Source organism: Gymnodraco acuticeps, unplaced genomic scaffold, assembly GCF_902827175.1.
Source record: "Gymnodraco acuticeps unplaced genomic scaffold, fGymAcu1.1, whole genome shotgun sequence".
In the NCBI taxonomy this organism is placed as follows: domain Eukaryota; kingdom Metazoa; phylum Chordata; class Actinopteri; order Perciformes; family Bathydraconidae; genus Gymnodraco; species Gymnodraco acuticeps.
This window is the reverse complement of record NW_022991493.1, coordinates 119,978-192,066: the sequence shown is the minus strand read 5'-3', so window position 1 is coordinate 192,066 and position 72,089 is coordinate 119,978. Positions and strand designations below refer to the sequence as shown.

The 72,089-nt window shown below is 42.6% G+C and overlaps 4 protein-coding genes and 1 long non-coding RNA gene across 5 annotated transcripts in view; 2 read left to right on the top strand and 3 right to left on the bottom strand.

The window, feature by feature from the left end:
• The window catches only part of LOC117533144 (stonustoxin subunit beta-like), an 8,507-nt gene extending 913 nt beyond the window's left edge, over positions 1-7,594 (bottom strand). Inside the window, exons 1-4 of the mRNA XM_034196780.1 lie at positions 7,455-7,594; positions 7,172-7,271; positions 847-2,310; positions 1-751 (exon numbers count right to left, since the gene is read on the bottom strand). The exon at positions 1-751 is cut by the window's left edge and continues 913 nt beyond it. Coding sequence (XP_034052671.1) covers positions 216-751; positions 847-2,310; positions 7,172-7,262 — 2,091 coding nt within the window. The 5' untranslated portion in view covers positions 7,263-7,271; positions 7,455-7,594 and the 3' untranslated portion in view covers positions 1-215. The remainder of the gene's footprint in view (positions 752-846; positions 2,311-7,171; positions 7,272-7,454) is intronic.
• A 27,010-nt stretch (positions 7,595-34,604) lies between these two features.
• On the bottom strand, positions 34,605-35,403 carry LOC117533133. Its single transcript, XR_004567014.1, has 2 exons — positions 34,826-35,403; positions 34,605-34,720 (listed from the first exon to the last, which is right to left on the bottom strand). It is a non-coding gene; the product is annotated as an uncharacterized LOC117533133 (long non-coding RNA).
• Positions 35,404-40,711: 5,308 nt separating this feature from the next.
• On the bottom strand, positions 40,712-59,117 carry LOC117533132 (mannose-specific lectin-like). The gene is made up of 4 exons (XM_034196769.1): positions 59,074-59,117; positions 41,550-41,634; positions 41,193-41,286; positions 40,712-41,066 (listed from the first exon to the last, which is right to left on the bottom strand). The coding sequence occupies exons 3-4, from the start codon at positions 41,280-41,282 to the stop codon at positions 40,821-40,823; spliced, it is 336 nt and encodes a 111-aa protein (XP_034052660.1). The 5' UTR covers positions 41,283-41,286; positions 41,550-41,634; positions 59,074-59,117; the 3' UTR covers positions 40,712-40,820.
• Positions 59,118-63,005: 3,888 nt separating this feature from the next.
• On the top strand, positions 63,006-63,927 carry LOC117533131 (mannose-specific lectin-like). Its single transcript, XM_034196767.1, has 3 exons — positions 63,006-63,086; positions 63,354-63,447; positions 63,568-63,927. The coding sequence occupies exons 2-3, from the start codon at positions 63,358-63,360 to the stop codon at positions 63,811-63,813; spliced, it is 336 nt and encodes a 111-aa protein (XP_034052658.1). The 5' UTR covers positions 63,006-63,086; positions 63,354-63,357; the 3' UTR covers positions 63,814-63,927.
• Positions 63,928-71,771: 7,844 nt separating this feature from the next.
• LOC117533137 overlaps positions 71,772-72,089 on the top strand; it is an 8,921-nt gene continuing 8,603 nt past the window's right edge. The window contains exon 1 of the mRNA XM_034196774.1: positions 71,772-72,089. This exon is cut by the window's right edge and continues 180 nt beyond it. The gene's annotated coding sequence lies outside the window, so the exon portion shown is untranslated.

Here is a 72,089-nt window from a genome sequence, read left to right as displayed (position 1 = left end):
AGCAAGTTTAAGTTAAATTGGGATGTTATAGGTTTCCATTTTAAACTTTAGGCAGACCAAGAATGGCCGACTGTGTGTAGATGTGTGTGAACGTTAGGCTACTGAGCAGGTGTGTGACAGCCTCTGCCTCTATGAATGTGTGTGAATGGCTGCCAATGTAAAAGCGCTTTGATGGGTCGTAAAGACTGGAAAGGCGCTGTATGAATCCAGTTAATTTACAATTCAACTGGACACAGGTAGGCATAGTTGGAATCAAAATGAGCCCTGAGGCCTGGGAGAAGAGGCGCAGTGAATGTGGTGCGAAAGGTGTACAGGTGAGTCAGTGTGTGGCCGGAGACTCCGTAGAAGGACAACGTGCCAGCAGGCCAGTCCAGATACAACCCGAATCTACTGAACTCACCAATGGGATAAGGTACATGCCACTCCAGCTTGCGGGCATGGAATGCCTTAAGTTTGGCTTCATTGCCGAAACACCAGCATGCTGGATCAAACCAAAACTTGCTGTTTATTCTGTCAACTCCCTTGTATGAAACAGCAGCAAACACACACTCATTGCCAGTGGTACTCCACTCTACCTCCCAGTAATGGCACCCAGATAACTCCTCTTTGCACAACACCTGTGGGTCTGATCTATACCTCTCTGGGTGAGAAGGATAATCATGCCATGCTCCATTTGTTGCCTTTTTGTTTCCGTCAGACAGAGTGAGACGGTTGTGGGCAGTGTTTGGGTCCAGATGGAGATCACAGGCATCTGATGGAGAAAACATAACAAAGTATCTTATCAGTAACTTTGATGGTCAAACTGCTGGAGAACTCACATTTTTTACTCAAAAAAGCCTGACTTACACCAGATCAGATCTCTCTTGTCTGTGATGGTCTCCACAGAAGAAGGCTTTTGGCGTTGAAAGTCTTCATTGACCAGCTGGCCTTTCTTGTAGTGGTAGATGCTTGCTCCTTTGTAGTTGTCATTGGTTTTGGCCGTTATGAGGAAACGGAATTTGCTGTTGTTCTTCAGCCCTTTGGAAGCACCCTGTAAAGATGTGGCTTTTTCTCTCATTGATTTCAGAACTTCATCGGAGTAGTACCACTCCTCTTCATGGGTACTTCCTAACTTGGTTGATTTCAAGAAGTCAGCCATCTCATCAAGGTAGATATCACCCTTTAGCATGGAGGTGAAAACAAAGCACAGAACATCCTCTACACCTGAAGCAAAGACCTCTCTGTCCAGCTCGTTCTGGTTCAGGACGATCTTTACTCCCTCCATGGTGTCGACACAGGACTTGATGACGTTGATTTCTCTCTCTTTGTTACTCAGCCACTTGTTTAGTTTTTCATGGTTGAATGGTGACTTGTGCCCGTCTTCAAAGACTTTTTCCAGTGAGCTCTCCTCTTCCTTTCCTTCTCGGATGGAGGGAAGTTTCTCTGCCATGGCTTGCTGGATGTTGGTTTTATAATAACCACACAGTTTGAGGAAAGTGCTCAACTCTTCGTGAAGCACGGGGAAACTCTCTACCACTTTGTCTTCCAGAGAATCGTTGCATCTCATTTGTGTTTCCCTTAACTCCTCCAGAGCTTCCTGTGCCTTCCTCACTAACTCAATGCTGATATCTGTCCTCACCCCAGTAGCTGCAGGTTCAAACAGTTTCAGCGTCATCAGCCAGACCTTCACTGGGACTGAATTCTCTCCCTTTGTTCCCAGTAGCTGTGGAAGTTCTACATAGGTCTGCACTGCATCTTTAAATGTTGCTGGGATGCTTTCAAGAATGAAGTCTCCGTAGAATTTGCAGGAGAATTTCTCAGTCAGGGCTTTCTCTTCATCAGTCAGCTTGAGTTTAACACTTCCCTCAATATCTAAAGCAGGAATCTTCTTTATCACAGCGTGCATGCTGCCCTGGATGTCCTGAACCTCGCTGGCTTCTAACTTCTCACTGTCAAACACAAAGAAGGCATTTGCCCCATACACGATGCCTGTGACTACATGAGTCGCCCAGCCATTCTTGATGAGATCTGTTTGTTGTTGGCTCATCGCTTTGAGTTGAGTCATTGACAACTGTTTGAAGTTGGTGGTAGCTTTGTACTGAAACGTCACTCTGCTCTGATTCTTGAATTTCTTCTCATCATTCAGATATTTGGCAGATCCTCCAACTTCTATCAGTCCACTCATGAAACTGAGCTTCAGAGAAGCTTCAATATCCATCAGAGTGGACTTGGATTCGGTGGTATCAGATCCAGAGACTTCAAAATGACTGCTGTGTTTAGAGCTCTCAGTGACGCTGGCTTGTAGAACTTTATCGTCCCATAATTTTAAACCTAAAGAAATTGGAAAGCATAAGTTACCTGATAAAGCAGGGCGAAACTTTCTTTAAATAAACAGAAACAAATAATTCAGCATCTTGTCCATGAAATATGTGTGGGCCGGTCAGACTGCAGTCTAAAGCTCATGTGGACAGTTTCAAATAACTCTCACTGCCAGAAGACAAAAGGTCCACAGTGCTGACATTTAGATAAACAAACTTACCAGAGGCCCAATCATTCAACCTGTCAGTCGGCTGATTAGCAAGCCATCGTTAGCTATTTAGCTAGCACACGTTAGCTTTTTAACTATCAAACATTATCTATCTTTCTATCTGTAAATCAGATTAGTTAACGTCAGCTATATATCTACCTAGCTGGCTAGCTTACCTTGGCTACCTATCTTAAAAGCTACCGCCAAATTGGTGGCTCACGTAATGTAAATATGAGTTATTATTTAACCCCCTATGGTTAGACTTGCAGTTCGGACCTGTGTCTAGGTTCAGGCAGTGAGAGCCATTACAAAAACATTGCTGATGTGTTCTTTTTTCCTCACAGCTCCAAACATCAACGTACATTCTGAAATATTTTGAATACGTTTTTGGGATGAAATCATCACATATCGGTAACTGAAATAGTTTCTCGCCTGAAAAACTGTAATAGTTTGTAGCAACAATCACAAACTAATCTTAAACATGGATAAGGGTACTGTCAAAAGTGTCATATTTCACAAAGGGAAAGTAAACCATAATAATAGACAAATAGGAAAAACCTAACCCTACATCCATGAGTTCAAACACATTATCCAGACTTAACATAGTTCATAGTTAATTAAAACTGTCAAATGCAGGAGGACCAGCAAGTAAAAAACTCCCCTCAGAATGTAAATGTGTGAATGAAAGGGTTCACAATATTACTGCCAATAATATATAATTCAACACGTCAAGCAGGCGTAGGCTACCTTCAGACAGTGTGGGTTTATTATTAGGGTCTGAGAACAGAGGTCGGAGAAGACCCTATTCTAATCAAACCTGCAAAACACACAAAAACATTGGGAAAGAGACGGGCGAAAGGACAGAAACACTCCTCACAACATGGGGGACACACGTGCGCACACAGACGGGCGAATTGCGCAATTCATTATTGATATCGACGATAGGATTATTCTTATTATTATGATTTTCATTTCCCACTTTGAACGGAAATTTGACCCCCAGAACATATATAAAAACTCTACAAATGTTGCACGCGCGTCAGGATTGGTGAAAATGTGAAAATAGGTATAATAAATTCCGGTTTTAACGTAATCTCCCACCACTTTCACGTAAACAAACAAATGTTACTGCTGTTACTCCCATGGACATTGTCCGATCGGCCTGAAACTACCCACGTTTGCTAATGACCGAGTCCGTAAAACATCTGCGTGGCGCGTCGACGTGCGGACAACAGCGAATCTGCGCGGATTGTCGAAGACCCGCTCATCGCTGCTTGCAGCTTCAATTATTATAATTGTTTTAATTAGAAACCCTAAAATCAGCTGCTGCATGAATGAAAGTATGAAAAAAAAACTTATAATGCATATAGTCTGGGCCACTGTAACTTCACAACCCCCAAAGTGTTGCACGGTAATAAAGTCATTTGAAGTAAACCCTTTAATTTCTTCATATCTGTGTAATATTATTACACGATCCGTGCACCAAGCTTAGATTGTTCAGTAGACGATGCTTTTACATGAGTGGATAAAAACGTGAGAGGCTCTGGAGCAGGTAATGTGTTCAGCATAAGTTACAAAGAAGAGTTAACCCTGAAGTTACTGTGCTAACAATGATATGTGCATGGGAGGCGGGGGTCACACCCATCTTAAAACTCAACCCTTTATATTAATAACATTTCAGAAGAAAATGCTAGTTAAACAGAAAGGGTGTTTGTATCCCTAGTCCATAGGCAATAGTTAAAAGCACAATAATTATGAATTAAAGTCCAGAGAATACAATCAAACATCAAAAGCAGTGAATAAATATAAAATATCGAGATACAAATGGAAACTGCACTACATAGAGACAATAGGATCACCTCTAAAAACCACACAATGTCATTACAATAAAATGTTAAGTCTAGACTCTAGAGCAGGGGTTCTCAAAGTGCGGCCCGCGGGCCAATGGCGGCCCTCGGACATGTTTCTGGCGGCCCGCGATAGTTAATGTGACACGCTGAAATGCATGCGTTATATTTTAATCCTCCATGGTTGTATCTAGTAAGAATTAGAATGAGTAGCTTTCCAGCGGTATCTCCTGTGAGACTGTAACCAGGGCACAGCAGCCAATATGGCCGCTCAAAAGCAGCTTGACTTTACACTGTGTGGGATTGGTGGATTTGTGTGTCCGTCAAGGAAATCTCGGCCGGCAGCCATCGTCTGAAATGACCAATGGACATCGAGAAATCACTAAGGGCCTACCCACCAAGTAAAAAAAAACATAAACCACGTGTCTCCCATCAGTTTACGTCTTTGAGGAGAAAGAGAGAGACAGATAAAATGGCTAAAAAAAACTTTACAGTTGCCGACTTCGCTAGAGATTTTTTTCGCTAGCAGCAGTGAAGATAGAGCCTCAGAACCTGAAGTCTTCGACTCTTCTGAAGAAGAAGAATACAAAGACAACAACAAGGATCCATTTGGTCATGGGTAAGTGTAAATATTACAGTAATAGTGTACTGGCAATGTGGGGGGAATACCGCGAAAATGAACAATAGGTTTATTGATATATATTTTTTATCGATAGTCATGAACTTTTTATTGGGACAAAATAGACTCTCCATTAGCAAACGTTTACTCTGTGTTAACGTTATGTTGGTGTGTAAAAGTGAGATTACATGTGTAGATGATTAAATTAATCATGTATTCATCCCACAACGGAGACATTTACAGTGACATGTTTTTGCCATCGATTATTTTATCATACTGTTCTGTACAGATGAGACTTTGTCATAGATGTATTTATATGTGTGCCTGTTATTATTTTACCGTCCTGTACAGATGAGACTTTGTCATAGATTTATTTATATGTGTGCCTGTTATTATTTTACCGTCCTGTACAGATGAGACTTTGTAATCAGATGTAGCCTATGTATATGTGTGTCTGTGATTTTATACTGAATGTAAAGTAACTGGAAATACCTGTGCGTGTGTGTGTGTTTGTGTGTGTGTGTGTGTGTGTGTGAGAGAGAGAGAGAGAGAGAGAGAGAGAGAGAGAGAGAGAGAGAGAGAGAGAGAGAGAGAGAGAGAGAGAGAGCGAGAGAGAGGAGAGAGAGAGAGAGAGAGAGAGAGAGAGAGAGAGAGAGAGCGAGAGAGACTCCTTCTGCAACCTCCCAACTTTATTTTTATGTGTGCATTGTTATTTGTGCTTGAGCAACATTTTACTTGAACTTTATTTCAATGAAATTAGTTGTAATTATTGTCCTACACAGGCGGCGTTTATCCAGCAGCCACAACATCCATCTGTGCCTGCCCCCAGGTCAAGATCTACTGTGGCTCAAGGGCCTTCACCAGAACCATCACCACCAAGGACCAGCAGACCAGCATCACTACAGCTGCCTCCACCTCCATCTGCGGCTGCCACCAGGTCAAGATACACCTCAGCACAAAGGCTCCACCACAGCCATCACCTTCAACCCAGCCAGCAAGGAGGTCTCGTGGAGGTCTCGTATAGCACTTGTACACCCCACCTACACAGCAGCCCATGCACCATCACCCCCATCTTCACAGCAGCCAGACCCAATGTCTTGGAAGACAGACAAAGACCGTGACACTGTCTTGACATTTATAATGAATAGTTGGTTGAAAGTTCTGATGTTCAATATTGTAAATAGTGAGATTTTCCAGTTTCTTATATTTATATAAATAGTTGGTTGAAAAAAACATATTTATAATAAATTGTTGGTTGAAAAAAAAAGGTTGAATGCTCAATTTGTATTTGTACACATCACATGAACCTTGGTATGTAATATGAAGTCCTTATTCAGTCCTGATGTATCTCAGTCCCTGCTGTGGTGAAAGTAGAGTGATAAACACCTGTTTTACTCAAAATTTGAATTTAATGTTTTTCATTTTAGACATGAATAACACATTTATATACAGTGTAATTCAAATATTTCACTGCTTTTGTGATCCTAGGACTTTGGTAACCAAATCTAAAACACCAAAACAATTCGATCACATAAGTACATTTGTGTTTTCACAAGAGTTTTGAAGATTTTCCAAAAATCGGATTTCACATTTTAAACTTTTGAGCTACTTATCTCATCAAACAGTGCTCTAAGGTGAGTAATTTGCATATATAGCAAGACCAGAGATTGTCCTGAACATTTTGATATTTAACACATGGGGTGCCATGTTAGAAGAAATACATTTAAAAGGTGATTTAAGAAAACATCTAAAAATCGAGAAAATACCCTTAGACTCCAGAGGGTTAAGAATGGTAAAACTGCGCCCCCTGGGTTGTCATTCCTAAATTATGAATGACAGTTTGTGGAAAGTTTGCTAGAATACTGGTTGCATGGCAACTAGGCATCTCACGAGTTGCGGTAATTGGTTAGTACAATAAAGAAAGGATTTGTTTTGGAATTATTTTGTGTTCCGATTTTTCTTGGGCGGCCCTCAATCCAATATTGGGTACCTAAATTGGCCCTCACTCATAAAAACTTTGAGAACCCCTGCTCTAGAGGATATTATGTATGTTGAGACTTTTATGAAGTTTTGTGACAGAAAATAAATAACACTAACGTGACTGTCACAGTTGGTAAACTCTACTTACATTTTCACAACAGGCAGAAATATTTTAGAAATTATTTTTTAAATATCAAAGTAGTCAAAGTCAAGTCTTACCTGGGACCAGTTCATCTTTCCGGGCATCATAGAGCATCCCTAGGGTGAAGGGTCTTCCGAGGGCAGCAACGTTCATGAGATCTAAGTCCATTTGTTCAACCTGTTGAGAAGAAACAGCACAGACTTCAGAAACCGATTTAAACTTTTGTTAAGAAGTATTGAACGTTGACATTGTATTGTGGCTACAAATGCAGTATATCCCTGCAGACACTAATCTAGCAGCTGTTTTACAAAGAAAAGTAAAGTTTTTATAATAAATGTGTGTTCGTCTGTTAGTCCTCACCTGGTGAAGTTGTGTAGATCAGCAGAGTTGGGTGAGGGTCTTCTGACTTCCAGCAGGAGCTTCAAGTCTGATGAAATGTGATGTTGTGAGGTGACTTATATACTGTCAGATACTCTCCTCCCCTGACGTCCTGTTGTCACTCCTGAACACACCTGCCAAAACATTTCCCAATGTGACCTGCCTAACAGGCTGTAACGGCTTCCTCAGAATTATGCTATGACCATGTTATAAACAGATAGACAGAAAGTCCACTGTGCTCGGGATGCAGTATTTCCACAGACAAGAAAGAACATGTCTTAAACGGGTGACATCAGTAATACCAAGTCACCTGTTACAAAGAAATAAAGGATAGCATTTCATCTAGTTGTTTTTACAGACATCCTGTACCTGTGCAGACAGTGATATAAGATGTGATATACTGTAATCTACTGCGCATGAATAGTTGAATAGTTTCCAGATTATGTAATTCAGTTTTATGAGTAACTTCTAAAAAAAGGGAATGAAGGCACACAACGGCCGACTTGTTTATGTTTACTTTATATTCCACACATGGGGTGGAATGAAAGGGGCCTACTTTTTAATTCCAAAGTAAGGCTTTCAAAAGTAGGTTTCTGAGTTGTACTTCCTTGATTACTCTGACCTCATTATGTGACAATTATATTTCAGAATGTCGCTCATTCACCACCCCAAAGGTAATGCACTTTATGTTAGAGCTCCTCCACATGATCGTATGATGTCACTTCCTGTTAAGAGAGGAATTGCTGATACTTAACATGGCATCGCCAGCTTCATTTGAACGAGATCTAATCAATACATTTCTGAGACCTTGAAATCATCTTCAAGATCAGTTATCACCAGAAGAACCTGGAGCATATCATGTGGAAATGTAAAGTGCTCTGTAATGGATCATCAGCACAAAGCACCAAGTACAACATCTGACCAAATTCAAGATGGCCGCCTTGTTGTGGACCATATGTTTGACCAACTAGGGTCAGGGTTACAACGAGTCTTTTGAATATTATTCTAACATAAACAGTTTGAAAGTAAAGCTGAAAATGATTCAGGTCATCTCGACCAAGATGCAATGCTTTAGGTAACTTTCACCAGTTTAACCAGTAATGCTCAGAACACAATAAGTAAGCCACCATTCACCAGATTACAATGAATATATACAATTTACCAGAATGCAATTGATATAAAGTCAATAGCAAGAAAACTATGGATGTTACCGCGTTAGTCAGAATATAGTGGATGAGACACTTCTTCCAGAATACAATAAATAACAACAACTGGCCCTCAGTGTAAAGTCAGGTCTGAACTTTATTTTATATGTTGCTCAAGAACAGAGTGAACATATATAGATGTAATCAAAATAATAAATTTAACAAAACAGATATTCGTTGACTTTTACTTATACTATTGTTTTATATCTCATCATTCTAATGTTGATAAAGCATGTCTTAGCCTTATGCTAAACAGAAAAACCCGGCCCACACCGATTCCATAAGAACCTCCTATCTCACACCTGAACACATCTGTCATAACAGTTCTTATCGTGATGGGCCATGGCAAGATAACACCTTCCTGATGAGATAAACAGGAAGTCTCTTGTAGGAATGCAGAGACACTTCCCTGACACTGATTGGTCATCTTTTCTGCAGACTTCTTACATAACATGCTTCCAGAAATGAAAACAACCTCATGTAAAGATGAAATGTGTAAGCCAACTGCTCCACAGAAATACAGAGAAAGCTCTGTTAATAGTTCCATACATACAATCATTTATATATACAAACCCTAATTCCAATTTCATTCAGTAGAGACATGTTTCTGATCCAACAATATATATATTTCCAAGAAATACACAGATGAATGTAATGGTGTTTGGTGATTAGACCCGTTGTGCGGGAGTATCATCCGGGAGGGGAATACCGAGCCGATTAATCCCCCAAAAGAACAACAGTATCAGGCAGTTTGATGCACAGAGTTTCTTACTTTACTTGATGACAACGGGGACGTATGAGATAATGAATCATATTACCGAATAGCATTGAACTATATTGTGTGGAGGTGCACTTGAAGTGTGATGCGTTGGCCCTTTAGTCAAAGTCAACTTCATTGTCAAGAATTCCACGTGTTATACATACAGAAAATTAGAAATACCGTTTCTCGCAGTCCCACAGTGTGACATATATACATATAACAAGATACAAAAAGGTCCTAGATAAAAGGGGTATCAAAACTAAGTAATAAGTACTAGGTAATAAATATAATTAAAACAAAAAACACAATCAACAGAAACAGTAGCAGTAGCAGCGGAGATGAGAAGAAAAGTGACTGCTGCTGGATGAGGGAAGGTTGTGTTTGTGTGTGTGGGGTGGGGGGGGGTTAAAGTCCAGGTCCATTTGGGGCAGGGGAGAGAAGGGAGAGATGTCAGAGGGAGAGAGGGAGAGGAGAGAGAGGGGAGGAAGGGAGGGAGGGAGGGAGGGAGGGAGGGGAGAGAGTTCAGCATCCTGACCGCCTGGTGGAGGAAGCTGTTCCTCAGCCTGGTGGAGCGCGAGCTGAGGCTGCGGAACCTTCTCCCTGAAGGCAGGAGGCTGAAGAGGCTGTCGGAGGGGTGGGTGGAGTCACCCACAATGCTGAGTGCTTTGCGGTTGGAGGTAAGTACAGGCGCTGCTGGGCTTTCTTCGCTAGAGCAGTGGTGTTGTTTCTCCAGGTGAGGTCATCTGTGATGGTTACACCCAGGAGTTTGGTGCCGCTCACCTGCTCCACAGCAGCACCGTTGATGGTCAGGGGGAGAGGGGGTTGGTAGTTGGTTGTCCTGAAGTCAATAACAATCTCCTTTGTTTTCTCCAGGTTGAGGAGGAGATTGTTGTTTTGGCACCACAGGACCAGCTGGTTCAAGTTTTATTTATTTTCATTTAAATAGCACATTTATAAACGATTTTTGGTCGAGCCAAAGTGCTGTATATATAATAAAATTAGCCTACAGTAGAGACACTTTACAGCAAATACAACAACACAGATGGTTCACTTCCTTCCTGTAGTTAGTCTCATCGTTGTGGCTGATGAGACCCACCACAGTAACGTCGTCAGCAAACTTCACAATGTGGTTGGAGCTGAAGTTGGGTTTGCAGTCGTGGGTCAGCACACATCCTTGGGGGGCCCCCGTACTCAGTATGAGGGTGTTTGAGGTGTTGTTGTTGACCCGTACAGCTTGTGGTCTCTCTGTGAGGAAGTCCAGCAGCCAGTTGCAGAGAGAGGGGCTGAGGCCCTGGGGACTCATGTATAACGCTGTGCGTAGGATTCACGTGGGAAGGTTGCTTACGTAGTAGAAATCCAAAAAATAGGTACAGATATTTTCCGACATTTTCCGATTCACAAAACATTGCGTACCGGCGAAGAAAGTGCGTACGGCACTTCCTACGCCGGTTTCCCTTTGTAAATCACAATCGACTCGAAATGCGGTGCAGCTTTTGCGGGCTTCACGTAACGCCCATATTTGCCTATACATAGTCAAAGAAACGCCCATTCATTCATTCATTCTGACTGCATGGAGAAGATCGCAGGAAATGACGACAGAACATGGTTGGTTATGTTGGGGAGGTGGAGATAAATCATATTGTTTGGTGGATGCAGTTTGAACCAGAGTAGCAGCATGGAGGTCGGATCGTCATCAAACTAAATAAATAAGTGGTATGACAAAAACAATACACATAGCCTTCCTCAGGCAGTGTGTTTGTACCGGGGACAGGAGACCCCCCCTTGATGAGAGACTGTAAGAAATGATCGGGGAATCCCCCCGGAGTGGAGTCATGACGACTGGATCTGAATTATGTTTTTGTATTTGGTGGTTTGTGTCCCAGCTGTCGATCAGCTGTGCGCAGCGTCTCCACTGCAGCCTGTGCGTCTCAACCCCCCCCTCAACCCCCCCCGCAGCAACTCTATATCCACCAGTTAAAGGAAATACAACTAATGTGTTGCGTTATATTAGCTGTTCAATTGACCAGATATGGTGTTCTTAGCTTCCATACCTCCTGTGTTTTACGAGCAACTTATCAAGTCTTGGCAAACGGCATAAAACACGATTAAACGTGATAGTATATAAAACCATGCTCGTATCTACAGTCTATAGAAATGCAACACGGCGTCAGTTTAGACGTAATTCTGTCCTTCTGCTCACCGCATCATTTATGAGAAAACATTTCATAACATTAACACAACATATTCGAGGTGGTTTTAAATAACATATCCGTATTTATTTATTTCTCCAAGTTATGTTCCTGTGTGCACTGAGGAGTCTCAAACAGGCGTTTGTTTAATCATTTTAAGATTGGCTTTAATCAATGTTTGAAAATGAATTCTACATTCTACAGAAAAGGTGGAAGTGCTGTCACTTACTTTTGCAGACACCAAAATACATGACGTTGACCTAATAATCACATTAATTATATATGTTGAATAAATAGAGATAGTCTTTGCTATGGTACTAAATACAAAATAAATAAAAAATGGTTTTATATGTAAATTGCAATTTATTTAAAATGCCAAGTTCAAGGAACTGCCTTGTCACTTTGATCATACATGGAAGTGGAGCTATAGTTTTAATTTAAAATGGTTTTTTTTCAATAAATAAATCTAATTCATATTTACATAACATTACAAGCATTACATATAACACTGACATGGTAAAAAAAAACGCTAATTATTATTATAGTCCTGGACTTCGAAAAAAATGTCGGCTATAGGGATCATACAAACCCATTATTCTTAGAGATAAAATTATTAAAACTGTCAGATCTTGTTGAATTCCAAATTGCACAAATCATGTTTAAGGAAAAACACTTTCAATTACCTGGGAATATTCAGATATTGTTCAATGAAAGACAAGGGAATTATAATTTACGTGGTTCATTTATATTCACTTATGTTAGGGTGCGCACAACAAATACACGTTTTTGAGTTTCTGTTTGTGGGATGAAGATCTGGAACAATGTGAGTGAGGAGCTAAAGGGATGTCCAAACATCAAACTATTCAAAAAGAGGTATAAAGACACAATTCTCACAAGGTACAGGGAGGACACTACTAAACCATAACTGTTTATATTCTTGTTTTGTATTCAATTTATGTTTATGAATTTGTGTATGTACATATGTGTCTATATATATTTATAAATATATAGAGACAATTCTCTTAACTTGCCTGTATATATTATATGAATGATTATATAAATTATTCAAGGTTAAAGTATACATTTATATTGTATGTTAACATATATTAAGATGTAACAATTTTTATTTTTTTTAAAAGGGAGAAGGGGTCGGATCAAATAAGTGTAAACTTCTTCCGACCCCTTTTCGGACGTGTAATTAGCTAAAGTTTTGTTTTTTATTGTTATCAGACAATGATACTACAGATTATTCAATTATTAACCCTCTGGTATCATTCGATTGGACTACGCAAATTAGTCATTCGAGACAAAAATGTCCACTGCAAAATGCTTTGATAAAAACATTATATTAAAAGGTTTTTTTCACAACTTTTTTGGGTTCAATCTTTAAAGCAACTTCCACCCTAATAGAAAATATTAAAAATGTAATCATTTCCAGGATTTTAACCCTTTCAAAAAATACATATCTGGGGACTGGCTCTTTTTTTTTTTATAACAGTCTTGGATATGTCAAAGATTAGCAACAAAATGGATTTTTTTGCATTATTAGTTTTTGCACAAAAATCAGATTGAACAAAAAAGTTACAAATTAGTCATTCGGGACAAAAATGTCCACTTCCAAAAACTGCTCTAAAATGACAACAGATTAATATTTTTCAAAACCTTTTGGGGTAAAATCTTTCAATCAACTTCAGTCCTGATCAAAAATACCAAATGTTAAATTATGTTCAGGATTTTAACCCTTGAACTGCCAGTTTGAAAACATGAATTTGCGTTTTCTATGAAAAACATGCACAAAAAGGCAGTTATTTTCCATATAATGAATGTTGGGGGGGGTCGGCTTTTTTATCACAGTCTTGGATATGTCAAAGATTAGCAACAACATTGATTTTGGTGGATAATTAGTTTTTGCACAGAATCAGATTAAACAAAAAAGTCACTCATTAGCCACTCGCGGACAAAAATGTCCCATCCACTCCCATTATAACCACATATTTTGATCTCTCCGCCATACCGGTATAAAATCATGCATTTTGTAATGTCAGGGTTTTATATTGGAGGAAAATAGTTCAATTTGTCCCTTTTACTGTAAAAACCAGATGTGACATTTTACCATTGAATTACATGCTTGTCATTTCTTGGTTTCTTTGCCTGTTGTATAATGGGGCCCTGCCAGCCATTGGAATACATGTATGCAACTAATATGATGTAGGTGTGTTGGGTATGGATGTGGAAGAGTGGTATCAGCTGAGAAATGTGTGTGTGTGTGTGTGTGTGTGTGTGTGTGTGTGTGTGTGTGTGTGTGTGTGTGTGTGTCTGGATGTACAGTGTGTGTGCACAGAGACAACAATATACAGTAGATTTGGTTTACAGCAAGTCGCAGTTTTCGCCTCATATCTTTCTTTCTCTCTCTCTTTTTCTCTCACTCCCTCATTCCCAAACTCATACACACTTACATATTAAACCTCCTTATACCTTGTATGTGTGTGAGTGATTGTGTGTGAGAATGAGACAGGAGTAAGTGTGCTCTCATGGCGTTTTGTTTTTCATTTGTGCTGTTTCATGTGTCTTTGAGGTAAACAGATGTATGATCTTGACCCAGGTTGACCTCAATGTTTTGAATTGTTTGGACCTTCAAAGTCCTTTGATAATGTCTCTTTAGCAAACAGACTTACACAGCCATACATATACTCCTTGAAGTAAATAAAAACACCTGGCTGCAAAGCCAAAGCTTCAAATATGTGTCGTTTGGCTGGATGGTCATTTCATTCCTGTGATACGCAACAAGCAGTAAGATGAAGAGGAGCTTCTCTGTGGGACAAGAGGTCTCATGCAGCCCGTAACTTCAGCTGCAGGACTCATCCTCTGAAACAGAAACACCCTGAGAAGGAGAATCTGGTGTGGATCTGAACTGTGCTTGAAAGGAGTCAGCACAAAGATAAAATACTTTTTTGCCAAATAGTTGGCCAAACAGTTCATTTATCAGATGGGGGCAGAGAAGAAGGAACAATTCTGCCCCGAATCCCACGTTGATACAGAGGAATCGATGAGGTCCTTTGCTGAGGAGGTTGAGGAGCTGCTGAGGACCTGCTGAGGAACAACAAGATGGTGATGAGGTTGAGATGTATGAAGGATTACAAAACCTTTTGGATGAAAAAAGCCTGATGTTCACTAAAGTGCTTAGTGATCTCCTCCTCAATCACACCACCAAGGGGATGATAGCACCAGAGATTGCCACAGGAGTAACAAGAATATTTGTTGCGCCGCCACGTGAAGCCATGCTTAGAGAAATGATCAGATGCTTGTGGTGGAGTCTGATCGTTCTTCGTCTGACCCTTCCCCTGAAAGTGGAGAGGACACAGAGGATCCCATCCCGTAGCTGCGCTACATTCCTCTGCACTATCCTATCCAATGTTTGCTCAAACATCTGTGGCATCAGCATCCCTCCAGTTTGCCACCGAACGTCCCCCATGCAGGTGTGTCATGTCGACAATACTGCTGATGATCTCAGGGGTAAAGAATAAATCAAAGAAGGATTCCACCTCATGAATTCTTATTTATGCCACTCGTAATGGCATAACGCGTGGGCCCTGAAACCAAACCTCTGGCAGCAGGAATATAGCGTGGCGTTTCCTCGTGAGAGGGAAATCAGATTTGAAAATGTTTTGATGTCCACCCACTGCCATGACGGACACGATCCTCCGGATAGGATAGTGCAGAGGAATGTAGCGCAGCTACATTCCTCTGCACTATCCTATCCAATGTTTGCTCAAACATCTGTGGCATCAACATCCCTCCAGTTTGCCACCGAACGTCCCCCATGCAGGTGTGTCATGTCGACAATACTGCTGATGATCTCAGGGGTAAAGAATAAATCGAAGAAGGATTCCACCTCATGAATTCTTATTTATGCCACTCGTAATGGCATAACGCGTGGGCCCTGAAACCAAACCTCTGGCAGCAGGAATATAGCGTGGCGTTTCCTCGTGAGAGGGAAATCAGATTTGAAAATGTTTTGATGTCCACCCACTGCCATGACGGACACGATCCTCCGGATAGGATAGTGCAGAGGAATGTAGCGCAGCTACGGGATGGGATCCTCTGTGTCCTCTCCACTTTCAGGGGAAGGGTCGGACGAAGAAGGATCAGACTCCACTACAAACTCCACATCAGATTCTCATGTTTGGCAAAAAAGTGTTTTATCTTTGTGCTGACTCCTTTCAAGCACAGTTCAGATCCACACCAGATTCTCCTTCTCAGGGTGTTTCTGTTTCAGAGGATGAGTCCTGCAGCTGAAGTTACGGGCTGCATGAGACCTCTTGTCCCACAGAGAAGCTCCTCTTCATCTTACTGCTTGTTGCGTATCACAGGAATGAAATGACCATCCAGCCAAACTACACATATTTGAAGCTTTGGCTTTGCAGCCAGGTGTTTTTATTTACTTCAAGGAGTATATGTATGGCTGTGTATGTCTGCTTGCTAAAGAGACATTATCAAAGGACTTTGAAGGTCCAAACAATTCAAAACATCAAGGTCAAGCTGGGTCAAGATCATACATCTGTTTACCTCAAAGACATATGAAACAGCACAAATGAAAAACAAAACGCCATGAGAGCACACTTACTCCTGTCTCATTCTCACACACAATCACTCACACACACACAAGGTATAAGGAGGTTTAATATGTACGAGTGTGTATGAGTTTGGGAATGAGGGAGTGAGAGAAGAAGAGAGAGAGAAAGAAAGACATGAGGTGAAAACTGCGACTTGCTGTAAACCAAATCTACTGTATATTGTTGTCTCTGTACACACACACTGTACATCCACACACACACACACACACACACACACACACACACACACACACACACACACACACACACACACACACACACACACACACACCACACACACACACACACACACACACACACACACACACACACACACACACACACACACACATTTCTCAGCTTGATACCACTCTTCCACATCCATACCAACACACCTACATCATATTAGTTGCATACATGTATTCCAATGGCTGGCAGGGCCCCATTATACAACAGGCAAAGAAACCAAGAAATGACAAGCATGTAATTCAATGGTAAATGTCACATCTGGTTTTTACAGTAAAAGGGACAAATTGAACTATTTCCTCCAATATAAAACCCTGACATTACAAAATGCATGATTTTATACCGGTATGGCGGAGAGATCAAAATATGTGGTTATAATGGGAGTGGATGGGACATTTTTGTCCGTGAGTGGCTAATGTGTGACTTTTTTGTTTAATCTGATTCTGTGCAAAAACTAATAATCAACCAAAATTAATGTTGTTGCTAATCTTTGACGTGTTAAAAAAAAAACGTCAAATAACTGCCTTTTTGTGCATGTTTTTCATAGAAAACACAAATTCATGTTTTCAAACTGGCAAGGGTTAAAATCCTGAAAATAATTTAAGATTTGGTGTTTTTGATCAGGACTGAAGTTGATTGAAAGATTTAACCCCAAAAAGTTCAATTTTGTTGCTAATATTTGACATATCCAAGACTGTTATAAAAAAAAAGAGCCAGTCCCCAGATTTGTATTTTTTGGAAAATAACACATTTTCTCTGTTTTCATCATGAAAAAAAAACAAAGGTTTCTTGTATTCAAAATGGCATTTAAAGGGTTAAAATCCTGGAAATTATTACATTTTTTATATTTTCTATTAGGGTGGAAGTTGTTTTAAAGATTGAACCCAAAAAGGTTGTGAAAAAAACCTTTTAATATAATGTTTTTATCAAAGCATTTTGCAGTGGACATTTTTGTCTCGCATGACTAATTTGCGTAGTCGATTTGTTACACAGTGAATTAAAGACCGATTTCAAAAATGTAAATTGAAATTCTAAAATAGATCGAGAACATAGCCTTGTTACAAAAAATCAGGCCATTTGCACCAACACAACCAAAGTTATTGCAAAATGCTATACAGTGATACCGGAGGGTTAATTAAATATTTTGTTTTGTTATTGCATTCATTTGTATAGTACTGTATCATGTCTGTATCATCTTTTGTTTCATTTGTATTTTCTTTGGTTTTACACGCTCGAAAAAAATAAATAAACTAAACTAACCTCCACCTCCCCAAAATAACCAAAATGTGACACGGTGTGAGACGTCTTTTTTAGCTGTTCTGTCGTCATTTCCTGCGATCTTCTTCATGCAGTCAGTCAGAATGAATAAAAAACTATTTATAGGCAAATATGGGCGTTACGTGAAGCCCGCAAAAGCTGCACGCATTTCGAGTTGATTGTGATTTATAAAGGGAAACCGGCGTAGGAAGTGCCGTATGTACTTTCCTCGCCGGTACGCAATGTTCGGTGAATCGGAAAATGGCGGAAAATGTATGTACCTATTTTTCGGATTTCTACTACGTAAGCAACCTTCCCACATGAATCCTACGCACGGCGTTATACATGAGTCCCCTGAAGTCCGCAACCTGGGTCATCTTTGACTCCTGCCTTTCCTTCCACTCCCACATCAAGTCGTACAGTGATGAGACTTATAGCAATGGAATCTATGGAGTCTCAGCTTTCATATGATATGTAGTTTGTGCAGATACTCGAGTATCTGTGGGTTTTCTTCGGAAGTTTTTCCTTGTACGATGTGAGGGTCTAAGGACAGAGGGTGTCGTATTGTCATACTGATATTCTGTACACACTGTGAAGACCACTGAGACAAATGTAACATTTGTGATATTGGGCTATATAAATAAACATTGATTGATTGATTGACTCGAGTCCCCTCTCAAGTCACCTCTCGAGTTCCCTCTCAAGTCACCTCTCGAGTTCCCTCTCGAGTCACGTCTCGAGTTCCCTCTCGAGCCTCCTCTCGAGTCACCTCTCGAGTTCCCTCTCGAGCCTCCTCTCGAGTTCCCTCTCGAGTTCCTTCTCGAGCCTCCTCTCGAGTTCCTTCTCGAGTCCCCTCTCTAGTCTCTTCTCGAGTCCCCTCTCAAGTCACCTCGAGTCTCCTCTCGAGTTCCCTCTCAAGTCATGTCTCGAGTTCTCTTTCAAGTCATCTCTCGAGTTCCCTCTCAAGTCACCTCTCAAGTCTCCTCTCGAGTTCAATCTCAAGTCTCCTCTCGAGTCCCTACCCAATGTCCTGGTCCGTTGAAGGTTCCGCTGGGGGTCCTGCTAACTCTATGCCCTGTCCTGTTGGGGGTCCCGCCGACTACTCTTCTGCCGGGGGTCCTGCCAACCCTATGTCCTGTTCCGTTGGGGGTCCCGCCGACTACTCTTCTGTCGGGGGTCTTGCTAACCCTATGTCCTGTGCTGTTGGGGGTCCAGCCGACACCTGTTTCATCGGAGGTCCTGCCAACTCCATGTCCTGTGCCGTTGGGGGTCCCGCCGACTACTCTTCTGCCGGGGGTCCTGCCAACCCTGTGTCCTATGCCATTGGAGGACCCCCCGACTGCTCTTCTGCCGGGGGTCCTGCCAACCTTGTGTCCTGTCCCGTTGGGGGTCCCGCCGACTACTCTTCTGCCGGGGGTCCTACCAACCCTGTGTCCTGTCCCGTTGGGGGTCCCGCCGACTACTCTTCTGCCAGGGGTCCTGCCAACCCTGTGTCCTGTACCGCTGCGGGTCCCCGCCGACAACTCTTCTGCCGGGGGTCTTGCCAACCCTATGTCCTGTGCTGTTGGGGGTCCAGCCGACACCTGTTTCATCGGAGGTCCTGCCAACTCCATGTCCTGTGCCGTTGGGGGTCCCGCCGACTATTCTTCTGCCGGGGGTCCAACCAACCCTGTGTCCTATGCCATTGGAGGACCCGCCGACTGCTCTTCTGCCGGGGCTCCTGCCAACCTTGTGTCCTGTCCCGTTGGGGGGTCCCGCCGACTACTCTTCTGCCAGGGGTCCTGCCAACCCTGTGTCCTGTACCGCTGCGGGTCCCGCCGACAACCTCTTCTGCCGGGGGTTTTGCCAACCCCATGTCCTGTTCCGTTGGAGGCCTCGCCGTCACCTGTCGTGCCGGGGGTCCTGCCTACTCCTTGCCCTGTTGCGTTGGTGGTCCAATCGACACCAGCCCTTGCTCCACCTGAGTTCCCCAGCCGTGGTCTTCGCCCTCGAGCCCGGCCCCCTGAGTGCCGCGGCCTTCGCCCTCAAGCCCGGCCTCCTGAGTTCCCCAGCCGTGGTCTTCGCCCTCGAGCCCGGCCCCCTGACTCCTCGAACTCTGCCTTGCCCCCGGGCCGTCCGCCCGAGACCCCCTCCTCGAACTCTGCCTTGCCCCCGGGCCGTCCGCCCGAGATCCCCTCCATGGACTCTGCCTTGCACCCGGGCCATCCGCCCGAGATCCCCTCCATGGACTCTGCCTTGCCCCCGGGCCGTCCGCCCGAGATCCCCTCCATGGACTCTGCCTTGCCCCCAGGTCATCCGCCCGAGACCAGCACCTGTTCCTCTGCCTTGCCTGGGCTGTTCTGTTTTTTTTAAATGCCAAAATTGTATTTGGAAATAATATTGGTCCTTTAACAACAGCAAAAACATCTTACTTTAAAAAAAAAAATGTAATCGGTGAGATTTTATGGTTATTTATACATGTTTTTGATAGTCACAAAATAGGAATTATGGATGTATAAAGGGCTCTGTGTATGTTAGGGTAATGTTTTATTTAAAAGGTTATTTAGGTAGTCAACCCTTTTTGAGGGCCTTAGAATGCTTAAAAGACAGAGATGTTTTGAGCACTTCTTCTTCTTCTTTCGTGTAACGTGAGAGGTCCAACTCGGTGTTGTGTAGCCATGCCCGCATCTCTGGTCCTAGGTCGAAGAGGCCGGCTTCCGAGGGTGGTCTATATAAGGGGCAGATGGGGATTATATGGACAGCGGTCTGCTCAGGGTCACCGCACTCGCATGCCGCACTGTCCGCCAAGCCCCACGTCCTCATCGATGTTTTAAAGCGACCGGCTTCCAGTTCGTAGACGGTACAGAGTGGTCCACTGCCGGCGCGGTAGGTTGTCTCCTCCAATGGCGCCATCTCCTGGGTCCCAGATGTAACGGTGGATTCGGGAGGGCCCGGCTGACTCCCACTGCTGCTTCCAAGCTGCTGCCAACCATGCATCTCTGGAGATGTCCTCAGAGGTGGAGTTGAGCATCTCTTGAGCTGCTTTGTTGTAGGGGTGGCGGGACTTGAGTCTGCTTGGAGGTGCTGGTGTTATTGTGGTGTTGTGCAGGATGTGCCAGTCATACTTTTGTGCCTTCCTGGCCAGGGCGAGGGTGGCAGCCTCCCGTCGGAGGCCGGCCGGTGCTATTCCCGCGAGGACTGGCAAGAGGGACACAGGGGTAGGCTTTAAGCATCCAGTTATTGTTCGGAGGGAGGTATTGATAGCCACGTCGACCTTTCTCGCATGAGGGCTTCTGCTCCAGACTGGGGCGCAGTATTCCGATACAGAGAAGACCAGGGCTTGAGTGGATATTCGCAGCGTCTCCCCAGGTTGTTCCAGCGAGGCGGCGGATCAGCGCGACTCTGGATGTCACCTTGGCCTTGACTTCTTCCAAATGTTTTTTAAAGGATAATGTCCGATCCAGACGCACTCCAAGATACTTCGGGGCTTGCTGGACCTCCAGACATTTGTTGTCGACACGCACCTCAAGTTCCCTTTTGAACACTTGTCGGGTCAGGTGTGAATATATATTTATTGGGGGTTTCATAAGTGGCCCACACAAAATGGCTCTATAGCGCCCCCTAACAAGCAGTGTTTGGTTGTGCTTTCACACAACCAAATATAAAATAGTTCTCCAACTGTATTTTAGTTTTACTTTTACTTTTATGTATGCACCATGACATCAAGTAAAAATCCTCGTACGTGTCAACCTACCTGGTGATAAAGCTGATTCTGATGTTGAACACTGGACCCTTCTCAAAAACGATATGGTTAGCTAACAGCGGCGATCATTCAGGGCAGAGCAGGTATGTGCGATCCCAGCCAAGGCCACGCAATCGATATCCGCACTGCAATTTATTATAGTGCAACTCTGACGAATACATGTTTGTTGGAGCCTTGTCATGTTTTAAACTTGACCAACCAATGTGTAAATGGTTAATCTAGATTAACCTTTGATTAACCTCATGTATACAAACATTAAATTAAAGGTCAAACACAAACTCAAGGAACATGGAAGGAGGAAGTGAACAAAGCCAGAAAACAAAGAAGGGCTTTTCCCTTCTGATGCTGACAAAAGGTCATTTTGTGTTTTTTAGTAAATTATTGAGTTTTCTTGCATTTTAATGTGTGAGTTTTTTAAACCTCCGGACTGTGGGAAACGGTATTTCAATCTTTCTATGTGTACAAACACATTTTGAGATTCACAATAGAGTTGACTTTGACTGACTTAAACGCTTTCCTCAGACGCCAGGTGTGCGTTGTTAGGAATGCAGCATACACCTTGCTCGGGCCCGTATATAACTGCTTGCAATTTTAATTGTTATGTATTTTTTAGTATTTACCAGAATACAATATGTATGTCACCACTTACTAAGTAATGCATATGAGCATTTGGCAGAAAGCATAAATATGTGCTCAATGACAGAATACAATGAATATGAAAGACCTGCCACAAAACAAGTATTTTACACCATTTTCAGGAATACACTAAATAACAACCACTGGGCCACACATTAAATCAGGTCTCAACATGATTGAATGTGTTGTTACAGAGTTCACAAATACAGGTGTTACAGTGTTACAGGAATCTGATGTTGCTTCAGCTTTATGAACTCATTTGTTTTCATTAAGAACAAACAGTTAGAGCCCCTGAGGCGGGAAGATAGGGGCCGTCCCCTCCCACCCTGGACACAAACTGTTCGCCCCCCTCCCATCTGGCAGGAGGCTGCACTCCATCAGAACCAGAAGCTCTCTCCATCAGGACCACTGATACTTTACCTCAGCCACAATGCAGACTCTATGAATTACATTAATGCACACACACAATTTACACAATATCTGTTTCTTTGTATTGCTGCCGATTTTTATTCCATTATATTTCTATGTAAATACTGCTATATTTTAAATATATTTTAATGTTATTTTAGTTTTCGTAAAATAGTTCTCCAACTGTGTTTTAGTTTTACCTGTATGTATGCACCATGACATCAAGTAAAATTCCTCGTACGTGTCAACCTACCTGGTAATAAACCTAATTATGATTCTGATTCTGATGTGGAACACTGGAGGGTCCAGTCTGGACCCTTCTCAAAAACGATATGGTTAGCTAACAGCGGCGATCATTCAGGGCAGAGCAGGTATGTGCGATCCCAGCCAAGGCCATGCAATCGATATCCGCACTGCAATTTATTATAGTGCAACTCTGACGAATGAATTAATGTTTGTTGGAGACTTGTCATGTTTTAAACTTGACCAACCAATGTGTAAATGCACTAGATTAACGTGTTCCCTCATTTTTTACTGCAACTGTAATATCAGATAAAGCACATTTAATAAATATTAGTAATCTCACAGTATTCTTTTACTAAGGCTAACCAAAGGGTTGTTTCACTTTATTTCTTTGTTTTTTAAGCTATGTATTTAGTTTATATTTTCTGTGACAACAACATGATGTGAATAACTCTGTTCCTTCGTACATTTTCTACATTACAGAAAACAAAGAATGACCTTGTTCTTCTGCTGCTGGCACAAAATGTTTTAAACACTTCCTTCTCAAATGCATTGTGTGCTAATATCAAGGCCTGGGGCCTCATTTATAACGCCGTGCGTAGGATTCACGTGGGAAGGTTGCTTACGTAGTAGCAATCCAAAAGATAGGTACAGACATTTTCCAACATTTTCCGATTCACCAAACGCCCATATTTGCCTATAAATAGTCAAAGAAACGCCCGTTCATTCATTCATTCTGACTGACTTTATGAAGAAGATCGCAGGAAATGACGACAGAACAGCTAAAAAAGACATCTCACACCGTGTCATATTTTGGAGAGGTGGAGATAAATCATTGTTTGGTGGATGCAGTTTGAACCAGAGTAGCAGCATGGAGGTCGGATCGTCACCAAAATAAATAAATAAGTGGTCCGAAAAAGGTTCATGACAAAAAGAATACACATCCTTCCTCAGGCAGTGTGTTTGCACCGGGGACAGGAGACCCCCCTTGATGAGAAACTGTAAGAAGTGATCGGGGAATCCCTCCGGAGTGGAGTCATGACGACTGGATCTGAATTATGTTTTCGTATTTGGTGGTTTGTGTTCCAGCTTTCGATCAGCAACTATATATCCATAATCCACCAGTTAAAGGAAATACAACTAATGTGTTGTGTTATATTAGCTGTTCAATTTACCACATATGATGTTCTTAGCTTCCATACCTCCTGTGTTTTACAAGCGACTTATCAAGTCTTAGCAAGTGGCATAAAACACGATTAAACGTGATAGTGTGGTGACACGTTATATGACATAATTCACTGTGTGTTTAGTGTGTGTTGCAACCCGGACCTGTTAGTGAGGGTACCGGGGTTCGTGTTCATTCAGGCTAGCATGACATGCAGTAGCAGTAAGTGTACTCACCTTGTCTTGATCAATGTATAATAAAGTGTGGAGTTCCATACTAAACACTCCGACTCCCATTCATCGACTCTACACTGGTGACCCTGAAGTTTTCGAGAAAGTTTCCGAAGACTCAATGAACATGGCTGATCGCGATGTTTTTGTAAAGCTGCCGGAGTTTTGGGAGCATGCCGCTGCGGCGTGGTTTGCACACATGGAGGCATTTGCCTGCCGACAAGTCCGTGACGGGGATTTGAAATATTTCCACGTGGTAGCAGCGATGGGAAGCTCCACGTCATCCAGGTTGGTGGGATTTATCGCAGACCCCCTGCACCATGGCAAATATGAGGCGATTAAGGCCCTTCTCCTTAAGACATTTAGCTTATCTGCTAAGGAGAGGACCCGCCAGATTCTTGACATTCAATGCTTAGGGGAGAGCAAGCCATCTCAGCTGATGGAGAAAATGCTGAATCTGCTAGGGGGGGGAAGATCCCCGGGTTTTGTTTATGGAGACGTTCCTGCGCCACTTGCCTTCCCGGGTTCATACAGCGCTAGCCAACACGTCCATTACGGAGCCCCGTGCATTGGCTGAAGAGGCCGACCGTTTTTTCTTGGCTACCCAGCAGCCCGGTGCAGAGGCGCTAGCTGTGACACTCAGCTCCCCCTCAACAGTTAAGAAGGCTTGGGGGAGGCTGGACGAGACAGTAATAAGCCGGCGTGGAGACACAGGAGAGTGTTTTTACCACGCGCGGTTCGGGGCCAGCGCGAAGAAGTGTGTCGCTCCCTGCAGTTACAAACCTCCGGGAAACGGGGGAGCCGGCGCTCGGTAGTGGCCCTGAGCGTTGGCGGCACGAGCAGGCTTCTCTTCGTCAGCGACAGTCTCAGGAAGCTTGTTTCTGTGTGACACGGGAGACTGGGAGGAGGCAGACATTTCTTTTCCCCTCCTCGGGGCAGACTTTTTATGTGCTCACGGTCTCCTGGTGGACGTTAAAAATAAACGCTTGGTTGATGCCTTGGCGTTTTCCTCCCTCGTGTGTACACTTGGCGAGGCAGCGTACGACGGGCTGTCGGGCTCGCTGTCGGGAGCGGACATTTTTCTCAGGCTGTTGGCTGAATGTCCAGACCTGACGCTGCCCACTTTCTCCGCGCTCACCACCAAGCATGGGGTGGAGCACCACGTCACAACCGAGGGTCCCCCAGTCTACGCCAGGGCCCGGCGGTTGAACCCTTCTAAGCTTGCAGTAGCGAGGACGGAGTTTTCAACCACGGAACGCCTCGGTATCGTCCGCCGTTCTGACAGCCCTTGGGCCTCTCCTCTGCACGTCGTTCCCAAGCCGAACGGTGGTTGCCGTCCGTGTGGGGATTACCGCCGCCTCAACGACGCTACGACACCTGACCACTACCCGGTGCCGCACATTCAAGACTTTCCATCTGGCCGATTCGTCGTTGTTTTCGAAAGCGGAAGCTGAGTCTGCTTTTACGGAGGTCAAGACCGCGTTGGCTCAGGCGGCCCTGTTGGCGCACCCATCATCCATGGCTCCCATCTCCATTACCACAGACGCATCGGACTACGCCGTTGGTGAGGTGCACGAGCAGTGGGTGGAGGGCGCTTGGCAGCCACTCGCCTTTTTCAGCCGCCAGCTAACGCCCAGAGAACGCAGGTACAGCGCCTTTGACCGAGAGCTCCTTGGACTTTGGTTGGCCGTGCGGCACTTCCGTTTTTTGCTGGAAGGCCGTGAATTTACGGCGTTTGTCAACCACAAGCTGCTCACGTTCGCCATGTCTAAAGTGGCGGAGCCTTGGTCGGCACGTCAGCAGCAGCAGCTTTCCTACATCTCGGAGTTCACTACGGACATTAAGCACGTGGCTGGCAAGTCGAACCTGGAAAAGGCAGCCCACCTGGACCATTTGCTGGTTTCAGAGTTATCTAACCGACCGTACTCAATGCGTCAGGTTGGGTAGTACTGTCTCTGACCCTGTCACCTTGAAGAAGGGAGTTCCGCAGGGCTCTATTTTGGGGCCTTTGCTCTTTTTATTATATGTAAACAATATTTGTAATCAGATTCAATTTTCTACCTATCATATGTATGCTGATGACACTATTGTATACTCATGTGCTCCTTCTCTGGATATGGCCGTTTCCAATTTAAAATCTGATGTTATCACGCTGCAGCATGCGCTTCTTGATTCCAAACTGCTTTTGAACAGTAAGAAAACCAAAGCAATGCTTTTTGCACCTTGTCTTGATCAATATATAATAAAGTGTGGAGTTCCATACTGAACACACCGCCTCCGACTCCCATTCATCGGCTCTACAATAGTATATAAAACCATGCTCGTATCTACAACCTATAGAAATGCAACACGGCGTCAGTTTAGACGTAATTCTGTCCTCCTGCTTACCGCATCATTTATGAGAAAATATTTCATAACATTAACACAACATATTCGAGGTGGTTTTAAATAACATATCCGTATTTATTTATTTCTCCAAGTTATGTTTTTGTGTGCACTGAGGAGTCGCAAACAGGCGTTTGTTTAATCATTTTAAGATTGGCTTTAATCAATGTTTGAAAATGAATTCTTCATATATGATAAATGAGAGGTAACATTTTATTTATGGTATTATTTCCACATATTTCTCTCCATTCTTCCTTCTGCCAACGGTGTCGCAGTTTCTCGTCTCTCGCGTTTGTGCTTAGTGCGTACGCATGGGTTAGAGTTTGCGTGGAGGACCGCACATTTTCCCGTTAAGTTAGTATTTTATAAATCGCAAACATTGCGTAGGAACTGGCGTACGCCATTTTTTGAGCGTATATCCCTTTATAAATGAGGGCCCTGGTCAGCCAACCCCAAACTATAAGGCTTTCTAGCAAGATAATCTCTCAGTAAAAAACAATGCTGCCATAAAGATAATGTGTCTGTGATAAAGCTGTCCATACATGATGGCCAACCTCAAGTAATAGAGAGAACACCACATCACATTAAAACTGCTTGGTCTCCGTCTGAATGTTCTATAACTAACGTTACCTAATGAATGTTAATGACAGTCACAAGCTGACTTTAGCAAACGTTGTTAGGTCAAAGTCAAAAACTCACATCAGCTAATGTTTAATGACAGTCACAAGCTAACGTTAAAGAAAAACCCATCACTAATTTATTATAACTTTGTATTACAATAGAGACTGCCATTTTCTGTCTCTATATCATCACTTGCTAGAAACAGAAGTAGGTACACACCTTTATTTAATTTAAGAAACTGGCTCCCTCTGCTGTATGTAGAGGAGCTATTTCTTGGAAGATTGTTCAAGACAGAATCAAAACTACCATCAGTGTGGATTTAACCCAGCTAAATAACCAACATTCTCAAGCCAGAGTTTGAGAATATAAAATAACCCAGCAAAACATTTAATCAGACCAGGAACAATTAATATGATATATTTCGCCAAGGGTTGTGCCAATACATCTAGTTGAATTAGGATAAGGTTAAATATATATATTTAATTAGTATTAGTAAGTCCCTTAAATTTTCCAGTGAAAATGTTTGAGTTTGAAATCACACATGTTCGTGATAAAAGCTCAGTTATGGTTTTACTGGCCTGGGTCTGTTTCCTGAGGGATGCTGGTATTAATATTGTTTATATAAAATGACTGACTGTACACTACTGACTAACTCAAAGACAGGCCTTATACTCAACTTTTGGAAAATCAGTTTTGGATCAGTAATCCAGCAAAACCATTACCATGTTCATTTCAAAGTGACATTACTTGATTGTGAAACTGTTTTAACCTCACTTTATTATTCAATCTGACATTGTTAAACAATTCATTTTTAACAATAGTTATCGTTATAATTGTGATTTGTCCTATAACCTGTAAAGCTGTGTTGACCTCATCAACTTTGGTTTCCATTTGTGTTAAAGATCTTTATATGTCCATTTCAACCATTTGGGGTTGTTCAGGATTATAAAGCTGATCAACGGTCTCTGTCTCAGAGTTAGTCGTCTCATAACTGTAAGTGTTTGTCAGTATATCTGAAATTACTAAATTAGCTACGTTATCTAGCTAGCTTACAGCAAATCTGCAGTAACATCAGAAGGAGTCATGTGATCACTTTGTTAAAATAAGACCATCAAACATTTTAGGTGAGTTTCCAACAACTGAGACCCTAGCAATAAACATTTAAATAATTAGTTATTCATTATTATTATTATTAATTCATGTTTGCAGTCTTAATATTGAAGAACATGTGCAATGTATGTCTGGCCTGCAGAGCTGCAAAGACATCTTTCTGACTTAGAGACTTTGTACTTTTCTTTGACTTATTTTAAAAGACAGATCTCCTTTGCTTCTGAAAAACAAGGTATTCAAAGGATTGTCGGCATATGCTTCAGTTACAGCATAGTTTTGGCTCCTCCAACACTCCTACTTAAGACGCTAGGAGAAATTAAATAGTTTGAGTGAAGTCACAGCAGGATTTGGAAAAACTTGTCCATGCTTTTATCTTCAGTAGACTCGACTACTGCAATGGTGTCTTCACAGGTCTCACTAAAAAATCTATTAGGAAGCTGCAGCTGATTCAGAACGCTGCTGCTCAAGTCCTCACTAACACTAAGAAAGTGGATCACATCACTCCTGTTCTGAAGTCTTTACACTGGCTTCCTGTGTGTCAAAGAATAGATTTCAAAATGCTGCTGCTGGTTTATAAAGCACTGAATGGTTTAGGCCCAAAATACATTTCTGACCTCCTGCTAAATTATGAACATCCAGATATCTCAGGTCTTCAGGGACTGGTCAGCTTTCTGTCCCCAGAGTCAGAACTAAACATGGAGAAGCAGCGTTCAGTTATTATGCTCCAAACATCTGGAACAAACTCCCAGAAACCTGCAGGTCCGCTGCAACTCTGACTACTTTTAAATCCAGGCTGAAGACTTTTCTTTTTGTCGCTGCTTTTAATTGAAACTGAGCCGTTGTGTTCATCAGGAAAGTGGAACTTCTGTGTGAACTATTCATATCTTAAACTGCACTGTAACTTTTGATTCATGTACTTTGTATTCATGTATTTTTTCTTTTAATGTTTCTTTTATTATCTTTTACTGTTTTTAAATGCCTTTGTCTGAATGTCTTTCATTTTTGTAAAGCACCTTGAATTGCCTTGTGTTGAAAGGTGCTATATAAATAAACTTGATTGCCTTGCCTTGAAGTAATAGTGAATTTAAAATGAAGGAATAAGACAAATATAGATCTATAAATTAAAAGTAAAATACTGTACAGTAAAATAACACTGTATACTATAATATATATAAATGTAGGTGCAAAATCTATCTAATAACTCAGATGTTGTACACATACTTACATTTATAATGAACCATACTACTTCAACAAAAGAAGCATAAACATGTGAGAATCAAACTTTATTAATGCAGCTAAACATCCAAAACGTCCTCAGAAAAGGAGAGAAATCAACATGACAATCAACATGTGAAAAAACGTTATAAACCTTGTCTAATTAAAACTACAACATAAACGATCCATGTGACAAAAGTAATAAAGATACAGCTGTGGCTAAGGAGACGGTAGGACGGAGGTTTGATTCCCAGTGCCTGCAGTCATCAAGCAAGATACTGAACTCCAAATTCCTCCAGATATCAAAGATTGTGTGGAAAAGAGTTTCCTCAAGAAGAAAGTCAAATTGTATTTAGAAAATTACTTTGCTTTCCAAATCATAAAACAAGATACTTTTATTATTTGACTTTCAATTTTTGTTCCATTCTCAGTAGAGATGAGACTACCATTAATATTGGCTGTGATTAAGGGCACACTTTTTAATGGATCTACAAACTAACTTGTAGTTATTGAGAGAAACTTCACAATCAGTAAGGAAGTGCTGAAAAAATGTAGCCACATTATAATCTTAGTCATTTTGATATTTTTCTACAGCATTATTTTAGTCTTTGGTTTTAACAGATATACAAATATTTTTTTCGGCCTGTTGGGGAGCCCTGATCCCAAAAAATGCAGACATGCACAATGGTCAGGTCAGTTCGTTCTTGTTAAAGACACGTTTCGAGCGAGCGTGCCATCGGACGTGCCATCACTAATGCACATTGTAGCCTTGCTTTGAAGGGCAAAATCTACTGGGAGATTAGCTAGGCACAAAAACAACTGGAACATTACTCTCTCTTAACATGACACATTATTCTCATACCAGAGTTGATTGACAAACTAATATTACCTTGCGACCCCCTTTCTAATCGTCACCCAATCTGACTGACGTTCTTGACCAAAAAATAAATAAAACACTAAAAAAAGATGAAAAGCTAAATGATTAGCTAAACGTTTACGTTTTTGCAGCTAAAGATTCTAGCCTGGTCACTGACTGGCTGACAAAGAAAATACAAAAATGATAGCCTACACCTCTTATTCTGATCAACTGTATTTCACATCATTTTCACAAACTTCAAAAGAACATGACACCGCATTTTAGGACGTTTGTATGCATTGTAAGGCACACTTCAGTTGCTAGCGTTAGTTAGCGATAGCTAACTAACGCTAGCACTAGCTAACATTGACACTTAAGACAACTAACTTACCACAGTGGAAGACGATGCATCATGACCAGGACTTGGGATGTTCTCGTTTCGGGAGTCGGCAGAATTGGGGCTTGCATCAGGGGGCTGTTTATTCAACCACCTCAGCATTTCTTTCTTCTTGTTTCTTTCTGTCGTGACCATTGCATTGGCGCAAGTCTAGCAGCAGTCAGCAGCAGAGTGGATGACGTAGAATGCATTCTATGATTTGACAGCCCAATGACTTTGCAAATAACACCAATTTTGAAGTTTACTTTTAATTTTTTTTTCACTGTCCCGAAATAGTCCCAGACAAAATAGATTTGTGTCCCAGTAGGAATTGTTATGGTCCCCGGGACATCGTTAGTTGCGAGCCCTGCTCGAGCCAGATGTCCATGTGCCAAAGCAGTGTTGTGCTTGATAGCGGGGTGCACAGTCTCTCCCTACAAGGGGAGCTGTAGTGGGCCGTTGCCCGCCGCGGGACGGGAAGAGGGACGATAGCTGACTGTCCAGGTTGTTCCCACTTGCAGCTCCAACAGTCGTTTGCGGCCCGGTTGTGGCCACGTTCGATAGCGTTCTAATAGTCTCAGCTGAGGCCAGAATACTACTTAGCAACGCTGCTGCATCAGTTAAGCTTTGTGCAGGCTGCTGAGCAGACATGTTGAAAAATATTGTTTTCGCTTTTTTGAAATTGGCGGTTCTTCGCTGTTTTTTTAAAACGACTTCCTGTTCAACTGAGATGCCTTCCGTTTCAACTGAAATCCCTCTCATTTTTTTCTTTTTTTTTATAAAATATTTTTTTTTCAATTTAATGTTACAAAACAAATATGACCATGTTCACGTCTTAAAGTCATCCTGAGGCCTTAGTTTTGGTTTAAAATTACACAACATCATGTATGTGTTGCTTCTTTTGGGCTTGTTTTCATAGACCTGGTTGCTTATTTCTCTCAAATCTGGCAACAGAGTGGGCGCAGTGTCTAATAGTAGCTGTAAGCTAACGAGAGGCTACGTTCAGCTGGTGACTCGGGAGTCGGAATAGAGAAAATGTCAGGAGTTTGGAAGTATTATAAAATTGAAAGTGAAGGCAGTGTAACAGCCAGATGCAATGTTTGCAAGACGGAGACTTTTAAAAGGAAAGAGAAACTGCCCCAGAACAGTGAAAAGGCCAACAAAATAACAGCCAAGATAGCTGAATTCATTGCATTTCGATGACCAGCCGCCATCTGTTACCTTTTTTTTCTCTTAATGCATTGCATAAAGATTGGATCGGGAAAAATCGGTATCGACAGATTGTCAAAATCAAATGATCGGAATCGGATCGGGAGCAAAAAAAGGTGATCGGGACATCCCTACTAAAAAGCGAACTATTCAGTTAGACAGCAATTTATTGTAAAAGTAAAGCATTTACATTTCCAAGCACTTTATCTCAATTTCAAGCACCATTCCCAAAATTCAAGCACTTTCCCAACCTTGAAAATACCACGTCAAATTTCAAGCATTTTCAAGGATTTCAAGCACTCGTACGAACCCTGACTACAGTTCAGAGGTACATGGTGTACTTTTCCTCCACTATATATATTTAATACCTTTAGTTACTTCACAGATGTGGATGAATGATGTGAAATCTAATCAAGTGTTGAATCAGACTTTAGTTCCACCTGGAGTAAATCCACAAGCTACCCTGCAGTATACAAAGTAATTCAAACTAGCTGCACCTTTACCAGCTTTGAGAACACTTTCATGATCAATCATTATAAAACATATCATATATATTATTCTGAAATTGACCAATCTGCACAATGACTACTTTTACAATATTTTGATGACAATACTTTTCTACTTTTACTTGAGGAACATTTTGAATGCAGTACTTTTACTATAACAGAGTATTCCTACACTCTGGTACTTCTACTTTTACTCAAGCTGCTGAAGTTAGACCCTCCTGGCGGAGCACCATAATTCACCTTCATCACCAATGTGTATTTTAATTAGTGATAATTAACTTGTATTTCTAAACAACACATCTTACATTCAAGTTGAAATACACAAGGGATACACTTTATGTTTTTAACTATCAGTTTAACTGTTTTCAACCACTTTTAACAGTTATTCTTAAGTTATTCTTAACATGAACATGGACAGATATTGCAGTCAGCATGTAGCAGCACTACAGCTAATGAAACAAATTAAATAACTAAAAGAGAGTGGTTTTAAGTAAAAGAAGATAAATGCTTTTTTAATATCTATGCTATCAGCTTCTGTTCTATGGAACTAACACGTGGTGTTAGCCGTTAGCTTCTGCTAGCGTTTAGCATCAACTCACAATTAGCGCTAGCTAGCATCGCTAGCTCGCGATTAGCATAAGCTAACGATCTTATCGTTTAACAATGATACAATGTGCACCAAAGTACATCAAAAACATTAGACATCACTTTCATAACCCCGATTGGTTTTTAAATGAAATGAATCTCATAATAAACAACAAAAACTGACTGTCATTGTCATATTAGCAGGCTAGCCCTTCAGTGCTAACAAGGAGCTCACAGCCTCAACTCACCGGAGTTTCTACACTTATAAGACGACACAGGCTGTCGTCTTTTAGTTCGGGTTCGCACAGGGGTTCTTGCAGGTCAGAGTTTGTCAGCTGCAGATCGGGTAGTAACAAGTACAAATAACACTTTAAAAAAAAAAACTATTAATAGGAGCTGCTCAACTTATGGTGTTCACAGGGGAAAAGAGAGAGAGAGGCGGAGTGATTCGCGCCACTCATTATCATGGGTGTACATTCTAGAGTGCTCCGTGCAGAAACAACAAGTATTAAATCTAAATGACATAAAGGGGTCTAGTAGCCCTATATTTCATATGGGTTACATAAGCTACTGCTTAATACATTCTTAAACATCCATTGGGGAAATGTTAGTATGGTAAATGATGAATTAATGGACAACAAATGGACAAGCGTTGACTACCGAGCCTATTTATAACTGACAACGTTATATTAAATTTAACATTACCTGTCTCTGCTCTGCTCCGTCCCGTGTGTGTGGCCTCACGCCAGTGGCGCCTCCAGAAATTATTCATAGGGGTGGCCAAATGGGGCCACTGAAAATCTTGGGGTGGCCCACCAAAACCAAGCATTTAATTGTTGTAAAAGTATAGACTAGATGAAAAACAATGGCAAAGAGAATCACCTACTGATATACTTTGGTTTCTTATTTTACATTTTCTGATACTATTCATCTGAAGTGAATATAATACGGAGAGTTAACATTTTACTTCAAACAACATTTAAAAGAACCTTGTTTTGTGTTATGTATACATGTGTTGGTGATTTATTGTTTTGTTTTTTATATATGCCAGTTGTTCTTTCCTTTTAAAAAGACAAATACAGCTTAATTTAAATAAGTTCCTTTATTGTAAAGGCACAACATGTTCAGCATTCTCAACACATACAATACACAAAGCAACACAACATGTTCTTCAGTTATATTATGTCTCTAGGTTATAACTTGTTTTAGACTGAACAAAGCTGTTTGTGTCACACTGGGATCAAAGATGATTGACATGACTTTATTAAATCAAGTTTTAAAACATGACTATTTTATTTCAACAGGACCCAAAAACACAAGGGGTATAACATGGTAAATACATACTGTGATTGAACACAAAAACACCATCTATTATTGACCTTTATAGCAAATTCAAAACATTATAAATGATACAAAACACCACCTTTTAGTATTAGACAGAAAATAGGTGACTAGACATATTTCTATTCTTTTAGATTAAGCCACTGTGGTGAGAGTAATACATATAACTTGTATATCATTTGTTTTGAACATGTATATTTATACTTTATAAACAAACTAGTTACCCTTTTTTTAAATTAGCATACAGAACATTATGAAAACAAACTTGACTAATGGTCAGCTCATAACCTCAGACCACAGAAGAGGAAAAGCTGCATAGATTCTCGTTTCATTTTGAAGGAGCTGCAGACCTAAAGTGTGGAGAAGACTTAAATGATTACAAAGGTCACAATCACATTAATAAAACTGTGCTTAGGTTTTAGTTTCACTTTTACAAAACAGAGTTCCACATGTACTTTCTAGCATGTATGGCCATCTCCTCACTAGCCCTATGCTGCTGCTCCCCTGCCAGCTCGGTCTCTCCTTTACTCATCTTCTTCTTACAATTAGAAGAGATGTCTGTTGACTTTCTCTTCATTTTCTGCAAATTGACATTACACACAGCAGTGATTAATAGTAGCCTACGCATTACACCAGCCCAGCATACCGACATCAGCTAACGTTAGCTTAGCAAGCTAAACAAACGCTAACTAGGATAGCTGCCAAAGTGTGTTTACAGAGGAATTATACCTGAAGTCAAGCCAGCCTTTACTGAGCCCCGAGCCTGTTTTCCAGGTTTTTCTCGTTTTAATGCCATTGAACACACATTTTGATCAGAATAACAGCTAAAGGTAAGCATATCTCCGTGTTTTGCTACCTAAAGCTAACACACTAAAGCCTAAAGTGTTGTGGGGCTTAACAGGCAACAAACGTATACGACTTACCTTCTAGAAGTCTGGTGGATTTTTGTCAACTCCAGTCCAGTCAGTAGAAAGAAACGTGTTGCTGCAACCTGCTGCTGTCTGTGTGAATCTCAGAGTGGTGCGCACGAGTATCAGAGTGGTGCGCTGAGTATCACAGTGTTACCATGGTAGCAGAGAGGGAGGGGCTGCAGTATGAGTGTTGGAAGCTCAAATCAAGCGACTCGCTGGCTGTGTATTTGTTGTTAAATATCAGATAAACTACTGCGCATACGTGACTGGCGAGGCGGTGTGTGTGGTGGGGGGGCCAACAAATATATCAGTGTGGCCATGGCCCCCCATGCCCCCCCCCCTGCTGGCGCCACTGCTGAAGGAGCCTCGGCCTAGTCCCAACTGGACGCCAAAGGACCCTGACCAAACGTCGCTCCTGGACGTTCAGGGAGTGAGACTGTGTTGCCTAAGCAGATTATGTTGATCTTGCGTGTAGATTCTGGGGGGTTTTGAAGTCCTAAAAAGATTGGACGGCCGTTCACCGGAGCCTTATCAGCACCGGAGTTCGGTATCGGAGACGGCCTAGGTATTAACATTGGTTGTATCGAAGTTAGATTCCTTTTCAATAGCAATAATAGTTGGGAGGGGGCGCGGCTGTTCTTATGTTCTCTGAGGGGAGGCTCACCTTCCCACACTTTGAAAACCCCTGCTCCAAACAACAGAAGTAATCTATGAATCTCAACACAACGGAGAAACATACAAATCGTTTTTGGGGAGGAGGTGCTGCAGTAATGACATGTATTGTTTATTTTTGACATTTTTGTTTTAGCTGACTGGTTTTTTATTTTTTTGTACGTCTGTTTGTCTTCTGTCTTTGTGGGATTTGGTTTGCCCTGGCAGTATTAACATTGTTACTCCTATTTTTCTATAAAGTGAAGATTTGTTTACCTACTTTTTATTCATACTCTGATAGAATAACTGTATGCTGTTATTGGTTGATAAGCACACTCTCCATGACAAAAGGCATAGAATGGATAGTGATATCAATAAGGCTGTATCAATAATACAAATAAACCTTATTTTATATTCCTAAAGCCATTTCACAATCAACTAATAGCATTACAGACTTTAAAGTGGACCTATCATGCTATATTTGAATAAAATATTGTAGGGCCATACCTCTATAAAACCTGTCTGTGAAGTTTTTTTTCAAAATACCAAACAGTTCATGCATTTTAGCCATCCCTCATTTTGCTCTATTTGCTCTTTTTTAGCGATGTTTTTGCAAGGGCTGATTCTGTGAGAAGTCTTCTTTGCTTCTTTTGTGGCAGACTACAGCGCCACCTACAGGCCTGGCATATGTACTACAGCGTCTCCAGCGCTTTCGAACGGCAATGGCCGTGGCTGTCTCCTCCTGATAGGGTTCCTGACGTCAGAGCGTGTTCAAATCTGGATCAGTCTGTATCAGATCCGTTGCAGCCCCGTTTTTAGAGATTTGGGTACGGAGGAAACGAGAGAGGGTTGTGTTTTCTGACACTTGGTGAGTTCCCTGACACACCGGGGACATATTCATGTATAAAAGATGTACAAAAGTGCATTTTGCATGATAGGTCGCCTTTAACATACATGTACGTCTCCCTCTTTCACACACATCAATGCTATTGTCATTAGTAAATGCACCCGCCTTAGCTTAGGTATACAAGTGTTACTCCTTTTCCTGGAGTCCAAATAAGCGGAGATTCAATCAATCAATCAATGTTTATTTATATAGCCCAATATCACAAATGTTACATTTGTCTCAGTGGACTTTACAGTTTGTACAAAATATCAGTATGACAATACGACACCCTCTGTCCTTAGACCCTCACATCGTACAAGGAAAAACTTCCAAAAAAACCCCACAGTTTAAAGGGAAAAATGGGAGAAACCTCAGGGAGAGCAACAGAGGAGGGATCCCTCTCCCAGGACGGACAGACGTGCAATAGATGCCATGTGTAAATTGAAAAGATAATACATTTGCAACATAGGTAGTCCAAATGTTTGGAAATGCTTGTGTGTATAATAGGAAAATGAATCCACGAGGATATCCATCCAGGACCTATGATCCAGGACCACAGCCACGACTCAAGATCCAGGGCTCGCGATCGAGGACAGAGGAGCGCAGGATCATCCATGACTCCGGATCCCGGCGTATATAGACACCAAAAAGAAAGACATTTGGGGAAGCTGGGTTAATGGGAACATGAGAGTACACAGGTATAGACAGAGAGAAGGAAGAAGTAAGATGTCCCCCGACAAACTAAGCCTATATCAGCAAAACTAGGGGCTGAATCTAATCAGCCCTAACTATAAGCTTTATCAAAAAGGAAGGTCTTAAGCGCACTCTTAAAAACGGATAGGGTGTCTGCCGCCCGAACACAAACTGGAAGCTGATTCCACAAATGTGGAGCTTGATAAGAAAAGGCTCTGACTCCCATTGTACTTTTAGAGACTCTAGGAACAACCAACAACCCTGCATTCTTGGAACGCAATGCCCTAGTAGGACAGTAGGGTATAATGAGTTCTTTAAGGTAAGATGGCGCCTGCCCATTAAGGGCTTTGTAGGCGAGAAGAAGAATTGTAAATTCTATCCTGTGTTCTATAGGGAGCCAGTGTAAGGCAGCCAGAACAGGAGTAATGTGGTCCCTTTTCCTAACTCTGGTTAGTACACGAGCTGCAGCATTTTGAATCAGCTGAAGCGACTTGACTGACTTCTTGGTACACCCTGATAATAAAGAGTTACAATAATCCAGCCTTGAAGTAACAAATGCATGGACTAGTTTCTCTGCATCGTTTTGAGGCAAGATATGCCTGATTTTTGCAATGTTACGTAGATGGAAGTAGGCGGTCCTTGAAATTGATTTTATGTGGGCGTTAAAGGATAAATCCTGATCAAATATAACACCAAGATTCCTTACAGTCTCACTGGAGGCCAAATTAATGCCATCCATAGTTAGTATATCCTTAGATAATTTGTTTCGTAGATTCTTCGGGCCAAGTACAATAATTTCAGTTTTGGTCGTGTTTAACATCAAAAAGTTTAAGGTCATCCACGTTTTTAAGTCCTTAAGGCAGTCTTGAATTTTATTTAGATGATTAATTTCATCAGGCTTGATTGATAAATATAGTTGAGTATCATCCGCATAACAATGAAAGTTTACAGAATGATTCCTTATAATATTGCCTAACGGAAGCATATATAATGTGAACAAAATAGGTCCGAGCACTGAGCCCTGTGGCACTCCATGGCTAACTTTGGTTTGTGTGGAAGATTCATCATTGACACGTACAAACTGAGAGCGTTCAGATAGATAGGACCTAAACCAGTCTAAAGCAGTTCCCTGTATGCCAACTAAGTGCTCTAGTCTTTGCAATAAGATATCATGGTCGATAGTATCAAATGCAGCACTGAGATCGAGCAAAACAAGAATAGAGACACGTCCCTTGTCTGAGGCTATTAGAATGTCATTTGTGACTTTAACCAGAGCTGTCTCTGTGCTATGATGTGTTCTAAAGCCAGACTGAAAGTCTTCAAATAAATCATTGTTTTTTAAGTAATCACACAACTGTTTTGCGACCGCTTTCTCAAGAATCTTTGAGAGGAACGGAAGATTAGAAATAGGTCTATAATTGGCTAAAACCTCTGGATCGAGGTTGTGCTTTTTAAGAAGCGGTTTTATCACTGCTACTTTGAATGATTGTGGAACATAGCCTGATAATAAAGACATATTCATAATGTTTAATAAATAAGTGCTAATTAATGGAAAAACTTCCTTCAACAGCTTAGTTGGAATTGGGTCTAACATACACATTGATGGTTTAGAAGAGAGAATCATTGAATTTAATTGTTCAAGGTTTATGGCTGAAAAGCATTCTAGTTTACTATCTAGTGTAATATTAGAACTTACGTTTCCGGGAGCTGTTGATAACACTATACTGGTCAAAGACAAGAGGTCATTAATTTTGTTTCTAAGAGTAACAATTTTATCGTTAAAAAAGCACATAAAATCATTACTACTGAGTGCTATGGGAATAGAAGGCTCAATCGAGCTATGGCTCTCTGTCAGCCTGGCTACAGTGCTGAAAATCAGTTCCCATCGGCGAAAACACGTGGGTTTGCTATCCTGGCTCCAAGATGGTGGAATGAGCTCCCCATTGACATCAGGACGGCAGATAGCTTGCACATCTTCCGGCGCAAACTGAAAACTCATCTCTTTCGACTCCACTTCGAGCGTTAGAACGATTAACGAAGCACTTTTATACCAATAAAGGACTGGCTTATCTAAAGCCAGTTGAGTAGCACTTGAAATGTTTGGCTCTATGAAACCTGATATACTTATATGATTCTGTTTTCTTCAAGGTTGTGTCTTCCTGGTCGAATGTACTTATTGTAAGTCGCTTTGGACAAAAGCGTCAGCTAAATGCAATGTAATGTAATGTAATGTAATGTAATGAAAAGAAATCTTGCATTATTCTTATTCTCATCTATTAATGAAGAGTAGTAAGCTGCTCTCGCTTTACGCAGTGCTTTCTTATATTCATTGAGAGTAATATGCCAAATTAAACGAGATTCTTCAAGTTTAGTAGAACGCCATATCCTTTCAAGTTGTCTCGACTTTTGCTTTATTTTGCGGGTTTCGGCATTATGCCATGGAGCTAATCTATGTTGTTTTATTTTCTTCTTTTTCAAAGGAGCAACAGAGTCTAATTTTATTCGCAGCGCATCTGTAGCACTATCAACAACATGATCAATTTGGGGTGGTGTACATTTTGTATAAGTTTCCTCCCTTACATGCAGACATGCTATCGAGTTAAGTATTGGTGGAATCTCTTCCTTAAATGTGGCTATAGCACTAACAGATAGGTTTCTGCTGCAGGAGCTTTTGGCTAATGCTTTGTAGTCTCGTAACAGTACTTCAAAAGTTACTAAGAAATGGTCGGATAAAGCAGGATTATGCGGTTCGACTAATAGTTGCTCAATTTCAATACCATAAGTCAGAACAAGGTCGAGAGTGTGATTATAGCAGTGGGTTGGTTTATTTACACTCTGACAAAAACCAACAGAATCTAATATAGAGTTAAATGCAACAGTAAGGCTATTTTTATCATCGTCAACATGAATATTAAAGTCACCTACGATAATTACTTTATCTGTTTTAAGAACCAAAGTTGATAAAAACTCAGAGAATTCAGATAAGAATTCTGAATAAGGACCTGGTGCACGGTACACTGTAACAAATAAGATTGGCTGCAAAGTTTTCCAGGTCGGATGCGTAAGACTAAAAACGAGACTTTCAAAGGAGGTATAATTTAATTTTGGTTTAGTATTGATAAGTAAACTTATAACTTAGATTCAACATACAATTAAGCCAGAACATAGACCTCTACAAAAATAATGAAAAACTCATTATGCATTGTGAATTTGTTTTATTTAATCCAAGATTAAATAACAGGTATGTTTTACTGGTGGCAAATTGACTTCCAAAACATAACTTTCACATACAATGCATCACTTCATGCCTCATAAAATAAGTGGCCAGACTCTTTCAGCACCGCTGCTCACCACCAGTTCGCCCTGATCGGTCAGCTGAAGGCGGCAAATCCCGGGGTTAGGTCTTTTAGAGCGTGCATCCCACAGGGGTTTGCCCCCCTTGTCGTAAATGACCAGGTTGCAGTCACTCTGCATGACCAGGCGGAAAGCTGGTGACCCATTAGTGTGTGAAGCCCAGACAGGCTTCCAGCCATAGACCACAAAGTTACCATCCTCCTGCAGCAGAAACAGAGACGTCTGCATGTTAACTTTGCACTTTTCAAAACAGTTGTTCTCATATTTTTGCCTTCATCATGAATCCTTATAAGAGTCTCAAGTGCACAAATATTCTGAGTCACTCACCTGGAAGACAGCCTTAAACGCTCCGTTGTTAGACACCAGAGAGTCTCCCTTGTGGAGCTCACCATTATTGGACAAGAAGTTCCTGCTCATGATTCTGCAACAACAAAAATTCCCTATTATAAACATTTAGATCCCTGAAAATGCTTTGAAAACATATTTTGTTGGTTTGCCATTTTATTTTGTACCACCACGAGTGATTTTGTATACGCTGAGTGGTAATTATCTTTTACATTACATTAGTTTGTACCCAGAAAAGTAATATGCTAACAAACTGCATTCATTCCTTCATGTACAAAACTATCTTTTAAACAAAAAAGTATGAACCCATCTATCAGGATGTAAATAAAGAATACTTACAGAGATTTCACCTGTCCGACTGCAAGAAGAGGAAAAGGAGTGAAGTGCCTGAGAGGGAAATGCACCTGCTGTTTATTCACCCGAGCTGGAGGTGGGGAGAGAAGGGGGGGTCAGAGAGGGAGTGCTATGCCATCCCTTTTTAATCAGAACTGCATCTTATGTGGAACGCTAAACCAACATACTACATTACTCATTAGCGTGTGTATTCATTTGTAACTAGAGAATACCCTGAGAGGGCGGATAAGTAGTGGAATTAAATAAGTATTGGTGTTTTATCAGAAGTTGTAAAGTGTATTGAGCAAGATTACACACACTGCCCAACAACAACAACAACAACAACTGTTGAATACAAAATAAACTGTAATACATTGAGTCAGGATATGTAATGGTGAACTGTCCTGAGTACAAGTATTGAATAAATCCTTGCAATTACCTTTTTTTGTTGCAATCTTGCTGGACAAAAAGGAAAAGCAACTAATTGGCTATCAATGATGCATACATGAACAAGAAAGTGTGCCCCAGGGATTTGACCAATCTTTGGTTATCAGTCATTCTCCGCAGGAGTCGACTCACGTGCCCCTGCGCGCCGTCTGCGTTTGATTAACCCCTTGACTGCCTCACAGTTTTCTGATGTTTTTAATGCTTCTCTGATCTGTAATTTAGAGATGAACTGTGCTTTTAGTGCTGATGAGCTTATCTCCATGTTTGACTCGACATGTACCCAAATACTCGATTCTGTTGCTCCTTTTACGCTTAGACGCACCAAGGCTCTCTCACAGCCGTGGCTCAATGACTGTACTCGAGCTCTTAGACGCGCTTGCAGGCGTGCAGAGAGAAAATGGAAAAAGGACAAACTCCATGTCTCCCTAGAAATCCTTCGTGCTTGCCTAGCTGACTACCAGACGGCAGTGAAAGCAGCCAAAACACAGCACATTTCTCTGTTAATCTCCAAAAACAGCCATAAACCTCAGGTTCTTTTTAATGTCCTTAACTCGATCATTAATCCCTGTGATGTTTCTCCAATTGTGCCATCGACTACTCTCTGTGATAAGTTCCTTAATTTTTTTTATTGAAAAAGTATCTGCACTTAGACTAGCCCACACTAGTGCTACCCCAGATCCTGCTCCTTTTCTGTGCCCTGCTGTTCTCGACCACTTTGAGCCTGTATCCCTCTCTTCTCTCTCGGATGTTGTCAAGCACCTGCGGCCGACAAACTGCACCTCAGACAGCATTCCCTCTCGCCTCCTTAGAGATGTTTTGGATTCAGTTGGAGCAAGTATTTTATTACTTATAAATACCTCTCTTAGCTCAGGATGTGTCCCAACTGCCTTCAAACATGCCGTGGTTAAGCCACTACTTAAAAAGAAAAATCTTGACCCCTCCATTCTCGCAAATTTTAGGCCCATTTCCCAGCTACCCTTTTTATCTAAAGCCCTGGAGCGAGTAGTCTATGTCCAGCTGCAGTCGTTTTTAACCACGCATGGCATCCATGAAAAGTTTCAGTCTGGCTTCAAACCAATGCACAGCACTGAAACAGCCCTTTTAAGAGTTTTTAATGATCTGCTACTAGCCGCCGACTCAGGTAGCCCAGCTGTCTTGGTGCTGTTAGACCTGACAGCTGCCTTCGACACTGTGGACCATAGCATCCTGCTGTCACGGCTTGAACAGTCCGCAGGCATCACAGGCTCTGCTCTTGCATGGTTCAGGTCTTACCTGACAGACCGTAGCTTTTTAGTGCAGCTAGGTGCCTTCTCCTCTGCCAAAGCCCCTCTTACCTGTGGGGTCCCCCAAGGCTCAATTCTGGGCCCCATCCTCTTTTTACTGTACATACTGCCCCTAGGTTCAATTCTTACGAAACACAATATTCCCTTCCACTGCTACGCGGACGATGTACAGATCTATCTACCTCTCAAAGCAAATGTCAACTCACTACAGCAGTTGATGGACTGCTTAGCAGAATTAAAATCCTGGCTGAGCAAAAACTTCCTCAACCTCAATGAGAGCAAGACCGAGGTAATCTTTTTTGGACCCCGACCTCCAGCCTCTCCGGTTGATATTCTGGGCTCCCTTAGTAAAAACATCGTCCCCTCTGTCATGAACCTTGGAGTGACCTTCAATAGCACTTTTACATTCGACAAGCAGGTCAGCACCGTAGTAAAATCCTGCTTTTTTAAATTAAGACTATTGGCCAAAACCAAGTCGTATTTATCTTTTAAAGACCTGGAAAGGGTCATTAACGCCTTTGTGACCTCAAGACTGGACTATTGTAACGCTCTGTATGTGGGTATGGACCAGGCATCAATTAAACGCTTGCAGCTAGTCCAAAACGCAGCTGCACGTCTCCTGACTGGCCACAAAAAGCGTGACCACATCACCCCAATTCTGGCCTCACTACACTCAGGGTCCCCGGGGAAACAGCGGAAACCTGTCTCTGAAACAAACTTGCGCAGCATGCTCTATGCTGCGCAAGTTTGTTTCAGAGACAGGTTCCGACTGGGACCAGTGGTTGCCATACCTCCTCTTCGCCTACCGGGAGGTGCCACAATCCTCAACCGGATTCTCACCTTTTAAACTGTTGTATGGACGTGAGGTGAGAGGTCCCCCTGGATCTGTCCCCTGGAAAACATTGTATCCTACGTGGTCAAGATGAGGGAGCGGTTGGAGAAAATGGCAGCCCTGGCCAAGGGGAACCTGATGAATGCCCAAAAGACTCAGAGAACCTGGTATGACCAGAAGGCCAGAGAAAGAGTGTTTCAACCTGGTCAGAAGGTGCTGTTGCTGTTACCTTCCAGTGAGAGCAAGCTGCTGGCTAGATGGCAGGGCCCATATGAGGTGTAGAGTTATTTTTGTATTTATTCATGTTAGCAAACTATGGATAAGCTTAAAATGGGAATAATTTGGGTAAAACTGTGAGCTGGATTTGGGCCTGTTGACATGTGTTTTTGAGGACAAAGGAAGATGGGGGAAGGTGAGAGCATGTCCTGATTTGCATTCAACTTAGATCTAGCTACCGTGTTTGTGATATTAAGAGAGGTCCCTTGGGTTTCTCTGGTGGTTATCAATAGTAGCAGTTAAGTGAATACTGTTCAAACAATACCTGTGTTTGTGTTTTATATTGATTTCTCCGTTTTATCCTTTCATAAATGTAAGGACTACAAATGGCTATAAACATTCTGGGCTGGTTGGAGTAAACAGGGTTTTATTGCTCTGTGGGGGAGGTGTAGGTATGCAGGCCTTGAGACCTTTTGTTGTAAAGTGAGCCTGTTTGGTTTCCTGCTGGCCAGCGTTGCGTCTCCCAATGAGATGACCTGAAAAGATGACCAGCTGACCTAACACCAAACCCCTCCTTCTTACTCTGGTATATATCCGGTGGATCCCTGGCGTTCGGCCTCTTCTTCACATGCTGCCCTCGGGTGAAAGTAGCTCTGCAGTATGCGGACCAGGGCAGGAGTAAGCCGGCATTACTCCTTAAGCATTACAATATAACTGTAATATATCATGTTGTATTGTAATGATTGTATTGCATTGTCATATTGCCATTAAAGTAGAACTGTTACTTTGTAGATATGGATTCCTTCCTGTATTATAACCAGCTTCATAGGAACGCGCGGAGATTTGAAAAGCGGACCAGTTATCCCTCCAAATCCCCAACAAAATGGTGACCCGACGTCTAGAGATAACGAAGCTGAGGAAGAATTCAGACGCTTTCAAACATCTCAGACAATCAGCAGGACTCTGCAACTTTGCAAATAAGGTAAGCAGACGATGAAAGTCGCCTGTCTGTAATTGGATACGCTAAAACTTTAGGATTGTCTGTAGGCGTTTCACAGTGTTTTTATAGTTTAAATGGAATATACAATGCATATTTTACTATGTTAGGAAAGTTATATACAAAACGTAAACGTTGATCGACAGGTAGACGAAAGTCCTGCGTGACGTAAAATAGAGCAGTTTGGCGCGGATCTGCAGGTAGATTATTCCTGAGTGGCGTAGAGATGGTGCAGTTTGTTATGCGAGGTTTGATTCCTGCACGACAAAACCTGGAAACTCGATAAATCAGATCGAGTCGCCGTTTAAAACTGGGGTTTAAATAACAGACCAATGCTAAAAGCTTAAAGCCAGAGGTCTGTTATATATTAAACCAAGGTAGAGCGTTTCCCTTTGTCTGGAAACTTCTGCTGCTGCCATCTAGTGGCTGAAAGGGGGTATCACACCCTTGAAACTTCTGCTGCTGCCATCTAGTGGCTGAAAGGGGGTATCACACCCTTGAAACTTATGCGAGCTTAGAGTTTAATCATTACATTGCTGGCCGGTATTGAAGACGGGAAGCACGTTCCCAGTATATTAATTATAACTGATTTTGGTAAACTGGTACAAAACAATAAGGGATTGAACATTTTTTACAACGACAGCACCAGGAGATGAGTAAACTCAAGAATCTGTAGAGTGTAAATACATTGTGCAAAACACATTTTACACTCGAACTGTTTGCAAATTTAGACAATATAAATAAATGTTCAGAAAGAAGACATAGGCCTACACTTGATTCAAATTTCATTACTGTGATCCGATTGGTGTGCTCTGCAGGTTTACTATTGTTCGAAGTAACAGTGGGATTTAAAATGAGAGAACATATGGAGATGTTCTTTCATAGTGTGTGGAATATGTGATGCTGGAAACATGTAAGTATTTCAGAGTTGTGTTGGGTAAATATGTAACAATGGATGAAACAATTTTTGGAGTGAGTTTTTGTAATATCATAAGTAGACATTAATTATGTTGTTTAGATGGCATTTAACAACTAAGACAGATAGTATGATTAGAAAGAGACAGAGTGGAAAGGGTTGGATTTATTTAACATCAGTGGGCTAGACTTCTTATAGGTAATGTGTACCGAGACCTGGACTCCCCCTCTGAGTTAGAAAGGCTTTGATCCCGACCCTCCAAGCAGACAAAAAGACCTAACCCAACAGGAGACTCCTCCTTCTCCATCGTACAGACAGAGAACCAGAGCTGAACCAACAACAACAACAAGACTACATCAAGACTGCAGCCAGAACTATCTCCACCTGTGGCATCCAGAACCAAACCAGCATGCTGACATACAGAGAGATACTCTCATCAGCCCCTCAAACAGGACATGAGAGCAGAATCCGCCCTCCATAAAAACAGCAGAGAGACTGTAAAGGAGGAGTGCAACAACAGTGGCATGATGGGGCTGCAGATGTAACTGGGCCAATGGCGGCCTACAAAAGTTACAGCGGATGGATTCAACAGCTGATGGACTGAAGAGAAGACAGAATCAGAGGAGTTGGCATGGTCGATTAGAAGTGAGGAGGCCGGGGTCACGGCTTGAGAAAACCAGGGGAGGAGGAAAGGAGAACGGGAATGAGTGAGTTACACATAAACACACTTATTCACGAAACGCACATTTAAATAACTTGAATTAACTTCATAAATACGTAAAGACAGAAAGATTTGTTAATCAATTGGTCAATTGAAAATAGCAGTAAAGAGGAAACTATTAAAGTAAAATGATAATCATCCTAAAACACACTGACAGAGTAGAACCATATTCTTCAATATTTTCATTATGTTAACAATTCATTCTTTAAGACATTTTTATTCACGTGTGAATAAAGTAGTGATCTCATTGGTTACAATATTGATCACCATTAAAAGGATAGTTTTAGGAACCACTCTATAAGACAAATCTTTATTTGTATTAATAATGTTAAAAAGGGAGCTGGTGCCAAGCCACATATTAAATTCCAATCTAAAGTGTTGATTTCACCATTGTGGCATAGTTATTACCAGACTTCGGTTTTAAATCCTTGATAAAGGAGGGAGTAATTGTTGCATGTTCGGACACCCAAGGTTCCACACACTGCTAAAAGACTTTAACATTGTTTTTTAAGTAGACCAGAATTATAATGAGCTATGAAATGCAGAGCGACACAGATCCTAGTAATGTTTTGACTCAAGATAATAGTTATGTACACAAGTTTATAGTTGAAATCGTGACATATTTTTGTAGACAAAGGATACTGGCCTATGCTGAAATGTCAAAGTCTCTGCAGAGCACGACACATGGCCAAAAAAGACGGAGACCAACTGACCTTTGACCCTGACCGACAGTGTCACTTGACAAGGCACTGTGGATGACTGACTCTGGGGTGAACCTGACCAAACTTGACATGACAACCAGACAGTGTGAGTGTGAATGTATGCCGGCATGTGATCAGTGTAACTGCATGATTCTAAAACAATAACTAACCAAGCATGTTTTTGGACTAACATATTATTTTGGAGCTCCAAGGGAAACGAGAGGTTTCCTAAAAATTCCACAAAAAGGGGAAACCGCACATGTGATATTTTCCTCTCACATGAGTTGGCGGTTTGCAAATGTAAAACTACAATCTGAAGATTCTGTTTCTTTTAGGCCTGAAGGACGGAGAGGAACACTTCTTTTCACTGAAGTGTTCACTGTGGAAATAATGATAATGATGTCAAATTTAAAATAATGTTCGTTATGTCCCTAACCAATTACCTGACAGTTTTTGTTCCCCTCCCATTACAGGGGTTTGTTACACATGATTTCATGTGTAAAAGGGGGGAGTGAGTATAATGTATAAATGTTAACATGGCTGTAAAATTCACAATTTAAATTTTTCTTTTAAGGATTGACAGAAACCTTCCGCCCCAACCCAGATGTTCAAACTGAGCATTGAATGTAATTAACCTGCTCCATATCTGGGGATAAGATACAGTTTGATGAATGTTGAGATGTTTCTAAATATTGATTTGAATTATAACAGGTAACAAAGAAGCAGTGGCCAAGGGGCTACTGTGAAACCGAAGAAGTTGACCTGTGATAATGAAACAATTTTGTAATATTTTAACAGACATTAGAGCAACTGAGGTTTGAAATGTAGAAAGAACATATTACAGTTAAAGCTAAAACATAGTAGTGTATTGAGACAGAATTTAATTTAGACAACATCATGTAACTAGCCTGGTAAAGAAGTAAAAGCCATATACTTTAATCCATAACATTAGTGTGTTTCTTTACCAGAAACATTAGCAGTTCATATTATATTTGGATTTTAAATAGGATTTCATTTAAAAATAAACACGGATGCTTGTCAGAAATTCAGAGCTATTGAAATATGTTATTTAGTTTACCTAAAGATGTTGAGGTTCTTATTTAGTTGGCACAATCCAAGTACTAAGATTCTGAAGCTGCACTGGCAGATAGGAGGTCTACAATTAATTTGGAAAACCTGTTCACAGACGGCTGTTGTTTCAAGACACCCCACCAACAGGCTCCAAGTGGGTCAAAACAGCTGAGCGTAGGCTTGAGGGAGTTGTATCAGATTTCTCCACACAGGTTGCTGGCGCCAAAAGGGGGACCCGAGAAGCACGAGGCCGACAGCAGAGTTCGTCTGGCTGAAGGTCATCAGGACAAAGTGGCTCAACCCCAGGCTCTCCGACCCCGACCGAGTGACCCAGCGGACCTCTTATGCCGTCTGCCTGGGAGAAAAGGGGGACAGCTCGTACCACGGGAGCCAGTGTGCGGCGGGGAAACCACCTACTAGGACCAGGGGACGACATCAGGACGGACGTGGCCCTGGCAGACGTGGACTACTCAGAAGCAGCGGACTGGAGGAGCAGGACCCTGGAGACATATCTACAGCATCGACCCGGAAGCCGCCATCAGCGGGCCGGAGGACGAGGAGGAGGAAGACATCTCTCTAGCAGGCAGCCCAGAAGCTGCTGTCAGCGGATTTGGGGAGACAAAGACACGGCAAGCCAGGACGGCACAGGGAACTTGTCGAGGCAGCAGAGGAGTCTACTTCGCTCTGATCAGTTCCACCCGTGAAGGGCAAGCTGCATCTCCCCCTCCCTATTAGCTGTCCTTGTGGGCTATTCCTCCGGGGGGGGGGCTGATGATTCTAGCACTCAGCTACCCCCTCATGGTTCCTTCACTGCCATGGAAAGTGGTGTTCGGTCTCCATGAAGGATTCAAGTACTCTGAATACCAGCTTCGGATGGATTTACGGACACAGTAGAAAAGAATGACAGTGGGTATATTTCAAAATGCCTTGTCTAAGTTTATCTCTGGAGAAGGAGATAAAAAGGGGGATTTGTAGAGTTATATTTGTATTTATTCATGTTAGCAAACTATGGATAAGCTTAAAATGGGAATAATTTGGGTAAAACTGTGAGCTGGATTTGGGCCTGTTGACATGTGTTTTTGAGGACAAAGGAAGATGGGGGAAGGTGAGAGCATGTCCTGATTTGCATTCAACTTAGATCTAGCTACCGTGTTTGTGATATTAAGAGAGGTCCCTTGGGTTTCTCTGGTGGCTTATCAATAGTAGCAGTTAAGTGAATACTGTTCAAACAATACCTGTGTTTGTGTTTTATATTGATTTCTCTGTTTTATCCTTTCATAAATGTAAGGACTACAAATGGCTATAAACATTCTGGGCTGGTTGGAGTAAACAGGGTTTTATTGCTCTGTGGGGGAGGTGTAGGTATGCAGGCCTTGAGACCTTTTGTTGTAAAGTGAGCCTGTTTGGTTTCCTGCTGGCCAGCGTTGCGTCTCCCAATGAGATGACCTGAAAAGATGACCAGCTGACCTAACACCAAACCCCTCCTTCTTACTCTGGTATATATCCGGTGGATCCCTGGCGTTCGGCCTCTTCTTCACATGCTGCCCTCGGGTGAAAGTAGCTCTGCAGTATGCGAACCAGGGCAGGAGTAAGCCGGTATTACTCCTTAAGCATTACAATATAACTGTAATATATCATGTTGTATTGTAATGATTGTATTGCATTGTCATATTGCCATTAAAGTAGATTATTGTTAACTGTTACTTTGTAGATATGGATTCCTTCCTGTATTATAAACAGCTTCATAGGAACGCGCGGAGATTTGAAAAGCGGACCAGTTATCCCTCCAAATCTCTAACAGAGGTCACCAGACAGGTCGGAACAGTCAACTATGAAATCCATATGCCGGACAGAACCAAGAAGCACCAGACGTTTCATATCAACCTGCTAAAAGGATTCCAAGATCCACCAGACACCGTGTCGCAACACTTTTTCATACAGCCAGTGGGGGAAGAGGAGTTGGAGGAGCAGTTGTTCCCCACGGACCTACCTGAACCAGGTCTATTGGATGTAACACATCTCCCATCGGTCCAGCAAGATGAAATCAAAGAGCTATTGGATCCAGAGCTTTTCACCGAGCAGCCTGGTTTCACCAATCTGGTCCAGCACAACATCTACCTCAAGGAGACTGCTCCCAGCCGAAAGAAAAGCTACCGTATCCCTGAGCGGTTGGTGCTGGCCCTGAAGAAGGAGATAAAGCTGATGTTAGAGCTGGGGATCATCGAAGTGTCAACCAGTGAGTGGTGCAGTCCAGTGGTGCTTGTACCAAAGAAAGATGGCTCCTTACGATTTTGCATTGACTTCAGATATCTTAACAGCATCTCAAAGTTTGACCCATACCACATGCCAAGAATCGACGAGTTGTTAGAGAAGGTGGGACAAGCAAAGTTCATCACCACATTGGACCTCACCAAGGGGTACTGGCAGGTGGCACTGGCACCTGAGGCCAAGCTGCTGACGGCCTTTACTATCCCGTTTGGACTGTTCCAGTTCCGGGTAATGCCCTTTGGACTGCATGGTGCCCCTGCGACCTTCCAGAGGCTCATGGACCAAGTACTGCGGGAGTTTGCAACATTTTCCACAGCTTACTTGGACGATGTTGTGATCTTCAGCCAAACATGGGAAGAACACAGGGATCACCTACAACAGGTCCTCCATGCGATCCAAGCTGCTGGACTGACCATCAACCCCCGTAAATGCGCCTTTGCCAAGGAAGAGGCGGAGTACCTGGGCTACGTCATTGGTGGAGGTGTCATCTGCCCACAGCTGAGTAAGATCGAAGCGATTACCTCCTACCCCGTGCCAACCACAAAGAAGAAGGTAAAGTCCTTCTTGGGGTTAGTCAATTGGTATCGGAAGTTCATCCCTCAGCTGTCAGAAAGAGCAGTGGTGTTGACCAACCTCACCAAGGCCTCTGTGCCAGCCAAAATCCGCTGGAACAAGGACTGTGACAGAGCTTTCAAGGACCTGAAGCAAGCCATTACCACTGAGTCAGTCCTTCACTCACCAGACTTTAATCAGCTATTCACCGTTCAGACAGATGCCTCAGGGGTAGGCCTTGGAGCGGTATTGCTGCAGGAAGTGGATGGGGAGCTAAAACCGGTGGTTTTCCTCAGTCGGAAGCTGTTGGACAGGGAGACAAGGTACTCGACCATTGAAAAGGAGTGCCTGGCGATGAAGTGGGCCATCGACTCCCTGAGGTACTACCTTCTCGGACGGCAGTTCATACTGGAGACAGACCATCGTGCACTTCAATGGCTTCACAAGATGAAGGATGCAAACAGGCGTATCGCGGGGTGGTACCTTGCCTTGCAGCCGTATAACTTTACGGTCAGGTACCGGCCAGGGAAGTCAAACCTGGTAGCTGACTGGTTGTCCCGAAGCCAAAATGGTTAGGACACTGTGCTTCCTGGGGAGGGGGGGAAGGAAATGTGACGAAGGTAACTTCGTCACTATGGACTGACGGCTTCGGGCCGGGTAATCTTGCACATGTGGGTTTGCACAGGACAAATGTCACTCAGCACTTTAGTGAATAGTTTGCACTTTATTAGCGGGATTTGCACAGTACAGTTAAACATCCTATTTGCACATTTGATGCTATTTATTGATGTAGTGTGTATTAAATGATTCAACCGTAGTAAATTGTGATGTCGTCTGGCAGACGCTGGTCGGGCTCTCGGCTCCACCTGGAAAGAAAGGGGAGTTATAGGGAGAGCGCCAAAAGTGTTGGTTTGTGTAGATTGACAGCGGTTGAGATTGTGCAAAAGATATGTTTAGTGTGTAAAGGTCATGATATAAGGTGCATTAATGGTACAAGTTACTCCTATAACAGTCAACATCATAACACTCACCTCCGCCTGCTCTCCCATCTCCGGTCCCAAGGTCCGTCATCGTAAAGGGTCCCCGGGGAAACAGCGGATCCTTTTTATCGTTCCGGATGGGGTTAAAGGAGCAGGTTGGAGGCAGGGGCGATTTCTTATCATGTACATTTGGCTTGTTAGTTTATAACGGGTTTTCTTTTCATACAGTAATTACATATAATGTAGGTAAAGGATGTTTGTCATTCCCCACGAAATGTTTATTGTGAATAACTACGGTCCTTATCTGAGCGGACCATCTCTGCACATGCCACCCCTTTTGGATGGTACGGTCCAATGGGTGGGGCTATAAAGGGTGGCATGTTGGGCTCATTTGGGGAAGGAGAGTGTGGGAGACAGTCATTGGGGGATTTGATGTGGTCAACCAAAGATGAATAAATACCCACCCCGGGTTGTATCAAGACGTTCTGCCTCTGTCTCCTTACTTGGTCGGGCCGCTCACTTGTCAGCTTCACAATGGATATTTTCCAAATCACTCCCCTTTTAAACTTTATTCTTTTTTTAATGTCATATAGTATTTCATACCTGTTTTTCAATGATTCTCTTATTTTTTTATAACTATAATGATCATATAAACGCCTCGGAAATAATTGTTTACATTAATGGTGACCAAAACGTTTGAGACCCACTGAGATAACACTGAGAGAGTCCTTTAGTTCACTGAGTCTCTCAGTCTCACAGGAGAGGACTCTCCTCCACTTTGTTGTTGAAAAAACTCCTTATATTCGTTAGCGTAGCTCGCTAGCACCAGAAGCTAACAACAACGATCTCCAGTACCGGTGCGCTCTCTCTCTCGCTCGCGCACACAAAATGGATCGTTCCACACACACACAGAGCCGAGCTTTAATTAAACACAGAGACCCAGACGTAATAGTACTGTATCATATTATTTTCAATCAATAATTGATTGAAAATAAGCGCCCCCCACTTTGAGAACCACTGCCTTAGTGGGAGGAGTTGGGACATGTTGACCTCTCAGGTGTTCAACATGTGTACCCGCTTCATACCAGACAATAACTGCACACAATGTTAATGAATGGGAACCAGAGTACAGTGAAGACCACTCCCCAGAATACTCAATGAAAGCTAAATTGTAGAAAGAAATAATAATACTAATAACTTAGATTTATAGAGCGCCTTTCAGGGGACCCAAGGTCGCTTTACAGCAAGACACAGGAGTAAAGCATTCAACCCTTATGAGAACATGGAAACTGCTGTACGTATCATTACTTTGTGAATCCAAACCCAATGTGCATTCTAAGCATCACTTGCTTTGGTGGAAAGAACTGGGGAAATCAAAAAAAGATATTTACAAAAAACCAACAAGAGCAAACTAAATCCCAGGTTGAGAAGCAGCAGCAGTTATCGCTCTGAAGCCGCTCCCTTCTGCTGCGGAGATTAAGGAGTAAAGGTGCCACCCTTTTCCTCAGAAGCCTGGTGCGTCTAGATGAGCAATACAGGAGGGGGGGGGTTATTGATAAGGAAATAAGTGTATTATGAAATACCCAGAACTCATAATTCACTGTCATGCATTCCAACCGAGTTTAGATTTAACCACGCCTACTTCCGCATTACGCAAGGATCGACGTAGCTCTACGCGATAGCGTCATAGACTTCTTCTTCGGCAGTTATAGCGGTCGCGGTAAAGCAGGATATTGAATAGTAGTTTTTTGTCTTTCCAAAGGATTTGTTGACTGAAAGTAAACGATCCTGTAATCAAAGCCATATCGAAGAATCCTGAGATTGTATTACTGGTGTTTTATCATCTATAAATAGCCTGTGTGCATCCTCAAATGTCGTTTTCAGGACAAACAAAAGACGTTTTAAATATCTTATCAGCTGGTGTAAGTGCAGAATACCATCCTTTTAAACGCTGCATATTAATATACAATATAATAGTGCTTCTTTGTCAATATGACTGACGACCACACTTATGCAGTGCTGAGGTAATGTTAATTCATCATTTAATATTAATTCCTGATGGATATAAGAGGGATACATTAGCAAACATCTGTATATAGCCTATATATAATGTTTCGTTTTTTGTTTGTCATGTAACATATTAACGTTTTGACCTTCTGTTTAGGATGTAAATGTATCTATTTCATATTTTATTTAAAGATAGACATTTATAATATGTTATAAATGTCTATTTTGTTATATAATACAACATATAACATTTGACATTAATAACAGGCATGATTATTACACAGTTAACCCTTATTCAGAGTGCCTAATAAATGTATTTTTTTTTTTTACAGTGCAGATTTTGGCTTTTTTGGGACCATCGCACATGTGTGTAAGCATGGGCGTCGCAGCCATTATAAGAGGGTGGGACAAGTCCCCCCCACTTTTTCAAATGATTAGTTTAGACCCCCCCACTTTTACTATGAGGAAAGTCCGTGAATCGGTCTCTCCACTCGCCGCACTTTGTAGAGCGCTGTGTCAGTGCTTCACTATCAAATCCATTCCACTTGCTTATTGAGAGAATGCCCAAATCAATGAAACTCCGTACCATGTTTTCAATATTTCATATATATTGCCACTGTTATGTTTTGATACTGACACTTTATTGATCTGCTGCTGATAAATAAAAGATAACCTACATGGCGATTTAACAGATAATGTATCTTGCTTATTTCTCCTCTGAGACTATCTTTACAGTGACCTGTGTAGCATCCTATACATCACATTTAAGTGATTATTCTGATACCGTCATGTTTCATCGGTTATAAACTGGCGAAGCTTTAGTTATTGTGTCCCACCCACAATATGTGGCTTTGAAATTGATCATTTCATTGTATTTCAAAATGGCGTCCATCAACACAAGCACTATTTATTTATTGAAAGAGAAATGGTTAAGTTTGTAATTACCAGTGTTGTGAGTTCAATATTTTTAATTAATTATAGTAAGGGAACATCTTAGGAGTTAGTGTACCGAGTTCCTCTCAGGAGGATATGTAATAAACAACATGATCTCACCGGATTGCGTGACTCCACCACATTGCGTGGTGGAGTCACTAACTTTGTTACATTTACGTGTCGGCACCACGCAAACAACCCCAATAGGCGCATTCACACTGCGGTACTTTCCCCACAAAGGTTCATGTGAACTTAGTTCATGTGTGACTTTCGTGGGGGTAAAAAGGTTCACATGAACTAATTTTAATACCGGCTCTTTTTGGTGTGAACGCGATAAAAGAGTTCTCATGAACTAAATTCACATGAACCTTTGTGGGAAAAGTACCGCAGTGTGAATGCGCCTAAAGGTTCATGTGAACTTAGTTCATGTGAACTCTTTAGTTCCCATGAACTAAGTACAGATCGCGTTCACACTGGAAAAAGTCCCATGGGGGTGGATTAGGCAAATGAAGCCGCTGACGTCACTTGTTCTTCTTCTGCTTTGGGCTTACTGGCAGGCCGCAAACCACTTCACGGCGTATACTGCCGCCCAAAGTCCCCGGCCGGAAGTCCCCGGAGTTGGGGACTGGCTTCAGTAGAAGCTGCTGGGAGTCCCAGCAGCTTCTACTGAAGCCTTCCGAGTAAATCGCCAGAACGCCGACACCTCCTCATCTTCACCGCTCCCATGTTTTATTTTGTGTTGCCATAAGTTAGTCTCTCTGCGTTTCTGCGCTGGGCTTAATGCTAATGCTAATAATGCTAATGCGAGGATAATAAAATGGCGGCTTCACAAAACCTTTTGGGAGTTTTACGGGGCGTGGTTTGCAATCCTTCCAGCCAATCAGAAATATAGCTCTTTTCTCACAAGAGAGCCGCTCGAAAGTCCCTGCTCTATAGCAGGGACTTTTGTGGGGGTAAAAAGGTTCACATGAACTAATTTTAGTACCGGCTCTTTTTGGTGTGAACGCGATAAAAGAGTTCACATGAACTAAGTTCACATGAACCTTTGTGGGAAAAGTACTGCAGTGTGAATGCGCCTATTGTAAAGTGAATTTCTGACGAAAAATACAAATGATTATCCAATCCAACTTTATTTATATAGCACTTTAAAAACCTTCAGACCAAAGTGCTGTACAGAGAGATAAGCTCACACGACATAATATAAATACATTTAAAATACAAGATACAAACACAAAACAAACCAGAATAAACGTAATAATTAAAAAATAAATAACAGCCATATAATAAAAAACAATAGACCACTGAAAGCAAATAAAAGCAACAATCTACTTGTTTCTGAATGCCAAGGAGAAGAGGTGGGTGTATGAATACAAATAAAATAAAAGAAGCCTCCCGTGAGTTACTACAAGCTATAAAGTAGATTTAAAAAACGTTTTATGGAGTACAAAGCTCACTGCAGGACGTTGTAGAAATGCGTGTGTGCACCACGACAAAGACCTCATTCACTTTACATTGGGGTTGTTTGCGTGGTGCCGACACGTAAATGTAACAAAGTTAGTGACCCCACAACGCAATGTGGTGTTAAGGAGTCGTGGTGGAGTCACGCATTCTGGTGAGATCAGGTTGGTAATAAAGGTGTGTTAACTGCTGAGCCTATTTACTGTGCATACGACACCTGGCAGTTTTTTTATTATATTGCCGCACTGTTTTGATACTGACATAATTATCTTTGCACAAAGGTGTGTCTGCACTATTGTAATTGTGCCCGTCTTGAATGTGGTAAATAAAAGAGAGAACCAATATTGAACCAGTGCGGCAAAGTAGAGAATACCGTTTTGATAAGGGATCAATGTGTGTAGTCTTTAATATTAAAAATGATTGCTGGTTGATAGCCACAGAACTCGTATCACAGTTTCATCTGAGCGGATCACTGTTTACCACGGGAGTGGCTATATACAGGACCGTCCTGTACACAACGCCAAATGACTATATACAGGACCGTCCTGTACACAACCCTCTGAAATGGCTATATACAGGACCGTCCTGTACACAACCCTCTGAAATGGCTATATACAGGACGGTCCTGCACAGAAGCCCTGAAATGGCTATATACAGGACGGTCCTGTATATAAGGTCTCTGAAATGGCTATATACAGGACCGTCCTGTAAACAGCTCTCTGAAATGGCTATATACAGGACGGTCCTGTATATAGCCATTTGGCGTTATGTACAGGACCGTCCTGTATATAGCCTCGGCCGTTTACCACAGCTCTCCACGCTGCGTTGGAGATGCGTGTAAACAACTCAGACAGACTGTATGTTTCACTAACAGATGGTATGAAAGTATAAACAGGTCTCAAATCAACTCGACATCATATTAATAATGATACATGATACAAATATAAGACTGACAACAAGAACAAGCCACAGAAGTCGTATCACAGTTTATCCTGGGCGGAGCTCTCCACAGCTGAAGACTTCTCCACGCTGCTTTCAAACTGTGAGTAAACAACGTGTGCTTCACTTGGAGGCTGTCTGAAGGTGTACACAGGTCTCAGATGGACTTGGTATCACATTAAGAATGATATTCAGTAATAAGTCTGGCAAAAATAAATGGTTTAAATTATTTATTCAAGCTTGCAATGTTTTTGAACACACATCCCCAGTCACCTCGTGTGTCTTTTTGTAGTCCTCGCTGTACCCGTCCGCATATCGGCATCACAACCACAACCTCACACACTGATACTGAAAGTGCATCAAAGTGTTGCTATGCAGCCAAATATACCAACAGATGTATGTAAACGACAGAAGAAGCGATCGAAATGTGTATTTCCTGGTTATTCGACAAAGGCCACGCCCCTGATACATCTGCCTATACCAATGGTCTGCAACCTTTTTGACCAAAAGAGCCATTTTGCTCCTTTTTCCAAAACATTTTTTTGTCTGGAGCCGCAAAACATATTTCATAGTTTTTTATTGTTATATCAGACAAAAACTACAGGTTTTTTTGCATTTATTAGGCTATTTATTACATGATATAAAACTGTCAACCTCTAATAAGAAACAAAGAACTCTTATAAGGAGAATTAAAAATAATAGGCCTACTTTAAAATAAATTAAACACAGCACTTGGGGAGTCCTCTGCACATTTGAAGGAAAAAAAAATATGATTAAAATGGGCCCACTTTGAAATAAATAAAACATATAGCTGCACCCTAAAAAGAGTTAAAGGCGGGGTGGGTAAGAATGGAGAAACCAGCTCCAGTGCGCTAGAATTTGAAAATACACAACCGGAAAAAATATGTCTCTTCCTTCAGACTTCCTTCCAGAGCCCCTCCTCCAACACACACATGACCAATGAGGGCACGAGATCAGTTTGTGCACAGATGGAAGGCTGACAGGCAGGTAGGCTGACAGGCAGGTAGGCCATCCAGTTACTTTAGCCGGCTCAGATGATTGGTCGTGCTTTTTACAGCGCTATGGCTTTCAGAGATTAATTTTTGTATGTATTTATTGTCAAAGCATTTAATATATTCATTGCTATCGGGACGTTAAGAGCATTCCATGGAATATAACAAAAAGTGTTTTCTGAAATAAATGACATACCCCATTGAATTATGACTGAAGACCGTCAGCTGTCTTCCTCTCCCTTGTTGTTCCTCGATACGTAAAGGCTGCAGCACCTTTGACAACTTCTCTCTACATATCAGACATACCGGTAAACCAGCATCGTTTGCTGTGAAGGCAGATAACTCTGTCCACACAGAATTAAACCCTCTGTGTTCCTCCAGTACTTTTCTTTGATTTATCCATAGTTTGCTCATTGAGCCGGGGGTCAGGTTATTCGCCTCCAAGAAAAGGCGCTCGCGCGGGACCGTAGCAGGATGTGACGCATATTTTAGTTGACCTAATTAAAACCGTTTTGTTTTTTATTTATGTGTCACAGTATCACCTCAAAATACAAGATACGAAACATTTTCAACCATGCAACAAAATATAAATAGTCCTACAAATACTTTTATTTTATTTCCTTCTTATTTTGTCTAAACTCAAGGGAGCCAGAGCAGAGGGCTTAAAGGGCCGCACTGTTTTGATACTGACATAATTATCTTTGCACAAAGGTGTGTCTGCACTATTGTAATTGTGCCCGTCTTGAATGTGGTAAATAAAAGAGAGAACCAATATTGAACCAGTGCGGCAAGTAGAGAATACCGTTTTGATAAGGGATCAATGTGTCTTTAATATTGATTGCTGGTTGATAGCCACAGAACTCGTATCACAGTTTAATTACATTACATTACATTTAGCTGACGCTTTTATCCAAAGCGACTTACAATATCTCAATGGGGAGCTCATTCCACCATTTTGGAGCCAGGATAGCCAAACGGCTCGCTGCACCCTCGCTGCGAAGGGGACCCAAGTTCCCATCAGCAAAAACACGTGGGTTTGCTATCCTGGCTCCAAGATGGTGGAATGAGCTCCCCATTGACATCAGGACAGCAGATAGCTTACACACCTTCCAGACTGAAAACTCATCTCTTTCGACTCCACTTCGAGCGATAGATTTATTAACAAAGCACTTATATACTAATAAAGGACTGGCTTATCTAAAGCCAGTTGAGTAGCACTTGAAATGTTTTGCTCTATGAAACCTGATGTACTTTATGATTCTGTTTTCTTCAAGGTTATATTTTGTTGGTCGAACGCACTTATTGTAAGTCGCTTTGGATAAAAGCGTCAGCTAAATGCAATGTAATTATGTTGTTTCGTGAAATCTAAATTAATATTAAACTTCCAAGGTTCTTTGACTGCAACACTTTCCCCACAGATACATCTTTTATGGAAAGTTGCAAAGAGGATTTTTTGGTCAACAATATTATTATTCTTGGTACATTTTATAAACACTAATCTATGCATGAAAGTGAATCTTAGGTTCTATATATATATCATAAGTATTTCCTTATCAAGAAGACCCTCCCCCCCTGTACAAGATGCACCTGGATTCCAAGGACATGCTTTGCACCTGGATTCCAAGGAGACGCTTTGCACCTGGATTCCAAGGACACGCTTTGCACCTGGATTCCAAGGAGACGCTTTGCACCTGGATTCCAAGGAGACGCTTTGCACCTGGATTCCAAGGACACGCTTTGCACCTGGATTCCAAGGACACGCTTTGCACCTGGATTCCAAGGACACGCTTTGCACCTGGATTCCAAGGAGACGCTTTGCACCTGGATTCCAAGGACACGCTTTGCACCTGGATTCCAAGGACATGCTTTGCACCTGGATTCCAAGGACACGCTTTGCACCTGGATTCCAAGGACACGCTTTGCACCTGGATTCCAAGGACACGCTTTGCACCTGGATTCCAAGGAGACGCTTTGCACCTGGATTCCAAGGAGACGCTTTGCACCTGGATTCCAAGGACACGCTTTGCACCTGGATTCCAAGGAGACGCTTTGCACCTGGATTCCAAGGACACGCTTTGCACCTGGATTCCAAGGAGACGCTTTGCACCTGGATTCCAAGGACACGCTTTGCACCTGGATTCCAAGGAGACGCTTTGCACCTGGATTCCAAGGACACGCTTTGCACCTGGATTCCAAGGAGACGCTTTGCACCTGGATTCCAAGGACACGCTTTGCACCTGGATTCCAAGGACATGCTTTGCACCTGGATTCCAAGGACACGCTTTGCACCTGGATTCCAAGGACACGCTTTGCACCTGGATTCATGGGAATCCAACGTCCCAACTTCATTGAATTGGGGTTTGTATACAGTATATACATTAATGTATGTATGGAACTATTCATCTCTCTATTGCTTTGGAGCAGATGGCTTGGTATTTCACATTTCACACCAGGCTTCTGAGGAAAAGGGTGGCACCTTTACTCCTTAATATCCGCAGCAGAAGGGAGCGGCTTCAGAGCGATAACTGCTGCTGCTTCTCAACCTGGGATTTAGTTTGCTCTTGTTGGTTTTTTGTAAATATCTTTTTTTGATTTCCCCAGTTCTTTCCACCAAAGCAAGTGATGCTTAGCATGCACATTGGGTTTGGATTCACAAAGTAATGATACGTACAGCAGTTTCCATGTTCTCATAAGGGTTGAATGCTTTACTCCTGTGTCTTGCTGTAAAGCGACCTTGGGTCCCCTGAAAGGCGCTCTATAAATCTAAGTTATTATTATTAGTATTATTATTGCTTTCAACAATTTAGCTTTCATTGAGTATTCTGGGGAGTGGTGTTCACTGTACTCTGGTTAGAGTTCCCATTCATTAACATTGTGTGCAGTTATTGTCTGGTGTGAAGCGGGTACACCTGTTGAACACCTGAGAGGTCAACATGTCCCAACTCCTCCCACTAAGGCAATGATGAAGAACTCTTAGCTTCTTGGTCGCTCTAAAGTTTGAAATGGCAACTTAACATCCCATTCTAACTTTAACGTGCTCCACAGAATCAAACATTCATTCAAACCCAGAGGGACCAGAACAAACGAGGATATCAAAAAGTGACTTTTGTTTATCAGTAAATGTTGATTTCATCATCTTCTCAAACTGTTCAAAGTCGATGCTTTACGAACAGTTGAACAATATTTCTTCATAGGAACTTTCTATCGTAGTAACATATACTCAAGCATTATATATCCGGCAATCTCTCTGTCAAAACTGATGTTGAAATACAATATAAACATAATGGGGAACAATAGTTGCTTTTTCTGTTGAATTTATGATCATTATTTCAGGACTTAAGGTTCTTCAAGAGCCGATTGCTTTTGCTTTGGCTTTTTTTAAAGCGAGTTATATTTAGAGAACACAAGAGGAGTCTTTTCTCTCATGAAACCGGTGTGGGTGGGTTTCTCTGTTTAGGTTATGACCTTTCTGACAGAAGTACAGTTGTGTCCTTTCAGTGCTGCTGACTTATAGTCATGAAATGAAGGGGAACATGAAGCACAGTAAACTGACTGACATTTCTTTTTTCTGTCACGCTGACATTGTCCATAATAATAATGCACTTTATGTCAAGGTCATGCATGCTCATCAGTATTTGTTGCATGTTGAGAATGACTGATAACCAAAGATTGGTCAAATCCCTGGGGCACACTTTCTTGTTCATGTATGCATCATTGATAGCCAATTAGTTGCTTTTCCTTTTTGTCCAGCAAGATTGCAACAAAAAAAGGTAATTGCAAGGATTTATTCAATACTTGTACTCAGGACAGTTCACCATTACATATCCTGACTCAATGTATTACAGTTTATTTTGTATTCAACAGTTGTTGTTGTTGTTGTTGTTGTTGTTGGGCAGTGTGTGTAATCTTGCTCAATACACTTTACAACTTCTGATAAAACACCAATACTTATTTAATTCCACTACTTATCCGCCCTCTCAGGGTATTCTCTAGTTACAAATGAATACACACGCTAATGAGTAATGTAGTATGTTGGTTTAGCGTTCCACATAAGATGCAGTTCTGATTAAAAAGGGATGGCATAGCACTCCCTCTCTGACCCCCCCTTCTCTCCCCACCTCCAGCTCGGGTGAATAAATAGCAGGTGCATTTCCCTCTCAGGCACTTCACTCCTTTTCCTCTTCTTGCAGTCGGACAGGTGAAATCTCTGTAAGTATTCTTTATTTACATCCTGATAGATGGGTTCATACTTTTTAGTTTAAAAGATAGTTTTGTACATGAAGGAATGAATGCAGTTTGTTAGCATATTACTTTTCTGGGTACAAACTAATATAATGTAAAAGATAATTACCACTCAGCGTATACAAAATCACTCGTGGTGGTACAAAATAAAATGGCAAACCAACGGGCAAAATATGTTTTCAAAGCATTTTCAGGGATCTAAATGTTTATAATAGGAAATTTTTGTTGTTGCAGAATCATGAGCAGGAACTTCTTGTCCAATAATGGTGAGCTCCACAAGGGAGACTCTCTGGTGTCTAACAACGGAGCGTTTAAGGCTGTCTTCCAGGTGAGTGACTCAGAATATTTGTGCACTTGAGACTCTTATAAGGATTCACGATGAAGGCAAAAATATGAGAACAACTGTTTTGAAAAGTGCAAAGTTAACATGTCTCTGTTTCTGCTGCAGGAGGATGGTAACTTTGTGGCCTATGGCTGGAAGCCTGTCTGGGCTTCAGACACTTGTGGGACAAAAGCTTTCCGCCTGGTCATGCAGAGTGACTGCAACCTGGTCATTTACGACAAGGGGGGCAAACCACTGTGGGATGCAAAATCTAACAGACCTAACCCCGGGATTTGCCGCCTTCAGCTTACCGATGAGGGCGAACTGGTGGTGAGCAGCGATGCTGAAAGAGTCTGGGCCTCTTCTAAATGAGGCATGAAGTGATGCATTGTATGTGAAAGTCATGTTTTGGAAGTCAATTTGCCACCAGTAAAACATACCTGTTATTTAATCTTGGATTAAATAAAACAAATTCACAATGCAAAATGAGTTTTTCATTATTTTTGTAGAGGCCTATGTTCTGGCTTAATTGTATGTTGAATCTCCGCTTATTTGGACTCCAGGAATAGGAATAGCACTTGTATACCTAAGCTAAGGCGGGTGCATTTACTAATGATAATAGCATTGATGTGTGTGAAAGAGGGAGACGTACATGTATGTTAAAGGCAACCTATCATGCAAAATGCACTTTTGTACGTCTTTTATACATGAATATGTCCCCGGTGTGTCAGGGAACTCACCAAGTGTCAGAAAACACAACCCTCTCTCGTTTCCTCCGTACCCAAATCTCTAAAAACGGGGCTGCAACGGATCTGATACAGACTGATCCAGATTTGAACACGCTCTGACGTCAGGAACCCTATCAGGAGGAGACAGCCACGGCCATTGCCGTTCGAAAGCGCTGGAGACGTTGTAGTACATATGCCAGGCCTGTAGGTGGCGCTGTAGTCTGCCACAAAAGAAGCAAAGAAGACTTCTCACAGAATCAGCCCTTGCAAAAACATCGCTAAAAAAGAGCAAATAGAGCAAAATGAGGGATGGCTAAATGCATGAACTGTTTGGTATTTTGAAAAAAAAACTTCACAGACAGGTTTTATAGAGGTATGGCCCTACAATATATTATTCAAATATAGCATGATAGGTCCACTTTAAAGTCTGTAATGCTATTAGTTGATTGTGAAATGGCTATAGGAATATAAAATAAGGTTTATTTGTATTATTGATACAGCCTTATTGATATCACTATCCATTCTATGCCTTTTGTCATGGAGAGTGTGCTTATCAACCAATAACAGCATACAGTTATTCTATCAGAGTATGAATAAAAAGTAGGTAAACAAATCTTCACTTTATAGAAAAATAGGAGTAACAATGTTAATACTGCCAGGGCAAACCAAATCCCACAAAGACAGAAGACAAACAGACGTACAAAAAAAACAAAAACCAGTCAGCTAAAACAAAAATGTCAAAAATAAACAATACATGTCATTACTGCAGCACCTCCTCCCCAAAAACGATTTGTATGTTTCTCCGTTGTGTTGAGATTCATAGATTACTTCTGTTGTTTCGAGCAGGGGTTTTCAAAGTGTGGGAAGGTGAGCCTCCCCTCAGAGAACATAAGAACAGCCGCGCCCCCTCCCAACTATTATTGCTATTGAAAAGGAATCTAACTTCGTTACAACCAATGTTAATACCTAGGCCGTCTCCGATACCGAACTCCGGTGCTGATAAGGCTCCGGTGAACGGCCGTCCAATCTTTTTAGGACTTCAAAACCCCCCAGAATCTACACGCAAGATCAACATAATCTGCTTAGGCAACACAGTCTCACTCCCTGAACGTCCAAGAGCGACGTTTGGTCAGGGTCCTTTGGCGTCCAGTTGGGACTAGGCCGAGGCTCCTTCAGCAGTGGCGCCAGCAGGGAGGGGGCATGGGGGGCCATGGCCACACTGATATATTTGTTGGCCCCCCCACCACACACACCGCCTCGCCAGTCACGTATGCGCAGTAGTTTATCTGATATTTAACAACAAATACACAGCCAGCGAGTCGCTTGATTTGAGCTTCCAACACTCATACTGCAGCCCCTCCCTCTCTGCTACCATGGTAACACTCTGATACTCAGCGCACCACTCTGATACTCGTGCGCACCACTCTGAGATTCACACAGACAGCAGCAGGTTGCAGCAACACGTTTCTTTCTACTGACTGGACTGGAGTTGACAAAAATCCACCAGACTTCTAGAAGGTAAGTCGTATACGTTTGTTGCCTGTTAAGCCCCACAACACTTTAGGCTTTAGTGTGTTAGCTTTAGGTAGCAAAACACGGAGATATGCTTACCTTTAGCTGTTATTCTGATCAAAATGTGTGTTCAATGGCATTAAAACGAGAAAAACCTGGAAAACAGGCTCGGGGCTCAGTAAAGGCTGGCTTGACTTCAGGTATAATTCCTCTGTAAACACACTTTGGCGGCTATCCTAGTTAGCGTTAGTTTAGCTTGCTAAGCTAACGTTAGCTGATGTCGGTATGCTGGGCTGGTGTAATGCGTAGGCTACTATTAATCACTGCTGTGTGTAATGTCAATTTGCAGAAAATGAAGAGAAAGTCAACAGACATCTCTTCTCATTTTAAGAAGAAGATGAGTAAAGGAGAGACCGAGCTGGCAGGGGAGCAGCAGCATAGGGCTAGTGAGGAGATGGCCATACATGCTAGAAAGTACATGTGGAACTCTGTTTTGTAAAAGTGAAACTAAAACCTAAGTGCAGTTTTATTAATGTGATTGTGACCTTTGTAATCATTTAAGTCTTCTGTGGGGGGGACTTGTCCCACCCTCTTATAATGGCTGCGACGCCCATGCTTACACACATGTGCGATGGTCCCAAAAAAGCCAAAATCTGCACTGTAAAAAAATATATACATTTATTAGGCACTCTGAATAAGGGTTGACTGTGTAATAATCATGCCTGTTATTAATGTCAAATGTTATATGTTGTATTATATAACAAAATAGACATTTATAACATATTATAAATGTCTATCTTTAAATAAAAAAATTAAATAGATACATTTACATCCTAAACAGAAGGTCAAAACGTTAATATGTTACATGACAAACAAAAAAACGAAACATTATATATAGGCTATATACAGATGTTTGCTAATGTATCCCTCTTATATCCATCAGGAATTAATATTAAATGATGAATTAACATTACTTCAGCACTGCATAAGTGTGGTCGTCAGTCATATTGACAAAGAAGCACTATTATATTGTATATTAATATGCAGCGTTTAAAAGGATGGTATTCTGCACTTACACCAGCTGATAAGATATTTAAAACGTCTTTTGTTTGTCCTGAAAACGACATTTGAGGATACACACAGGCTATTTATAGATGATAAAACACCAGTAATACAATCTCAGGATTCTTCGATATGGCTTTGATTACAGGATCGTTTACTTTCAGTCAACAAATCCTTTGGAAAGACAAAAAACCACTATTCAATATCCTGCTTTACCGCCATCCATCCATCCATCTTCTCCCGCTTATCCGTGGTCGGGTCTCGGGGGTAGCAGTTCCAGCAGAGAGCCCCAAACTTTATTTTCCCTGGCGACATCAACCAGCTCTGACTGGGGGATCCCAAGGCGCTCCCAGGCCAGCGAAGAGATATAATCCCTCCACCTGGTCCTAGGTCTACCCCTTGGTCTCTTCCCAGCTGGACGTGCCTGGAACACCTCCCTAGGGAGGCGCCCAGGTGGCATCCTAACTAGGTGCCCGAACCACCTCAACTGGCTCCTTTCGACGCGAAGGAGGAGCGGCTCAACTCCGAGTCCCTCCCTGATGACCGAACTTCTCACCTTATCCCTAAGGGAGACACCAGCCACCCTGCGGAGAAAACCCATCTCGGCCGCTTGTATCCGCGATCTCGTTCTTTTCGGTCATGACCCATCCTTCATGACCATAGGTGAGGGTAGGAACGAAAATGGCCCGGTAGACAGAGAGCTTTGCCTTCTGGCTCAGCTCCCTTTTCGTCACAACGGTGCGGTAAAGCGACTGCAGTACCGCTCCCGCTGCTCCGATTCTCCGGCCCATCTCACGCTCCATTGTTCCCTCACTCGAGAACAAGACCCTGAGATACTTGAACTCCTTCACTTGGGGTAAGGACTCATTCCCTACTTGAAGTGGACAGTCCATCGGTTTCCTGCTGAGAACCATGGCCTCAGATTTGGAGGTGCTGATCCTCATCCCAGCCGCTTCACACTCGGTTGCGAACCGATCCAGTGAGTGCTGAAGGTCGCAGACCGATGAAGCCATTAGAACCACATCATCTGCAAAAAGCAGTGGTGCAATCCTTAGTCCACCGAACTGCAGACCCCCTCCCCCATGACTACGCCTCAAAATCCGATCCATGTATATTACAAACAGGATTGGTGACAAAGCGCAGCCCTGGCGGAGGCCAACCCTCACCGGAAATGGGTCCGACTTACTGCCGAGGACCCGGACACAGCTCTCGCTTTGGGAGTACAGCGATTGGATGGCCCTGAGTAGAGACCCCCTCACCCCATACTCCCGCAGCACCTCCCACAGTAACTCCCTGGGAACTCGGTCATACGCCTTCTCCAAGTCTACAAAACACATGTAGACCGGATAAGCGTACTCCCAGGCCCCCTCCAGGATCCTTGCGAGAGTAAAAAGCTGATCCGTCGTTCCACGAAATCCGCATTGTTCCTCCTCAATCTGAGGTTCGACAATCGGCCTGACCCTCCTTTCGAGTACCTTAGAGTAAAATTTCCCGGGGAGGCTGAGTAGTGTGATGCCTCTGTAATTGGCACACACCCTCTGATCCCCCTTTTTAAAAAGGGGAACCACCACCCCGGTCTGCCACTCCTTCGGTACTGTTTCCGACTTCCACGCAACGTTGATGAGACGTGTCAACCATGACAGTCCCTCAACACCCAGAGCCTTCAGCATTTCCGGGCGGATCTCATCCACCCCCGGGGCTTTGCCACTGTGGAGTTGTTTGACGACCTCAGTGACCTCCCCCCGGGAGATTGGTGTTGATCCCCCGTCATACTCCAGCTCTGCCTCTAACATAGAGGGCGGAGTTGTCGGGTTCAGGAGTTCCTCAAAGTGTTCCTTCCAACGCCCCTAACACTCCATCAGTTGAGGTCAACAACGTCCCATCCTTACTGTACACAGCTTGGATGGTTCCCTGCTTCTCCCTCCTGAGGTGTCGGACAGTTTTCCAGAACAACTTTGGTGCCGCCCGAAAGTCCTTCTCCATGTCTTCTCCGAACTTCTCCCACACCCGCTGCTTTGCCTCGGCCACGGATGAGGCTGCTGCCCTTCGGGCCTGTCGGTACCTTGCAACTGCCTCGGGAGTCCCCCGGGATAACAAATCCCTGAAGGCCTCCTTCTTCAGTCGGACGGCTTCCCTGACCACCGGTGTCCACCAGGAAGTTCGAGGGTTACCGCCCCTTGAGGCACCTTGAGACCACAGCTCCCCGCCGCGGCTTCGGCAATAGAGGCTTTGAACACCGACCACTCTGGTTCAATGTCCCCAACCTCCACAGGAATGCCCGAAAGCTCCGCCGGAGGTGTGAGTTGAAGGCCTCCTGAACTTGGGCCTCCTCCAGACGTTCCCAGTTCACCCGAACTACACGTTTGGGCTTACCAGGTCTATCCAGAGGCTTTCTCCGCCACTCGACCCAACTCACCACCAGATGGTGATCAGTTGACAACTCCGCCCCTCTCTTTACCCGAGTGTCCAAAACATACGGCCTCAGGTCCGATGATACGATAACGAAATCGATCATGGACCTTCTGCCTAGGGTGCTCTGGTACCACGTACACTTATGAGCATCCTTATGTTCGAACATGGTGTTTGTTATGGCCAATCCATGACTAGCACAGAAGTCCAGTAACAAACCACCACTCCGGTTCAGATCAGGGGGGCCGTTCCTCCCAATCACGCCCCTCCAAGTGTCTCCATCATTGCCCACATGTGCGTTGAAGTCTCCCAGCAAGATTAAAGAGTCCCCTTCAGGAGCCCCATACAGGACTCTTTCCAGGGTCTCCAAGAAGGCCGTATACTCTGAACTGCTGTTGGGTGCATAAGCACACACAACAGTCAGAGTTTTCCCCCCCATAACCCTCAGGCGTAGGGAGGCGACCCTCTCGTCCACTGGGGTAAACTCCAACAACGAAGCACCTAACCGGGGACTTGTGAGTATCCCCACACCCGCCCGGCGGCTCACACCTTGAGCAACTCCGGAGAAGAATAGAGTCCAACCCCTATCCAGAAGTAAGGTTCCAGAGCCGACGCTGTGCGTAGAGGTGAGCCCAACCAGATCCAACTGGTAACGCTCCACTTCCCGCACAAGCTCCGGCTCCTTCCCCCCCAGAGAGGTGACGTTCCACATCCCAAAGCCAGCTTCTGTCGCCCGGGTCTGGTCCGTCGAGACCCTCCGCTTTCACTGCCACCCTTCTGGCAGCGCACCCGACCCCATCGATGTTTCCCGTAGGTGGTGGGCCCGCGGGAAGGAGAAGCGGAGGTGTTGCCCACGTTGCCTTTTCGGGCTGGGCCTGGCCGGGCTCCGTGGCAAGCCCGGCCACCAGACGCTCGCCGACGAGTCCTCCTTCTGGGCCTGGCTCCAGAAGGGGACCCCGGGCTTCCTTCCTCCTCACTTCTTGTGTCGTCTTTCATGAGGTCTTTTGAACCAATCTTAGTCTGGCCCCTTGCCTGAGACCAATTTGCCATGGGAAACCCTACCAGGAACACAAGGTTCCAGACAACACAGCCCCCAGGTTCATCAGGGCACACAAACCTCTCTACCACGGTAAGGTGCTGGTTCTTCAGAGAGCTTTACCGCAACCGCTATAACTGCCGAAGAAGAAGTCTATGACGCTATCGCGTAGAGCTACGTCGATCCTTGCGTAATGCGAAAGTAGGCGTGGTTAAATCTAAACTCGGTTGGAAAAACAATACACGCGTCCGGCCCTGCCTGAGGCCGTTTCTCAGGCTGCAGCCACACGAGGACAAAAACGTCTAAACGCATAGGATTAACGCAAACGCAATCACAAACAAGCTTCCGTCCACACGCAATAGTTATCCGGATAGTGTCTGCCCACACGAAACCGCTCCGTTTAGCTCCAACCGCTGGAGAAGCTCTGCAGTACATGCAGGAGCCTGTACGTGGCGCTGTTACTTCCTCCACAAAAGCAGCGAAGAAGCATGGTTGTCATGGTTGCCCTTCTGTTTATTCTCCGCGGTGGGGGCCGAGGGAACCGGGCAGAGTTTTTCGCCAGTCAACGTGTATTAAAGTTGAAACCTTCCGACAAAATTATAAAAGTGCCGGTCAAAAGTCTTCTTTGTTATTTATTGAGCTTTAAAACAAATGAATAAAAACTCTATATAATATAATAATAAAATACACGGAGCCTCTCTTTTTCCTCCCTCTCTTCGGACAGCGCCAGTGTCTGTCTGATGCAGCAGCTGATCCAGTAATCAGTGACCCGGCCAACAGTAAAAATAAACATATTTATAACTAGTTTAGGTAGTTTGAGAGGTGTCTCCGTCCTGTCAGATTAGACTTCACTCGCGTGTATGTCCATATCGAGAGAAAGATAAATAATCTGATTTCAGTGTGCAGTTTACTTTGACGCGGGGGTGAGCAGCAGAGGTGGGGAGAGGAGGGGCTATTGCGCAATCATTATCAGAAAATGATCGTATCGGGCGCACACACGGAGCTGTTTGACCCCCCAGAGCGTTGCGTATGCCGTTCTATCCACCTTGGGACCTGTTATCATTTCCTCAGTCGTTTAGTGCCGTATGCGGTCGTCCTCGTGTGGCCGGATGGTCTATATGACACTAAACAGTAACGCAAACGGCCGTTTTTGTCCTCGTGTGGCTGCAGCCTCAATCTCGAGGATACTGGCTTCCAAGCCAATATTTCATCATCGAGTGCCGCCGAAGGACTGTTCCAATCTCCAGCATACTTGGAATTCCACCGTGGCCGCGTCTTTGGTTTGGGGGAAATTTCGAGGCTGCACATGGGTAGACTTCGCGTCCTTAAAATCCCCACAATGCTTTGCGCACGGACCAATTTCAAAAACCCTTGCGGAGAATGGCTGAACCGACGCAGCACACATTTAGATGTAAGTATGTAGTGGCGTAGAACATGTGTTGGTAGATATGTTACTTCGTTTGTTTGTTATCACCAAAAATGTGTTCCGTGAAAGAAAAGCAAGTTCATAATTAGATAGACATCGTGAGGTATTTACTTTCGGTACAGTTTATGTTGAAACCGTTAGAGAGAGTGGCACACTTGTTAGCCTGTTCCATTCTTCTTCGTTTTCCGAAGCCGTGGCTTGGAAGTATACTTGCTTCGTTTCTGAAGGAAGTGACTTGGAAGTATGCGACGACCAAGCCAGCATCCTCGCGATGTCTCAGGTGAGCTGCTCATGTTAGTGAGGGTTAAAGTATTGTGGTTATTTGTTAATGTAGTTATTGTTGTTATTTATTAATGTAGTTATTGTTGTTATTTATGAGTGTATTTAACGTGTTTTACATTCTATATATCCATGGATATGTCAGAGCTCTGACAGGTTAGGAGCAGCAGCTCACCTGTCCTGCAGCGTCCCCTGC

Coding starts and splice junctions, on each gene's coding strand:
- LOC117533132 (XM_034196769.1), bottom strand. CDS start 41,282: ATGAGCAGGAACTTCTTGTCCAATAATGGTGAGCTCCACAAGGGAGAC. Junction 41,067..41,192: donor CGTTTAAGGCTGTCTTCCAG/GTGAGTGACTCA, acceptor TTTCTGCTGCAG/GAGGATGGTAACTTTGTGGT.
- LOC117533131 (XM_034196767.1), top strand. CDS start 63,358: ATGAGCAGGAACTTCTTGTCCAATAATGGTGAGCTCCACAAGGGAGAC. Junction 63,448..63,567: donor CGTTTAAGGCTGTCTTCCAG/GTGAGTGACTCA, acceptor TTTCTGCTGCAG/GAGGATGGTAACTTTGTGGC.